Consider the following 72,089-nt stretch of genomic DNA (forward strand, 5'->3'; position numbering starts at 1 on the left):
ATATTTGTGCTTATAATAGCAGGGTGCTTTGAGGCAGTATTTAGTATGCTAGAAGAAATAGGAATAAAACTATAAAAGACATATAGATAAATCGTAACTAACATTTCAAAGTCCTTTGTTTAGATAATCTACACATGTAACTTCTCTAAACTGGAATGTTTTTAATTTCTTCAACATATTGACTATAAATGTTATGTGAGATTGATGACATTTTAGTCAATGGCCTACACTGGAGATAAAAAGCATGCTGATATGGCTTTCTGCTAGAGAAATTTTCATTTTCATCTCCCTGGTGTTATCAAAAACTTGACATGCTTTAAAAACTGTTAAAATTAACTGCAGTACTTCCTTTGTGTACAGACATCTTCATAATTTACAGTCTATCTGCCAAACTGAGAAAGTCATTTCATATCAGGTGTATCTTGTCTGAATGTTAAAAACAATCTCATCCAGCTTTATTAAATAAAACAAGTTTGTGCAAGACATTCAGTTAAAAAGAAGTAAAGAATGTGGAGTTTCAGGGTAATGATAATAATGCCAGCTATCTATATTTATTGACTGGATGAAAAATCACTATTCTATTTCAAAACTGCAGAGGAATGAATGTTCTTAAATCTCAGAGCTGTATTTTTTATGAGTACTGTATGCGGCCAACAGCAATACTGTTAGATATAATAGGAATGTTATGCTCAGTTTTTCTAAGAACTTAAACCAACAATATTAATGTGATAATGTTAATTACAGAGCTACTTTTCAGACTCCCATAATTATTCAGGATCAAGATTTAGTTACACCACAGTAAGTAATTTATTCTTCTGTCCTTTTTTAAAATAATTTTGAAAGGATCAGTATAATACAAAACGGCCTTCATAACTGTTGAGCAAGTATGTTGATCCAGGGTAAAAATCCTATTTTTAAGAATGAATTAGGGATTTAGGAGTAAGAAACCCGTTCACACTTAGTGAGATTTACCGAGGCTTATTAGTTCCGGTTCAACATTGCAGTGATATGACTATGCAACTTCTGCAGTAGATCTGGCTTGCATCCAGCCAGCTCAGAGCACAGCAAAAGCAGGAGTGTCTGCAGCAGTCCATGGCAATGCACCATTCAGCACTCAGTTTTCAAAGGTTGCGTTTAGGCCACCCATCACAGCATCAAGGGTGGATGCTGGCTCCTACCAAAGCATGCACGTTCAGAACAGACATTAGCAGTTTGCACCGCCCTATTAGCCAGCCTGTCAGGTCCTTTACACATTTTTTTGTCAGCCTTTTAGGGAAAATCACATGCAGCACAGTGTGTTCCTCTGTGTTTGGTAGCTGTAGAAACCAGGCTTATAGTTGGAATATTTAGCATGCAGCTCAATGAAGGTTAATGTTTTTTAGAATATCATGATTTTATTGTTAAAAAGAGCATATGTAAAACATGAAAATCACTAATACTTAAATATCTGTGCTTCCACTAAGATTTCCTCTTGGAAATACAGCCTGTGTCCTGGGCTTCCCTTCAGTGGACAGCTCTGACTGGAGAAAGATTACTTTCAGATGACCTCCAAGGAGTGACTCAGTCTGGTAGCATCCTTACCACTCCCATTTGCTCCCAGTGTGTCCCTGGACAGGAGGAAGCCTGAGTTGCTCACTGGTCTCTTACACAGAGATGCCTTAGCAACCATGATGGTAATGAGCTGAATGTGACCCTAAATTGTTTTTGAAATTTGGTTGTCTAAAGATGTAGACCAGTGTCTACAGGGATTTTCGAAAGTATGAAGACATGGTCAGATTGTTAATTCCATTTAGGTAATTTTGAAAATCATATATCGGGCTTTTCACTTAGCATTAAAATAAATTGATATAAAGGCTAAAAACTTGGGAAACAAAAGCAAACCCAGTGTGAAGGGTTTATCCAACTATGCCATAGTTCTAAGAAGAAATGGGAAACCATTGGCAAAGAAGAAATGTTTAGAGGCTTAATTTCATTGTAGCTTACCTGTATGAATCTTTTGCTCTGCATAAGCCAAATATATTTTTCTGTAATAAGGGGATGAAACCTGCTTTCCTGTTTCTCTTTGAAGGTATTGAAAACATACTATTTCAAAATGAAATGAATCAGTTGCAAAAAAAGAGGAAAACAATTGAATTTGCCACAACTGAGGACCTGGATTACTCTTTTAGAGAATTAACCAACTCCATATTTTGCTTCAGCTATGCTGAGAAGTCTCTCTTCTGCACCGTAAATCAATAGAAAAAATATTATTTTAACTGCACATGTAAAATATGAAATATTTGAGACCAGTTCCTGTTAAGCCCAAATGATAATAGAAAATTTCCTGAAATATTTAGGGCCTGATTTGTGCAGAAAGAACGTTAATTCATGGCCACAGAACAGATATTTGAAAGCTAGCTCATACTCGGGGAGTATGCAGAGAATTTTTTAAATAGTGAGGTGCACAACAAGAATGATTTTAATCACCAATATACCAATATATTGATGTGGTGATCTGGCATAAGCTGGCAGTGTTAGCGTTTAAGAGGAAGAAAGTGGCAAAACTGGTACTTGGAACCTAGAAGAAGGACTCTCACGGCTGGAGTCTTTACAACTGTGCTCTAATCCAATTAGCAGGGATGAAATAAGGAAGTGTCTAGTACCTACCATCAAAGGTGCAATTCCTTTCTCCACGTAAATGACAACTCAAGCCAAGGCTTTTGAATGTTGATGGAACATTGATTTAACTGATACAGTTCAAGGTAAGATGTAAAGACTAATCCAATTAGAGAGTAGATGAATGACTCATAAAGCGTCAGTCATCTGCAGTGTAGAGAAAAAATAAATTACGTTAAAATAGGACACTTAAATATGAGGCTGTACCACTGGCCTCACTAGGAGCTCTTTCCAGTACTAGCATTATTCATTCAGCATTTCTACAGATTATTGATAGCTATTTTAAGCATTAAAGTGAAAGAATGCATTAGGAGAGCTCATTCTGATAAGGAAAGGTGAGTCAAACTACGACCAGTGATCCAGACTAGCTTGTATCACTACTGTGCTAAATAACAAATTTTCAACTGAAACACTGGAACAGGCGACCCAAGATGTTTGAGGGTCAGTTTCTGAGGAGTAAAAAGCCCAAAATAACAAATCTAGCGACTAGAGAGGGCATCCATGGAGGAACCAGATTTTCCCACAGCAAATCTGGGATTCACAAAATTCCTCTTTTCTCAAGGGAACTCTGTTTCTGTGTTGCTTACAGTCATTGCCCAGCAATAAAACACAAATTTTTCCTAATTCAAGAAAAAGTAATGAAAGAGCAAACATATTTCATGGCATGGCCAGCAGAAACATATTATGAGGGTTCTGCAATATTTAAATTTTAATGCTGGTTCGTGTGATAGACCTGCAAACCTTTTGGGGTATTATAATTGTTCAACATGTTGTGGATCCTGTGCTAAATAATCTGGCCAAAGAAAGGAAGGAATTTCTAATAATATAGTATAAAAATATGTCAGAGAATTACACTTTTCAACCAAAAGGCCAGCAGACTGATAAAGTAGACTGAAAATAAAGTAATATGGAAGTTAAAGATGGCTTATCAGTATGTAGTTTCAAATAACACTTGTTAGAAAACAAATACACAACAACACTGCAGCCTAATGTTTTAGTAGAACATTATCATAGTCAATTGCTCATGGTCTAAAAAGCTATGACAGTTCAAAAAATGCTTGCACGTATTAAAACAATGACAACATTTCTCATTTCAAATGCACATTACTTTCACAAAGCACTAGAAAGTCATCATCCCTGCTGTGAGCATAGATTACAAAAAATAGAGGATGTGGATTGTTATGCCGCATTGATCACTTTTTTTTTTTGCATTTAATGCAATTTAAATGATTGCAGAGAATATTTGAAAAATTGGTGCTGCATCCTTGCTCAGAAGCCTTAATCAAAGGCTATGACTAGAGCAGTGAAATATATTCTAAAGGCTATCCAGTTATTGGCCTCAAGACTGTACCACTTTTTTCTATTATTATTGTAGGAGTCACTTTCAACTGGTAATTTTTAAGCATGGCTATAAAAATAATGAAATAAAAATACCGTTGCATAAATTTTTTTCTTTCTTTCCCCCAAAGAAATAAAACCCATATTTTACAATGTGAATCTATGAGTCCTGAAAATAAAATGTAATATACTCTTTGCTACAAACTATTTGGAATTTCAGGCCTGCCCTTCTTCATGTGAAATAATAGTAAGAAATGGCTACACTTTTTAATGGGCACAGGTAGTCAAAAGAAAAAAAGGCCTTTATAGTCAGACACCTTTCACTAACCAGAATACAGCCTCCTGGAGGGCACAAAAAGGCTGAAGAATTTCATTGGTTTTTGCTTTACAAAGCTTAAGCAGTCATGAAAGGAAAACCGAAATGATCAGAGAGGCTGTGAGAAAAGACAGCAAGGAAACCAACGCCTAGATTTGTATTTTATTATGTTTGCATGAAAAAGGAATGACATCTAGTGGCTGATTAAATTAGTTACTGCTCTGCAGTAGTATTGAGGGACGCTGTAAGAGAATCCATTTGATTGACGCTGTATGGAATTAAATGGAGTAGATCTGCTCCTTATAACATTTATCAGCGTGATTAATTTTGCTCCTATAAATGCAATTGCTGGTCAAGTCTCTTCTTTTGGCAAATTTAAGGGTGCATCTATAGAACTGGGTCTGTGGGCACCTAAAATTCAAAAGGGCTATATTCTCAAAAGAAAAGATTTAAACTGCATTAGCAAATATGACTGTAGGCAAAAACAAACATAAAGTATTTGTCTTTGAACATGCAAAACTACTAGCAGTCCAAGAAATTCCCTATCTGTAATTTTTACTTGCTTATATTGATTTTAGGTTGGCCTAGGCACTCTTTTTTTAAGGCAGAATAACTAGGAATGCTTTCTGGATTCATGTTATTTTTTCAAGAGAAGGTAATGCCTTCCCAACCCCATTGCACAAAACAGCTACTTTTATACTATCACTTGGTGGGGTTTTTTTTAAGAGGTACAATACCAAAAAAAAAAAAAAAAAAGCCAACACAATGAATATTAGCATCCAAAGATATTGGCCAGTCCTGAAAATTTAGATCAGAAATCAGGTTTGCTACAAACCTAACGTTCTGGGAGAGCACACTTTCTTTTAATGAAAGAGCATTTATGGTCCGTTCTGGAATATTCAGTGATTCACTGAGCAGGTCTTGTGTTATGACAATAAAAGCAGGTTACTGGGCCACTGTCATTTCAGGTAGGAAAAAGAAAAGCAAAGGAAGAGTTAGTGCTGTGTCAAGCCACAAGTAAACTTATCAGTTTTGATTCTGTTGATTTCTTCTTTGATTGTTTTCAGAAAGCTGGAGTATTAAGTAGAAATCACAGTATTCAGTTCATGCTGAATGAAACATGCTCTGAATAGAGATGAGAACCACTCAAACCTCATTTATTGCCAGAATTTGACTGGTGTTGCAGCTTTGATAAATTACAGCAATTTCCAAATGCATGATTGGGATTCAGGGAGACATGGCATGAGTTGTCAAGACTAATATACAGCTGAAGACTGCCATGAAAATGTAAATTCATAAATGCATTATTTTTAGTTCTTGAGTTGATTTCTATATAGAATATTGGCAGGTATATTTTACTTGTCATTTTAATCTCTACTTTTATAAATAAGAAATTTTATGAATGGTTCTTTCATATTTTGTAAAAAAAAAAACTAATCAAAAATTCTGTTTGCAGGGCATTTTAGCTAAACATTATTATTAAACTTTTACGTTGATGATGCCATTTCGTCTGTGAAAGATTCAACTTCATAAAATAGCTTGGATGAAAACTAACAACTGGCTCGTCAAAGACTGTTCTAATCCTAATTAACGGTCAGTCTGGTAGACTAGAACAATAAATTCTCTACCTCCCTCATACAAGTGCCCCACTCCATAAATAAGTCAGTTCCAAATTACTAGAATGGGCAAAGGGCCCACAGAAGCTCGGGAGTGGGGTGAGGTTGCAAAAGCTTGATAACTCACTTTAAACCTGCCTACTGGCTGCAAGTGAAAATGCCCATTTGTCCATATGGCTGCAATATGAATGCCTAAATGGGGAGATTTCCTCACACCGAGTGATCATGAATAATACTTTCATAGTAATATTCCTCCAGTAGAAGTCCTCCTTAACAAGCTTGTAACTATCATTTCTACGTGCCATTTCACAAATAATTGAAAAAATTTGCTTAAAAGTTAATCCACAGTCTTTTGTCAGATGTAAGAGTTCTTGATGTCACCCTTTGCATGAGGCAAAGCAGCTCTCTGTACAAGCAGTTATAACTTCGTCCCCACCCATTGCCGCAGCTGCTGCTACAGCTCTCACAGGTGGGGTCCTGAATGTCATTTTCTCTAAACAGAAGAACCAGAAAATGGAACTATATTCTTCAGCTCCTTGTACCCTAATACATTATTTTTGCTCTAAGCCTCTCTCCTGTCTAGCTTGATTAGCCCTTTCGCATCTTCGGTTCTCTACTTTTGTCTCCTCATCCTCTTCCTCCACCAAATGCTGATACAATTCTGGCCTTTTTGCTTGCCCTCCATTTCTCCTTTCATCATGTCAGCTTGAATCTAAAAATTGTTCTCAGACAGTACATCAGATTTTTAGGTGCTTCTGAAGTCACTTTGTTATACGAGATCTATTAACTTGGAACGCTGAGGGCATAGAACCTATTTAGGTAAGTCATTACCGGGCTCCCATGTATCCCATTATTGATCTGATGAGCTTCATATGGCAAAACAGCTTAATTTCTCTTCTGAAATGAGAAAAAGGAATACAGATTTTTGTAAGCTGAAGTCTTATATTAATAGAATAATATCTTCACAGTCTGAAATCAGAAACATACTATGTAAAGGTTTGATCCTCTCCAGTTGAATCTTCTCCAGAATTTAATGAGACAAGACTAGGTTTCAAATTTCAAATGATGTCTTCGTAACAGACACACAGATGAGAGAATTAATCAGCAATGTCCTTGATTTTTATTTTTCCTATCTCTTTTAATTTATTGCAGCAATTAACTATTTCACCCAAGCAGATGAATCCAAGTGAGATATTTTGCAGTAAACCTTTGGTTTCAGCTTACTACTGATAAAGCTTTCATTGCACAGCTGTGCTAGACCAACATTTAGTACACCAGCACAGATGTTTGATGCAAGTTAATCCTACATATGTTTTGTATTGAGAATTTCTTACAATAAAATTAAGCATTACACAAGCCACAGCAGAGATGTGTAAGCAGCTCACACCCCAACTCTGCAAAAGTAAATACCTCCACGTTTTTCCTCCAATTTCCAAACGCTAGAACTGCAACACTTACTTAATTTCAACCCGCTGACAGAAGGCAACTGACAGACAGACATGACAGAAATAAAAGTAATTATACAGTGAATAGTGTGGACTTCCAAATGCTGAAAAGAGTGCACTTCAAAGACAGCAGTCACTAACACAGGTTTTTTAACTAACTTCAAACAATTACTTCTGTTCCAAATAAGCAGGAAACTGCTAAACACATCTTTCCCTCCCCTCCATTTTTTTGCTGTCAGCTGGAGAACTAGACAACCCCTGGAACAAAACTCTTTTCTTATTATTCCCAGTTACGGTGCTAGCTGATGAGAAACAATCCATTTCCACTATTATATTTGTTCATATTCTACAGAGGCTGGCTTTCAAAGGTCTAGATGGATACATACCCTTTCACCCTAGAGATAAGACATGTTCTGGATGCAATTATTCTGAGTCTTAATGATATATATAAAGGAAGATGTAAGCATCCTATTTTTGCAGTAGTTGACATATTAAAAAGGCACAGATAAAATTATTTTCTGTAATGTTTCTGGGGTTACTACACTATTTCACACTCAGAATGAACCAAGCACAATAAGAAAGGACACAAGAATAGTTTTTGGCTGGAGATAACGTCACATGAGAACTCTCTTCAGAGGAACCAAGAAAGCAATGAGATCTACCGGATAGTGAAGTGAACTAGGCGCCAAAAGACCTGGCCTTTATTCTTGCCTGCTCCTCTTTATTCAGATACTTGACTTCAGCCAAGTTACATCTTGACCTTGTGTCCTGTTCCATCTGTCTTGGCAATCTGTTTTTCAGATTGTCTAGAGGGATGAGATTCTGGGATGCAAAAAAGAAAGAACTCCTTTGCCATACTTGCACCATAAGAGTGCTGTAACACTTAGATAAGGGAAATTTAGTCATACTTCTAGACTTCCCATTTCCCATCAGCTAGCTATAAGGCAACTCAATTCTCCATGTACTGGCTTCAGAGACAGGTCTTCATATAACTTTCTGTGTTAGGGAACCTATGCACCATAACTTCCATTCTGCACATCAACCAGGTGTCTCACCATTCAGTGTTGCAACACATAAACTGCAGGCTCCTTAAAGAGGTACTCAAAATCTCTCATTTAATTACATCCCAAGTAGCTAACTTTACCTTTGGTTCTTGCCTGCTGGTGACTAAGTCCTGCTCATGATCCTGGCACTGTATTGGTTCAACAAAAATTAAAAGTTTGTCCCATTTGCAAAGCTTAATTGACTTCTTGCATGAGGATTTTGGTATCAAGCCACTTATTGAGTCTGTCAAAAAATCTGTAAGCGAACAATCACAAATTATTCTACTGGCTGCTGTCATCTGTCCCCTTGCAGATTGCTACAAGCATATTCCAATATGTGGGCTTGTTCCACATTCTTCGGAAACCTATGGTAAAATCTCTGTCCTTCTCCTGAAAATGATGTATGGATATTCAGTTGGAGATCACTGTCTTAAAACACAGTAATCCAAAAATAACATAATGGCTCCATCTGAGCTTTATAGTTTATTAGCTACATGCATATTCTATGTAGAGACTTTTAAAAAACACATTATTTACCTAATAGACTATAATGACTCCTTCAGTGCCTTTATAGGAGAGTATATAATTTCTTCTTACTTCATGGATCATTGGCATGATAGATATATTCTCCTTTCATTCTCCTGCAGGCACATAACTTCCATTATCATTAATGAGACTTACAAACACATACTGAGAAGAGAATATATCCCTTATTGGTATTTGTTACCCAAAGCATCACATTTGAATTAACCTCTCTGCTACAAAGCAGCCAAGGACAGACACTAACAATCTGATTGTTCCATGATATTCACTATCCATTGTGTATTTAGTTTGTTATTTATTATCACCATCATACTTGAAAAAGTGAATAGTGAAAGAATCATTAGAGCACAGGGCAATTAATTTCTAATTCCATCTTTAGAACTAAATTGCTGTGTGACTTTCAGCAAGTTGGAACCTCTTTATTATTTATATAACAAGGATAACGTTACTTACCATATCTGCCTCAAAGGGGCCTTCTGATGCTTAATTAATACAAGTTTGGAAAACTCTATTAGATATTTAAACAGAAGGCAATATCTATGTGATAAAAGAGCTCCTGACTACTCCTCATAGGCATCTTCCTAATATAAATATAAAGAAAAGATGATTTAAAAAGTATTGTTGCCTATGTTAAAGCATTTAATAACAGAAACAGAAAGTGAGTTGTTAAAGAGGTTTGCTATTAATATAATAGAAACAAATGTAGGCTAGTGTGCAGTGCTTAACCTTTGACATAGAAGAGGTCAAATGCTTTCATTAATGAAGTAATAAAGCTTTCAGTGTATTAATTCAATAGATTCATATATGTAGGACAGGTAATAGACTTGTTTTTGCACGTCAAGTCTTTAAAACACATATCTGAAGCTTGACTTGGTTAACATAACAAAAAATTAAAAGTACTTGCAAAGTTAAATATTCATAAAGCTGCTGCTAATGTTAAAGTGATAAAAATGTGATATTAATAAATACAATTAGGTATCCTAAGTAGACTGCAGGACACATAGCTGCGAACATAGCTCACAAGCAAATAAACAAATTGGATGAATTAGGAAGGGATGTGGAAGTTTTGTCTTGGAGCTGTTTTCCCAAATCCACAGCTATTATTATTCATTTTGGTTCTACAAGACTAAAGAGTCTGTTAGCACCAGAAGGACCTGCTAGAGATGTTATTTTATTAGAATGATGACTTGATTTTATCAGTAAGTCATGTTAATCATATTTGTTATTTATTTCTGATGTGCAAGTTTACCTTCAAAAAGTGAAAGTGAGGTTAATTAGTTATGGAAATTTCATACTGATATTTTGTCAAATCTAGGGACAGTTACAGTCCTTCTCATTTAAAATGTGAATAAATCAGATAAATTCTCTCTTGCTGTTCCAAAGTAGAAACAATATCTTTTCAATTTTTTTCAGTAAGATATAACAGAAGGGAGCAGAACACTTTAAAAGTCAAAAATAATGTGTGATGCTCTTACCATTGTCCCATTTCTCTTTGCTCAGGTTTCTTGTGACATACATTAAGGCTGAAATACAGTGTCACACCTCACTGTTGTCTTATAAGCAGTACACTGCTTGAGTTGTACTAATAACACTGCAATAGTCAGTTTTTGCATTAAACAAATCATCTGGGTGTAGTGGGCTCTTGATTCACAACCATATATCAGGGATCTCCACAAGAAATCAAAAGTAAAAAAAGTTGAAAAAATAAAGCAAAAAAAATGTGGGTTTTTTTTTTTTTTTTTTGCTGATTATACTGGGAAAATGATGCAAAAATAGAGCTACTTACACCTTAAGAAAAATCAGTCCGGGTGGCTTCTTCTGACTCCTAAATAAGCATGGTCATCTTGGGAAGTCAGGGAATTAGAAGGCATGTAGGATGATATCACCTACTTGATCTCACATTGTCACACTAACTTGAGATTCACACATAACTTCTGAAATATGGTTCAAAATTTCCATGTGAATCCACAATGTGCAAACGTATTTGCAACCAACTTTTAAAATATGCAAATTCATTAAAGTGAATAGATTCACAAATAATAGCTGAGGCCCAAATGTATCACTAGTTTAATAACATATCTAAGTACTCCAGTGGTGCTGATTGACAAAGAATAACTGTAACTCAATGGGAAGAGGTGGCACTTTAACATTAATATAAGCTTTACAAGAAAAAGAGAAAGGAAGCTGGGCAAAACCAGATGAAACTAGTTTCAGAGAACCGGATATTGAAGAGTAAGAACATATTCTTTAGGAGAATTCTTCAAGGGAACTAGGCAAACCCTCACTAAAAATGCTCCAAAGTGTGGCTATAAACAAAGCATGAACATTATTGGATAGTATGAAAAATTAAGAAACAAGATACCGTCTCCTGAATGCTGAAATGTTATGCACGCAACAAGTAGTTTGAAGTTAGTTTAGGGGATAGGATAATGTGTTTAAGTGTGGCCAACTGCCCCCTGCCTCTCCTTCAAAGCAACTGGGTGAGAAAGTATGGCTAACGGCACTCCTCGTCTCTCCCCAAATGGCAGGTCTAGCTACCCTCAGGGACCAAAACCCTGTAAGAGGATCTTCGTTTTCTCTCCTCTTCTCCCTCCAGTTCGTGCACATATAGGGAATGTCCACAGTCTTACCTGCCGTGAAGAGGGGAAAACTGTGGTTTGTAAGCTCTAACATTTGTATGAGATTCAAGAAGTTAAAATGCCAGAGTTTCCCCATCAGGGAAACAGCACAGTCAGTTTCACGGCATCTAGTAAGACACCTATTAAAATTACGTTGGTCTAAAAGTAATATTGCTAGACATGTGTAAGATTCAAATGGATTGATATTTAATTGGATGGGACAGCCTGACGCCCATGCTATTTTCCTGAAAGCCTGAGAGAAAATATCATTACCACTACAGATCCATCTCCCAAGGAAGGAACATGACTAATATAAAACCTCTTTAGCTCACCACTGAAGTGCCAGTGACACAGAATAATCCAGGAACATTGTGTGTCTGTGACCAGGCTGAAAAGTCTGCTCATTTGCAATGAAATACTCATCAAATGATCATCCATTTTATACCCATATTCAGAATTAAAAAACAAAGTTGTTAATACTGTGGGAATGAGTAGAAACATAGATGGATTTCCATCTATGATTAATGGGAGCAGCTACGTTGCCTCACTTATTCCCTAAGCACGGCTACTCTACATAATGCCTAGTTTTTCATAACAGAACATTTGTTGCATTTATAATGTTAGCTTTCTATATGTATTTATCTAAATGGATTAAGTATCATTTATATTTTACTTTTGTACTTAGGCACACCAACAAGGTCATGTATTTTCACTTATATTTATCCAGGAGCTTTCAAGCAATTTTTTTTTTCCTTAATGATAAGCAAGATTAGTCTTAGACTGCTCTGACGTTTTATGTAGGCAGAAAATGGAACATCTTTATTGCCTCCTCAGGGATGTAGCCTTCTTCACTTGTGCTCATCTACCTCCCCTTAAATTTAATTTTGTAATTTCCTTGTGTCAACCTATATGAGAACAGGATAAATATATCTCTCGTATGTATAAACCTGTGTTCAAGGGTATTTAGTGGGCCACGAGTTTTAAGATCAGATATTCTGAAGGCTTCCTGCATTTAAGGCTATACAGCAGCAAATCCTTCAGGTCTAAACATATATGTTTTGTCATCCTCTTTTTGCCTGTGTTGGATTTCCCCTAGGACATACAAGATCAAATTGATACTGAAAAAAACAATTATATAAATACATACATTAAGGGCTAGTCTACAAAAAATTCCAGAAATGAAAGAGGAACTAGTGGTGTAAATCTCACTATAGTACTACTCACTATGTCTTTCTCCATAAGGAGCCAAAATGAAATCGATGAGATGCATCAAAGCACTAACATGGAAACCAGCAGAAATTGGCCATAGTTCCTCATAATTATTTTTTAATATTAATGATAGTAATAATAATAATTAGCTCTCATCCAGAATATTACATCCAATAATGCTAAGTATTAATGCATTAATTCTCACAACCCATCGCTGAAGCTGGTATCAGCATCCTCATTTTATAGAGGAGACAGGAATATGCTATTCCTCTCTGGAGTTACCTAAAAAGGGCATCTGAGTGTGAAAAGCTCTCTTGGGGATTCACTCCTATGCCACTGATTCTTCTACTGGAGTGAGGCCTGCATCTACAGAATTGCTTCTACCTTCAGCAAAATGGCAAGCCCTGTAGAGTTTTCCCTGACCGCCTTAGAATAGAAGTGAAGGTGGATTTTCTTTGTGAGGAACAACGTGCTTCCAAAAGGCTTTATCCTGCAGTGTGGGAGCTGTTGAGGCATTGATTAGGCAAAGAGAACAAAATAAGTACTTATCCCAAACTGTACAGGTTTCTTTTTTCTAACACATTTAGGAATCACTAAGGGAATGAAACCTTTTTTTCTTTTTATACTAGCAGTGCTACAGAAAAACTGAACACTAGTATATTTAATGTAGTTTCATCAAATTTACTTAAAAGGAATAGGTACTTTGTTATCTAAGAAGTAGAAATAAGGGGTAAAATCAGAATGCCCTCTTTTAAGGATCATTATCTAACTTACAATTGCATGACAGGAAGGATAACTCCATTACAGATAAAGCATAGCTTTATAAAATAAATCTATAACCTTTTTTTAGACCTGTATAATTTATAGACTCTTTTCTTCTTTCTGACAAGAAGCAGAAATTTCACAAGTGCAAAACTGTAGCAAGCTGGACATGATAGCTCTCTAAAATCAAACTTGTTTTCAGCTACTATCAAAAATCTAACTTTAATCTTATTTTTATTTCTAAAGAAGATAGAGTTTCTTGAACAAACTGTATTCTTCCAGGTAAATACTAGTGATATTTCCAAAAGTATTTCTATAATACAAAACCACAGGTCTCATAGTTATGTTTGAAAATCCATCCCTAGTCACTATAAATACCAACATAGACTTGAGGATCTATCCTGAGTGTACACATGAGTTCTGAAAATATTTCTAGTCTTGCACGTAACCTGAGAAGCATTTCTCAGGTATCTCAATCATCACAAATAACAAAACTTTTGAAGTCCTCGTGTGCAAAAATAAGTATATTCATACGGCTGCTGGCTCAACAGTGCATTACTATTCATGAAAACATTTATGATATGTTTAACTTTAGGATTGTACTTAAAGCCAGATTATGTCAGTGGCATTTTTCTGAAATTTAAGCATTTTTCCTTAGCAGTTTTCTGAACCGAAGTCAGAATCAGAGTTCCTGAAGGACTACCAATGACTGATTTTTTAAGTAAGTTTTCTATTGTTATTCTGCAAAAGCCACTTACAATCAGTTGTTCCCAGGAATGTAACTGCCAGTAAACTTACTTGAAGCGTTATTTAGAATGCACATAAAGAATTTCAAACACAATCTCTGTAAATCTGTGTTTTTAATACTAGAACTGCATTCATGAACAACAAAATAAAAATGATAGTCATGGACTGAACTGCAATAGTATGAATGCAATAGTATCAAGGAGCAGAGGAAAGCGCATTGTCATGGCTTGATGAGCCTACACAGCAGGTATTTTGAAGCACAATATGCTTCTCAGTTCTGCACCTGTGCAATGACAGGAACTCAAGCAGTTAAAGAGGCCAGTCATATTGGCATCAGAAGAGAACTTATAGACCAATCAAAGCAATTTTGCACAGTGTAAGTGCTAAGTCCTCTAAATTCAGACTATAGCTCCACTCTTGAAAACATCAACATGTAGATAAGCACTGGAAATTATGATATTTCTTAAGCTGTATGCCTTGGTACTACTGTTCCTGTAGAGCTTCTTGTTGTTGTTGTCATCGTCGTCATATATGCAAATTTAGACATAATAATTGGAAAAAATGTAGCAGTAGCAGCTGAACTACTAAAACTTAGCTCTGGTGGAGAATTTCCATCTAAATTACTCTTTAACTAAAAATACATTTTCCACCAAATTCAATTGTTCATTTTTGTTTCCTACCGCTGAATCCAATGCTAAGTGTGGAAAATAACTTGCTTTGCATCATTCTGCATTTAAATGTTGCAATTTGAGTTTCCCCTGCCTTAATCTGCTCTTTTCTTATCTGCTGTAGTACTTCAGCTGAAGAGCATTTTGGCTATTTCATCACTTCATTCTCCTTTAAAATTAAAGGTCTCCACCTAGATTTACATACCTCACAGGGTACTGCCATTTTCTTTAGCCTGCAGTGAGGTTCCCATGTGATTATCCATCCTTAGAGCCCAATTCATGAGGAGTAGGATCATGAGATATTCAAAGAAAAATTCCTGTGAGGCAAAGCTGCAGCAAAACATAAAGACACAGTTTGAGTCGAAGGAAAACAAGAAGCCAGAGAAAGTATTTTAATTTGGGAGTTGTGAAATGTTTCCATTCATTAATATATAGTGCAAAATGAAAAGAATTCTGAATTCAAAATGTTTCAGAATTGTCCAGTCTGTGAAAATTTTCAAAATTTATCTTTTTTTCCAGTTTAGAGAAGAGATAATTTTTGAAATATCAAATTGATCTGCAGGGTCACATTCCAATTTTTAACCATCACTCTTAAGAATCGAATAAATTCAAAATTTAGATTACTAAAAAAGTGCTCTTCAGATGTTGTAGTAAACAATTTTAAGGGGCAGTAAGTATAAGATTTGAGTGCTAAGGTCTAAATACCTCTTTTGAGTAAATAGAGAACCATGACTTTTGTCAGTGTTATCATTTCCCCATCAAATTAGTCACTATCCCAAAATGACCACATGAGAATATATTTAACCCAGGAGAAGTCCTTGATAGCTGTGAATAAAGAGATGTTTAGATAGCTGTGGTTTGAATATATTGTTCCAGAAATACTAGTTTGAAATAGTTTCTTAAAAAGTAAGTCTCATATTTTTTGGAAAGTTGAACTCAAGGTAGCACAGTGGCTACCACATGAGTTGTCTTAGAAATGTGTGTACTGGATAGGCACTCATGCCATCTTAAGTGAGCACCCAGACTTCTGTCCAAGCACACACTAGAGCTCCTCCAGAGGCTGGGTGGGCTGATGACCCTAGGCAACACCGGCTCTCCATCTTCCACTGTCCACACTGATCAGGAGAGTGAGATGTCAATATTCCACCACCGATTTAAATTAACCAGCATCAACCTGGTCAAAAAGGAAACATGGCTCTCTGTGAGCTGTATCTCACTGGAGTGGGTGGAGTATTTCTAGGAATGATCCCAGGGTAGAAAATTTTGCTAGTGCAGTATCTGCCAACTGGTAGAATTTAAATGATATTTTCATTTTAAATAAGTCAGTTAAGCTCCTTATTAGAATTTCAATGTGGTAGATTAGCATCAGTTTTAAGACTCTATCTAGAGAAATTAATACAGCTTTTAAATACTGTTACGTAGAAAATTTTTATATATTTGGAAAACTTCTGCCTACCTTCTCAGTTTTCCTGTCTTTTTTGCTAATATATCTTCAGTTAACCGAGGGATGCTTTTGCTGTTATTCTAACATCCCAACTCTCATGTACAGACTATCTGTAAGTACGAAATTGGTTTGTCAGGAAATTCAGGAAGTGAGAGGAAGGAGGCATTGTCAGGATACTTATTAATGATGTGTATTGAGAAGACCTTTTAGCCCACAGCTCAAGAATTTTTATAGGAGGTGACTCCTGGAGGAGAAGGAAAGGGAACTTAATACTACTTTTTGCGCTTGTGACACATTGTACTCAAAGGTGCAGATCTAATAGGAAACACTATCAAGTCAGATGATTGTTTCATAAATACTGACATCATCCTGGGGAAGATTATGGACAGCTATTCACACTTTCAAGTTCCCACATTCAGATGATGTGTTCTTTAAAGATGATATGCCAAATCCTCAGCAAATGTAAATTATCACATCTCTATTGATTTTAATGGCAATATATACTAGTTGAGCATGCCTTGTCTTGTCCTCAAACTCATGTTTTCTGTAATATAGAAACGCCTTGATACTTGCAACATTAAGTTTGATATAAAGTGTGGTAGATTACACAGGTATGACAACCGAGAACTGTTTTAGAGATAAAGAGCTGGAATCCTTTTAATAACTGTGGTGGTACTAGCAATGCATATTCTCACCTCAAGTCTGAATTTGAACTTTTGAATGATGTGCAAAGGCAGATATCCCATGAACTTCTTTAGAGACATTTCACCCTTTAAGTTTGAACACTACTGACTTCATTTGTGCAATGTCGGTACGTTCTCCAAGATACGTCTTTGAGCGTTATTGCTCAATGGCAATGATTATGAATACTCACATTTTCTCTGGATTAAAGAGAAATCTGCAACTGAAACATATAAAATAATAAAAATATTAAGTTTTACTACTCTGTAGAATCCCAGGGGATTTTAAAAAGTCAGATGGAGAAGCACAACTAGCTTAGGGCAATAACACTGTGCTTTTTATTACAGCATTAATGTCTCAATTGCAAGTTTTCACCTGACAAAAACATAGAAAGACAGACAAGATGTTAATTTCACTTATTCTTTAAATCCGGATGGGGATTTAGTTCATTCAATCTGGACAAAGGGAGCAACACCTTTCAAGGCTGGCCAGGAAAGTACGAGAGAAAAAAATGTTACTCGAACAACTACACAGACCCCCGGCAAACGAGTTAGGCAGTGTCCACACCTTGAGGTGAGGCAACCGGACCTTGTTCCTGCAGCTCAAACTCTTTCTTTCATTTTGATTATCAAAAGCAAGGGGAGAGCAGAGATTTTTCCATGGTAACTCTGCTTATGGGTCTATTTCACTTCATTTAAGGCCTGCACAAACCTCGGATGAGGTAATACCAAATGAAGCACATTCTTTGCATCTTACCCATCCTCCTACATATCCAAGACAACGTCAGGTAACCACTGAAGCATTCTGCAATCAGTCAATTCATCTATGACTTATACTATATACATATATAAGTAAAATACTACGATATGCAGTTGATGAATTATAGTTAAAGAAGACAACTGCTTAATATGAGAACTTCAATTAAAATAGTGTAATTAATAGTGTACTTTATTGCTTCTAGTTCTGAAAGATGTTTCGGAAATGAAGTTATTGCCTCTTCTACTTAATGTAACAATAATATATCCTGATTCAACAGAGCATTAAACATTCACTCTGCTATAAGGAATGGGCTACTTAGCTCCTGGTAATCCTGAATGATTCTCCTTCCCAGAAAGGGTTACTATTTTCCATTATTGCCTTCTTAAATGAAGTATATTCCATACAAGAGTGAATTTGAATGTTCCAGTGGGCTGGGAATGGGAATAAGCCCTCAGGTCAGTTTTAGGCAGATTTGATCTGAGAAAGAGATGATGTCCTAAAAAACGATTAAAAAAAAGGTTTTCCTCAGTCAGTTGTTAAAGTATTAGGGAAGGAGGTTTATAAGAGAGCCGTAGTTATTTATATCAGCAAGAAAGGAAGCCTGAGGCTAAACAACCAGTTTTCCTTAAATAAATTTTGCAATGGGTCTGAAATCAAAAAATGTTTGTCTGGACTGCCTTTATACAGCCAGACCCATTTATTCCTTTCTTCCCCTTCAGTTGCCCTGAGGTTTCCCCACAGTTTATTACCTTCTGTAGGTAAATGCCTATAATATCTCACTAGCTTTCCAGGTTCAATTATCTTCATTAACTGTCCCAGTTTTGTGAACACAGCAGAGGATACATGCAAGTTCAGATGGAATTCACCTCAATATACTCCACTTTGCTTACAATCAGCTTTCAGACTGAAATAAGCCTATTTTAAACCATTGTATTGTGGAAAATATGGTATATTAAAATTTAACCTTATTTAAACTAAAATAATGAGAAAATAATTTAAATAATCATTTAAAATAAGTTCTAAAAATTATATAGGTTCAATACTATATACAGATAAGGTCATCTGGACACAGCAAAAAAAAAAATTAATAGGTACATCACATAATGAAACAGAATGATGTATTTCCATATAATAAAGTACTTTCATCTCATTAATTGCAGTTAAATAAATTAATAAACCCTTAATTTGCTGTCATTAATAAAAAACACTAAATAATTTTTCTTAATCTGAAGGATGAGCAAAACTAAGAATCACAGGTATTAGAAAAGGTCAAAAAGCTATCTGAATCTGTACTGCTATTTTTTAGACCACTCTGAACATCGAGAATGTTCTTATGAACATAAAAAGGCAATTTTATAGTGATATTTCAGAAGAGCAAGCAGGACAGATCACAAGTTAACCCCACATTTTCCATTACGTGGCCAATCATGCATTTGGCAAAGGATGCAAGTAACAGTACATTCAGGGAAGAAAACATAATTAATGTCAATCTGTGTGGTTTTCTGGAAAATAGAGCTTCTCAGATAAACTTGTTTTTTTATAAAAAAATCTCAGAGTTGAGAGAAGAAAGTATCTGTACATCTGGAAGTTTCAGAAACTGCAAACATATGGAGGATTTCAAGATAAACTACTAGCTTTGCATGCAACTGACCATGATTCACATGCAACCCCCAGATTCATCTTTCTTCTTCTTAAAAAGACAGCCAAGATCTTTCCCAGATTCAATGTCAGCCTTCCCAGCCTCACCTTTTTCAGCTCCTTGGTTTCACCATCACTTGGGTTGCCGTGTGAGAAAAAGAAAGAAGGGACCTTGTCTGTGCTCCACCAGCCTGAGCCTTCCAAACGCTTCCAATGAGAGAGGAGTGAGGAAGTTTTGAGGGCTGTCTGTGGACATCAGAAGACTTGGCATCTTGGGATCTGCAAATCCTTTCAACTTATGGTCAGCTGAATTCTTTGTATTCTTTGCAGCTGGAAAGGGCCCTTCTAGATAATAAAAAGCCATTTCCAGCAAAGGATCTAGCAGAAAAAGCAGAGCAAAATGAGTTTTGGAAAGTACGAAAAAGTTTTGCCACACAAAAGGAGGGGCTCGGCACAGGCTTGCGTTCTCAAAAGACTGAGCGTGCTTGCAGGCATGAACTCACATGTGACACTCACTCCCGCCCTGATGGCTGAGATCTGCTCCCTGCAGTGATTGCCTTTAGCAGCATAGAAAAAGCCAAATAGCTCTCTGACAAGTGCTTTGCATGGCTTCTGGATGACAGCAAGGCATTGCAATCATGACGGTATGGTGCTTTGAACAAAGCCTTTTGTTTATCCAAGACCATTGCAAATGAGAAGAGCAAAGACAGCTGGTTAGTAAAGGTATTTGGCTTTTGCTAGAAATAAACTGAATGATAGCTACTCTCTTCTTAGCTGACTCACTGTCCTGTGCTACATAAATGAGTAACTTTGAGCCAGGCTTACGGGATCCTTCCAGGGAGAGGGTGGTAGAGCTGCTTGCATTATACCCTGAGGATAGGACAGGGACACTCCTAGCTCTGATCTAGCCATGCAGCCTTGAGTAAGTGCAATGAGCACCTTCTCTGGGCGGTCAGGTACCCCAAGCCTGGTTCGTGTGAGCTGTTCCATACAGGGTTAGCAGAGAGCACTGAAAGCCAAGCAGCCCATGTCCAGCCACTGGGCTCCTTGAGTAGGTACAGATCAGAGATGGCAGGCAAATTTAGGGGTATGGGGAGTGCTGGGAGGATCTGGTGAGGTGTCCTGAGTGCACCTGCAAGCTCTGCAACCTCTTCCCACTCTCACGCAGCCCCATGGTGCTCCCAGCCACCCCGGCTTGGCACTGCTGGGCTGGTGGGGGCTGTGAGGCTCTGCACAGCAGTGAGGGCACTGCCCTGCCCGCCTTGCTGCCATCAGCTCCTGTGCCGGCCCACCAAGCAGCCCTAACACCTGGTACTGGAGATGAGGGTTCCCAAAACACTGTAGGGTCCTCCACACTCCCCAGTGCTTGTTAGTACTCGGGGCATCCCCAGGGACAGCACCTGGTGGGACTGCGACCTCCCTGGTCCTGTTCCCAAAACATCAGATCATCATCTCTTTTTGTTAGAGAGAAATTCACTTTCAGTGAAAGGATTTTGCTTTTCCTCAGGGTTTCTGGTGGAATAGAGATAGCAATGAGAGCAACTAAACAGTTTGAAGTATTTTAAGGCATACAAACTCATTTCCATGTGTTACAAATCTAATACAACTATGCAAACTATACATCACAGAAGCTCCTCATGCTGTCAGTTTTCATTAGGGAAATTATAGTTATTGGCACCTGAGCAGATTAATAAGGACATTTTCTTTTTTCCTTCTAACTTTTATTCAGAAGAATAAAATGTCATATATTCTTCAAAATATTAATGCTTCATTAGATAATAGTCAAAATGAAGTTTATAAAGATTTTTCCTATTATCTTTTTAATTACATTCCTTACAACTGACTGCATATTTCTGCAGTTAAACTCAGTACTATACGTCACGAAAGAAAAAAGGTAAATTTTAATGAAAAATATATAAAGAAAAAAAACCTAAAACTATTAATATTTACCTCAATAAAATCCAATTATAAATGTTCTTGAAAACTGCTTTTCATAGCAAATTGCATTTTGGGTAGTAGCCTTTATTTTATTTTTCCAAGAAGTATCCAGAAAGACTGTTTCTATGATCTAAAGACCAGAAACTGATAGGGAAATCCATTGCACAAATACTAGTCAGAAGGGGTGAGGGCAGCTGGGTAGTTAAACTCTTTTCTTCAGGCAACTGAATACCAATAAAAACACATACATGAAACATATAGGCACTGTTCAAGACTTAAGTTATTATATTTTTAAGATGGAAAAAAAGCCAGCTCTGTTCATTAAAGGTAAGAGGGGCATCCACTCAAGATTAATATTTTCTGAAGGAAAATTCCTAAGTTGTATAATGCTATTGATTAAAATAGCCAAAGGCTGTCCCTAGAGTCTCAGCCTTACCGTACGTTGAACTTCTGCCACCTTATATGTTCTAGGTAGTTAACAAGTGTCCACTGTCTCTCTACACTAAAATGTCCTACATTTTGATATATCATCCTCTCTCAGTAAGAAGAATACTGTAGGTGTAAGGGAAAATAATTCTTTTCACACTTGAGCAATTCAGAGCCTAGCAGCTAAGAAAAAGAAATCTATCAGTACTTCACAGCAAAAACTCTCTTAATAGGCAAGGCTTGTAGGGAGAAGCTATCTTTTATTAGACTAACTAGTGGAGTTATTGGAGGAACAGAATATCAGTAAAAGATACTGCCTTTCATTTCAAACCTTGCAGGTGTTTATATCCTCAGGCAATTACAGCTACTGCAGCAGTACTCTTACTTGCTTAAGAAAAAGCGTTTAGTAGGTGTCTGTGGCTGAATGTTGAAGGCTCTGAAAGGACATTATCACACACAACAGTGCTCACTCCCAACTAGAGTATTTGGGTCCAGGGGCACAGCACAGTGTCCTATCTCTCTCTTCTGCCTCTTTAGACTAGCTTCGTAGCAGCAGAAATATATGCCGAGTTCTTGCTGGAGGGAGGTAGCATACAAAGAGTATATGTAAAAAAATATTTTTTAAGATATAATTGGGAGATTAATAATCCTTGTACTATATCTCCCTTCACTGCTCCAGCTGAACCAGTTCCCCATATGTTTAGTGAGGGGCTAGTACAAATTTCTCAATAAGATTTCAATTATTTCTCCTGTCCCAAAAGTTGATCTAACAGGGTGGTTAGCCTAGTTAACCGCACAGAAACAAATGTTGTGGGGAGTTTAGGGAGGAAATCCTTATTTCTAACAACAGTGGTAAATGAGGAGAGGGTTGCATCTTTTCATATTTATCTAGGAATCTCAAGACAGCCTCAATAAAGGAATTTCTCTTTAAGCATTTTGGCCTGAATTTATCTCTTATTCATAAGTCATTTGAGAAATTCATTTCCTCACAATATTTTTCCTCCCTTTTTAATCCACAGCTTTGAATAAGCTTTCACACTGTTTTATAACGTCCTTCACCCAAATTGCATGATAATATACCACTGTGTTGGGAGTTGCAATACCTCCTATCTTGGAAAGCCTATTTAATGCAGATATGCAAATCCTTGTACTCTGTTTTCAGAAGAGCATCGTGCTGAGTCTTTGTAGTGTTGCCTGTGATAAAAATGCATGTGAACAGAGAAATAGAAAATGAAATTTGGGGAGTGTACGTATTTTAATAGTAGCCATTCTACCCACTAAAAAGTCTCTGCACTGCCCTATTTTAAGATCTTTTGTTTTTTTCAGATTAGATGAACATATAATTTGCCTCAAAAATTCTCATGATCTTCTATGACATTCATATCTATTTCTTTATCATTTATTTCACTTTTAACTCACTTAAGTTAATAGCATGTTTTATAGTCCAACTGGCTTTTCACAGAAATTAGGATACCCAGCAACCGAGATCTAGCTATTTATTTCCCAGTATGGCGCAAAGTCCACATGTTTGGAATACTATTATTTTTAATAGGGAAAGTGTGCAAAACTCAGATCATCAGAGGGCTGCCACATGGTCTGTGCCTGCTCTCAGCTTTATTCCTTTCATTTGGAGGTCCTGGGGTGGCCAGAGATCCTTGGCTGCAGCAGGTGCCGCAGCGATGTGTGAACATCCCTGCTGGGTTCCCCTGGCTCAGCACCGGGTCCCCCTCAGGAACCGAGTGCAGCACAGGGAAGCGCCCTCCCAGCCCACCAAAGACCAAAGCGCCTTGAGAAGAATAGGAATGTGAATAGCTCAGCCTCCTCCAGGAGTTTCTGATCATCTGCCAATCATCATTCTGATTCAGGCAATAGCTACCTCAAAACCTAGTTAGACTTTAAGCGTCTTGAGAAGTGCCCGTGGTCTTAGAATCTTACTTTGTTGGACTAGAATAAATCTTGATTAATTTGAATATCCTTATCTAAGTAGACTCTCTAGTCTGCCAAGGCTTTGGCAAGGACCTTTGCATCAGTGTTTATCACTGAAATGCATCTCTATAGGGAGCAGTTTATTCAGTTGCTTTAGGTACCACAATTTTCTTTGCTTCATTCCAAGAAAAGGAAATATCTCCTTCTTGCATGATCTTATCGAATGTCTACTATTGAGTAGTAGAGAATGCTCTGTAAAACTGTCTGAAACTCTCATATTTCTTCCAAATTTCAAAATTGTCTTTTATCCTTTTTTATTCCCAGTTGGTGGACGTGCTAAAATATCTTTTTTTTCTTAAGCTTTTTAGCTAGAAGCATATCTGCTTTGGCACCCTTTTCACAGTACTTTGTTATATTCATCTTAGAGTTTATTCTGGTTTACTGACTTGCCATCCGGTTAATCTCAGCACTTTTACATTGTTCTATATGTTTTTCTGAATGTATCAATTTATGTTTGAATCCCAAGCCTAAAAAGATACTGTCAGATACTGTTCAACCATGGCTTTTAGGTTTTTTGGAGGGTAAGGGGGTTGTTCTGGTTTTTATAGCTGGGTAACTTTTTTAAAACAATACCCAGTATCACTCGCCTTCATTCTATTCAGCTTTTTAATCTTTCATATTTTCTTTAAAATGTTTTTGAAAATTCAAGCACTATTCTTTTATTCTTAAGGGATCACTGACCATCATTCTAGCTTATCTCCACAAGAATTGCATGCTTTGATTCCAAATGTTTAACACTAAATATGTTATCATATGTTCAGACCAGCTGACTACTCCTACAGACACTGATGTAACCTGATTTTCCAGAATATTGAAATTACAAGATAGAATACTGGAATAGGCCAAGATATATCAACACTTGAAGCTGAGTCTTGACACAGACTAGTAAATATAGTCCATGAATTTCAAATATCATTTTGATCTTCACCTCTGCTTCATCCAAGATACATTTCTTATCTCAAAATTTCTCAAGAATCCTGAAAAAAACTATAGAACAAGAAACAAAAGATAGGAAACATTGTAAATGTACAAGATTAAGGTTCAGATAGCAATTGCTATTAACTTTCACTACGAATGACTCTGAATTAGAATATCTCTTTACTTATCCATCTCTTAAAACAGAATAGATATGCATAACTAATAAAGGTGCTTTTTGACTGGCTTGTAGAACAATATGGTGCCTGACTGTCATGCTCAGCCATTTTTCATCACCATCCCACAAATAGGTTTTTTGTAACAGCACAGTGCAACTTTTATCTTTCTTTATTGCTTGTAGAAATCTTTCTTTTGGCAAGGACATTCAAACCTTTTAATGTTTATAGAATTTTTTTTTATTGGATCGCTCATTCCATTATAGTTTACAGCTTGTATCCTTTTATTATTCTTGGCTTGGGAATATAATTCCTAAAAACATATGTCTTGTCAATATTTTCATGAACTCTTAAGTATTTATCACCACTCATAATAGCAGGTACATTTATTAAAACTTTTCCTGACCTCTTTTTCAGACTATACCCCTGCTTCATTGATGTATATATAAATACATATATATAAAACTCATCTGATCTTCTTTATGCAGATTTAGCTCCATATCTTACCAATGTAACGTGGTACAGAACTAAGGTCTAGCAGTATCCAGAAGAGAGTGATTTTTTTAATAAAGAGCTTATTTTCTCAGGGAAATATGTTTCATCACATTCAGTCTCATATCTTTCTGTTTCAGAAATTTCTGAACACGTTTTAACTCTGCAAATGTACAAGGTGACCTCATGCATAGCTGAAAAACACAAATAATGCCACTTTGCTCTCTACTTAATGAATTTATCTTTTTACCTTTTGCATTACACTATTTTATTACCTAGTATTCTATGTAAAAATTAAAATTAAATCCTGGACAATGCTTCAATATGCCATAGAGCTTTTCTGGCTAAAATATGATTTTCCAAAGTCAAAACAAGTAATGATTTGGCACCATTATTTTTATCTACGTCTCTGTGTTTGGCCTCTGAACAGAGGAGCACTCTATTGTAAAGATTTTGGGTTTATCCGGTTTCTATAGTAAGTAAAATAATCTGGAACGTACAACTTTTTGTAAAAGAAAATTCCAATATTATAGCTAGGCTTCATTTCTCTTACAATTTAAAATTGCCATATGTTAGGGAGGTGAATGGACTATTTCAGATAACATCTGCTGATTTGTACACAGGATATTTTTATTACTGAGCTATAGTGGCATCCCCATCTTGTCCCTTCTAAGACACAACTCTTTTTTCTAGTCCCCAAGCCACACAAGTCAAAGGGTACTTTCACACTGCCTAACCTATCTTGATTTCAACACCTGATGCTCTCATGCAAACAAATATTTTTCATAGTCTGCTAAAAACATACTTGCAGTAGAAGTTAAAATAGAACTCACTCTGCCAATGCACTTAACACAGGTTCCAGCTGTTTCACTGTCATAGATGAACCTTAAGCATATGAAACTATGGCAAGTCCTTTATCTGCTGTAGAAGTAATCCTTCACTTGAAATATTGCAACAAGCTATAGTGGTGTCATAAGAAGTCAGAAAATTAAAAAGTTAGTTTGTTTGTTTGTTTCCGGTGGCGCTCTTGTTTACATTATTAATAGATTGCTCAAAGAAGATCCCCACCAGACATTGCTGTACATTGCAGACATTCTTTGCGCTACCCCATAGATTTTAGAACTGGCATATCCAGAACACAGAAACTGCTACTGATCTGTCTCTAACAGTGATTAAATTTGACAAAAGAATTTGTACAAAGTTGTACCCTCGGTTGTACTCATTTACCCCTATGAAAAGAAAATAAGTTAAGCAGAAAGTAGCAACAGCTTAAAGAATTTCCTCACTTTCAGGATCAGAAAACTACACGAATGTGATTTATTTTAGATTAAAAGTATGCTATTCCCTCTTGCTTTTTCCATGCTAAGTTTTTTCAGAAGCTTTTATGTATTACATGTATTCTGCCTACAGAAAATCTTGCCATCAACTCTATTCAAATTCCTGTAGAATTTAGTTTTAAAAATGATAACACTCTATATATTCCCTGTGAGTAACTGTATTAATGTTCTATTTCTGAAAATGGTACCAGTTTTCATTTCTGACATTTGTTAGAAAACGTGTGCTAGTTCTGTTCTGTCTGAGCCCTCAGTATCTTTCAAATTTCATTGTTTGAAGCAGCCTGCATTGATAAACACTGTTTTCCATAATCCTAAATTACCATTTAGTTAATCCTCTTTTGTGATTAGTAACTCATTCATGAATTCATCCTTATGTTTTAGTAAGTTTAAATTTCTTATTTATCAGTTCAGGAATTCTCTACACATAATTTTGCTGTCACTGATCACATAAGTTACATGATATTGGCACTGTACCCTGATGGAAATAAGGATTGAATAGCTGTAAACATAAGAATAATGAATAAGGAAAATATATAATTGATACAGATTTTCTTTCTAAACATGTAATGATTCCAGGATTCATAATCAACTCAGTTGAGATCAACAATATTTGTGATGGCCCTCAGAGTCACGGGAAATCAAATTTTGCAACCATATTCCTTTTTCCTGATAGAATATAAGAAAAAAGGATTTATTGCTTTTGTCAGCTTTCTCAAACTGTGCCCTTTTCAACAGAAAACATTTTATGTGTTGCTAGACCTTGTTCCTGAACAGGCCCTGCAGACATCACTCAGCCCACTAATAAGCCAAATGGTAGTCCACCCTTTCTGAATGTGCTGTGCAAAATAGGGAGCCTTCAAAGACCACAGATTTTACTGTGAGGCTGAACTATCCATTGGCATTTGTCTTTTAGAAAGCTAAGCAGTGTCAGAAGTAAGTATAACAAATTATACTGAGCTCTCTTCCTTCTTCCTTTCATGCTGCATTGTTCTAACTCATTTATTGTTTATCCCAGTAATTTTAGTTCTTTGATTAGAAAAGATAATTATCTTCTTCTGAAGATCAATATTAGCTCTCCTTTCTGATAATCTGAGGCCCTTTGATAGAACTGACCTGCTTCTAACTTTCATGTGCATTTAGAGTTTGGTGTGGGAAGCTATAACATTTGTTAATATCCTTGATGTGCAAGACCTTTCATCATGGCATTTATATAATGGCACCAAGATAGATCTCATTTAAATTTTAAATGCTGTCTCTGGTAATTACCTTTTTTGTTTTGCTTCTATTTTCCCATTTTGTTGGTTCAACTGTAGTGACTGGCATTAAGAGGAATATTTTGATCTATTAAAGTGCACAAGGTATACTACTTAGGACACCTAAAAGTAGTGTTAAATTTTACATGCTTAGGGTTTGGAGAATTTTGTTTTAGGTGGTAATTTCTATTCTTCCGCTAGAGAAGACTCAGATGTCTAGCAAACAGCTCCATTTTGCAGTCCTACTGTTCAGTCATCATTTTCTACCTTTGATCCAGCCATCATGAGAATGTATGTTTCCCTGCACTAATGCAAAGTAAGACTTGATGTCAGTTAAATAAATTCAGATTTTGTTATCGCCATACTGTCAAACTGGTGGATAGAAAGACATGGATCAATATTCGTCTTTACCAGTTAAACTCAGAAAAAATTAAGGTGCCTATAATTGTTTCTCACTATCAGCTCAGAGAGTATTTGGTTTTGATTGAAATATAGAGCATGAGAGAGGTTCATTAGCTAACAGCCTTAGTACAATCTGACTCCAAAATGTAGTTTGAACAGCATATTTGGCAGATTATTAAGAATGCATATTATCCTTTCAAAAATGCTGGCAGCCCCTAGAAATGTTTATCTTTGTTTGATATTTGAGAATCCTCTTCACGCTTTTATCTCCTGTAGGAAAGACATGTTCACCAGTGTTCTCAGGCAGATGGAATTCTGTACAACTGCACCGTACAAAACCATGCTATCAAGCAATTTTATTTTTGTGTGAAGAAATGCACATACCAGATTCTTCCAAGTTAGGTTAGTAGAATGATTAACTAGTAAAACTCAAATCACTTTAAGAATTCTGAGATAAATGCAGAAACTTGTCACTTGCCAGAGTCCTTATTAAAAATGATATTTAGTTTTAGAGCATATTCCTTTTAGACTTCTTTACTACTATCCTTTACTAAGGATGCCACTTACAACATTCACTGTTACAAGATATCTTTATAGCAAAAGTGGTCAGTTTAATATCAAAGTGGAAATGTTTCGCAAAGAATGCAGCAGCCAAAAATCAAGCAAACATAAGAAATTACAAATATGAAAATTAACAGTTCAGGGAAAATAGACTATATATCTTCACAATTCACATAATATTTGAGAGAAAAGAAATCGCACAGTACAATTCAAAGCAATCTTGAGCCTCAAGCCAAAAGTCTTCTGGCAAAACAATGACAAATATCTCTTCAAAATTCAGACTATAAATGTATGCCCTCCCATCTGTTCATTTCTGATCTTTCCTACGTATCTGCAGAGTACAGCCAGCCCCAGACCCTAAAGGCAGTCAGATCTTTACTGTGAACCAGAAACATCACTATTTCCTCATATATTTAGACTGGAGACTTCAGCTTTATCAGCCTAGATTTCTAGAGGATGAATTAGCCCACATCTTGAGCAGTTTCCCCTAATAAGCCATTAGGATGTCCCGGTCCATACGTCAAGACACAAACCTCAAAGGTCAACCGCAAAACTCATTCCAAAACTTTATTTGGAGATCCTTTTATTCTTCAGATTTATAAATATAACTTAGATAATCTATGACAACAGGACTATAATCAAGCAATTGCAAATAGACCATCACCCAGACCTTTTCCCTAACCACTCATGTCCATTGAGTTTCTGTCTCTTCCACCAGCTTTTCTTCTTGCTGATATTTCTTTTAACAATCCCTCTTGCTGTGGGACTTAGATACGTGGTCCTCATTGCCACAGAGGGTATTAAGATAATTTTGGCAGGTGTCATCTTCGCACTTATTTTCATAGACATCTGAAAGAAATAGTAACAACATAAAATTCTTCAATTTTTGTGGAAAAAAATCCATCTTTCAGAATAATTTTGGAGCTTTTTTTCTGACTAACTTTCAGATTTTAAGTTTGAAAGCAACATAAAATAGAGTTTAAAAATAGTCTTGCAATCTTAACAATGGAACGATGACAAGGACTTCATTAAAAAAACAGTGGTAAAATGTATGTCATTGTAGTTCAAAATTACTCAGTGTGATGCTCTCATTTTCTTCAGAAATAAAGAACACATCTGCTTTCACTTCTCATTTGAGAACACATTCCCCTCTACTGCATTTTATTAAATCTTGTCATTGTGTTGCTGAGCAGTGAGACTATGATGCAAAGATACCACACAAAACAGAGTTGTTGTTACTCTGCTGTGAAGCAGATGTCAGGTTCAGTTTGTCTCTTGACAAATTCTTTATTCTTCCCTCTTTTCAGAAAACTGAAGTACATACATTGCTGCAGTAAAATTCTGCTCATATAGAAATAAGGACGTTTAGTGATAACCTATTTTGTTTTTACAAAAGAAAACTAATGACTACCAAGGGAAAGAGGATGGAGTGAGTCTATTTTAATTGTGATGTGAGAAAAATGATGGAATGTTAGTTTTTATTAGAATTTAATACCATTTTCCAGTTTTTGATCTAACTGACACCAGTATTACTTCATTGACTCCAGCGTTTCTCTTTATTGACGAGCTGATTTAGCCCACCATATATATTCAGCTTGCTCTAACTATTTAAGCATGCTCTTGTCCAATAGTCATTGGGATCTAAACATGAGCTTAAACTGCTCTGCTAAATAGGGACATGCACATTTGTATGTTCTCTGGAATTGAAGCTTTATCCCGTTGGGAAAGAAAAAGAAAGAGAGAGGCAGAGACAGGAGGGAGAGATAGATCACAGTAAGGCTCATGAATAGTGACAGTAGTGTGAAAGAGAAATCCTAACATTTTCCTCAGAGTTCATTTCCAGTGGAAAAAAAAACCTGCACAATTTTTCAGAGTGTAACAATGAAAAGAAAAAAAAAAAATTCTCCTCTCTGTCACATAGTGTCACATCTGACTTTTCATGAGATATATTTTTTCTTATAGTTTCTTTCCATCCTGTGCATGTGCTAAGAAGCTACCCACAGTTTTCAGCCAGAGCTCTAGCAGTTGTCTCTCAGCAAGATACAACCATTGCACTTGAGGGAGTAGGTGGTTTCTCTTTCGCGGGGAGTTTCAGAATTCCAAAAAAAATGTTCTCCTTGGATGCTGACAAAGCCAAGACCTTTGGAAATAGACAGAAAAACAGCCTGCTTATCACAGAACAGCTGCAAGCCAGCCTATCACAAATGGAGGAAACCAACATCCAGGTCCCAGCTCTGCATAACCCAAACTGAGGATATGAACACTGATGATAGATGAATGGCTACTCTGCCTCTACCAGGCCTAATTAACATTAATAAAGAACAGACACTGACACAGAGATCAAGAGACTGGCTTGCTTGCCCACAGTCAGGTCTCTCACTCAGAATTCATGAATTCAAGAGATCAGTTTCGACCTAAGAAACAATAGACCTGAATTTGTCTTCTGTATCCTGGTTTTCTGTATCACACCCTAGTTAGTGGCCACTCTGGATATACCAGTTCTCTGTTTGACCAGAAATCCTGTTCACCCATTCCAAAATCTGCACAGGCTGACATGAAAACTTTCCACTTTGTACTTTTGTTGCCTGATTTTCACTTGAAAACTCCCACTTAGTAATGTCTACTGCATCAAGTAAACATACTGTTTGCCTGACGTGTCTCCTGTTTGAAAATTCAGGCGGTATATTACCTCATGATTTTTCACACTACAGTACACAGAGCTTCCATAAACATGGATATCACACAGGGTAAGCAGACCTGTCACTACTTTGTACAAACAGCTATGTAGATACATGGATCTTTCTTACACTCCATATTAATGTTAAAGTGTTTTTGACGGTGGCACTTTCTACAGAAACTCCTGATTTCTCGTCAGCCTTTTAGAAATCCCTTATCGGTTGATGTTCAAAGTTAGGCAAACTATTACTGCCAGAGTCTTGAATGTATCTAATTTCATTCTGCTTTGTCTTCCTTCCAAAAGGAAAGAAGATATTAATTAAGGACATTATTCTGAAGCACTAATGCCTGAATATGCCAATGAAAAATCATTTAAATGACTCAGCTTCTCAGAACAAATTTATTTCTTTTTAAACAAAGAAGCATCAGGCCTTCATGACTGCAGAAAAGCAAAAGGTTTAGAACAATCTGTTCAAATTTTGTGAGCTGCTTCCAAGCTTTGTTTACTGCCAGTTAATCTGTGGCTTTCCCAGTCTACTGAAAGCCACAGTAAGTCAAACTCTTCTGCTTTTTTTATCCTGATAAGTTCATAAATCACAGCTTTACTTATGGCTCTTGCCATAGTGGCAAACTAACTCACTATAGCACTAATTGAGTCTGACCTTCTGATGGAACACTCAAATTTTCAGGAAAAAAAAAAAAAAGGAACTTTTAGTGGTGGTGTCATTCCCATGTAAGTAGAAAATATGTCTAGAACAAACCATTAGACAAGCTTTGTAACAACTGCCTGCATGGTAGGGACATAAGGAAAACAGATTAGGTCCACAAAGCATATCTCTTGTAGCTGTCTGCAGAGTCTAAAGAGAATGGATTGTTTCATTTCCTGGATTCATGGATCCCTAATGAAGTATAACTGTATATCCATGATGGTTTCATGCTAATTGAAGAGGAAGCCAGCTTCTGAAAGGGATTTTTTACAATGAGTTGTTAGCATAAGTCTTTTTTCAAGGTAGTTATAGCTATTCTTCTCACCATCTTTTCTACTCTCAGTCTCATCTTTTCAGAGAATAATGAGAATTGAGAATTGAGAATCTACCCCTTAATATATTTTTATAACATAGAAATATTTAACTGTTAATATTTTCTTGCAAACAAGTCATGTTTTCATTTGTATTAAAATTTTTCTTTAGTTTTCCTACACTGGTATAAAGATAGTCTTGCATTTTCATGCTATAAATTTCTATCTCATATTTTCTATATCATCTCTCTTTTCTTTTTCATACTGAGTCCTAACAGAACACCTTAACGTTCATTTATTAGTTCTACTTCTGACTTCTTTTCTTCATTCCAGAATTATTAATTGCAGATTCAGAAAACAAAGCCAGGCCTTTTCTAACTACTTTTCTCTCATCTCCTCAAAACAAACTAATTATTCTGAGTTCAAAGCTACACCACAGAAACCTGGGGACTCAGAAGAAGGAGCTGCAAAGCAAAGGTGGTGTAAACTAAGTTGTTTTTTTATGATGGTGGTGGGTTAAGATCTCACACACTCACTCGCTTCACTTAATCTGGCTTAGACACTGAGCAGCATCTTGTTATACTGTGACAGCTTAATCCATTTTCATTGCATCATTGTAACCTCAGGCCCACTTTATACTTCTCAGGCAACATAAATTAGCCTGGATGTGTCTGTATATGAAATTCACAGCTATTTTGAACTCCCTTTACTTGGCCATAAAGTATAAGGAGACCCTAATATAACCAAAGCCTAGCCTGAGTATCTCTTCTAACTGCACCCCTTGTTTTTCTCTGTGGAGGAAGAGCTCCAACAGTATTTTGAACGAACCCAAATCCCTTCCTCGTTCTTGGCAGAAAGCCAGGCCAGCCACTGTCCTTCCTATCTGGCTTCCTTTTCCAAGCTGAACTGAACAGCCTCAGGGAGCCACATTCAGCAGCTTACAAAAAGGAGAACATTTAAAAATCTGAAGTGAAATGACTTATTATTTATCACAGAAAACCACAAATACATTTAGAAATACTCATTTTATTTAGTAATTGTTACCAGTTACTGTATGTAGCTAGTCACACGAGATAGATAGTATCATTCCTCTAGTTCTGAAAAACAGCTCCCTCCTCCCATCACAATAACTATTTTCTCATTTAGCACTTCCTAGGAGCTAGATAATCAGGAAGCTATTTTAGGATCACAGTAAATGTATAGCCCTACAACCCTAAGAAAAATGTTGCATATTCTTAGGTTCTAGTAGATGATATTTTTCATGACACATATTCCAAAATATGCACATCTATATCTCTTATATACCAACCTCCCATACATCATCCCAATACAGATTAAATGACCAGAAGAAAAAATATCCTTATGTCCCCGCACCGTGTCTTTGGATTTTTCCCTGGAGTGATTGCCTTTGAATACATAAAAGTTCTGAGCACAAAGCATCATCAGTCTGGCAAGTTCCATAAAAATGCATTTGCTTAAGAAACAGTCATACTCTTTTAAAATCTTTTTTCTTATCCAGCTATGCCAGATGACTGGTTATATTGAAATTGTTGTGTGTACATGAAAAAAAAAAAATTTACTCTTTTATAAATCTTTCTGTTATACCAACTTTTAAATTTATTCTTTTAAAAGAATGATATTTTAGTTGTATGGAAAAAAAGTGTACACGCTAGCCATTCTGTTCTTTACAATACCTATTTGAAAAGTATAGCTTGCCTAAGCCTCCCCAATTAACTCTCTCGCAAAGTTCAACTTCACTCCTTTTCAAACACTTCTGAGTTTTCCTTATTTTTGTAGAGAATTACAGAGGCGGCTCTGACTGAATTGAATTATGCTCCAAAAGCTTTTGAAGAGAAGTTCAGTCTCTGCAGGCACACAGAATTCTCTTCTGCAGGCTGAAAAAGCTGAAGGAAAGGTTTAATCAGGTTTGATCAAAGGATCTCTCTTCCAGTATCCAGATTTCCCTAAATACTGTAGAACTAGAATAACGAACATTAATACGGGCTGTACTGTATATACATCTAAATGGAAAATAATTCTAAGTTTTTTTATCTTGTCATAAAATGTGCATATAATCTATACTGTGAAATTTGCACATATAATTCAATGTCACTATACATCATAAGATCATTTAATGTTGCCATAAACCAGTACAATTTCAATAAAATGTCACATTTAGAATTTACAATTTAGAGATGGAAAATTAAAAATGATAAAAGCAGACATCATAGCCAACCCAGACACTAAAAATTAGCCTCGGTGTCGAAAAAAAAATAAACACTATAACTGTTTCCTTACGGAGGGTAATTTTTGCATTTCAGTTTATGTTGGTTAAGATCTTTCCAGCATCCCCAGAAATGCTGTTTTAATGAATCATCTCCTGATTCTACCATTAAGATACTTCCCCTGGAAGCACAGAACCCCACTGAAGTCAACAGGGCTCTTCCTGGGCGCTGCAGCTCAGCTCTGCGTTATCAGCCTGATGAGTTAGTACTTTGGCTGCTCAGTCATAGAAAGCAATTCCATTATCTGTGGGGAAAAGCTTCTCAGCAGTGTGGTGGTTGGAATTATTACTAATGAGTAGATTGATTAACAAGGTGTTTTATTTTTAAGGCTCCAGAAATGCCTGAAAAACATTTTACTGAATCTTTTCAATTACATTTTTAACAACACATTCATCAACATGATCAAAAACATTAACATCTTCAGGTTCAGGGTTTTTATGTTTAAACTGTTGAAATATTGCCAAGCAAAGCTTCCACTGTAATTCTTCTACTCTTCCCACAGAAAGATCACCGTAGCTAAGTCCAAGCTACACTCATCTCTCCTCAGTCCTGCAGTCCTATCAATTTTCCTCTATACCACTGCAACAGTTATTTACACTGGGATGGCCATTTTCAAAGAGCCCATGCATTTATGTGCTCAGATTCCCTTTCAGAGCAAGATCTCTCTGGCTGCTTATGTGAAATGCCTCCACTTTTAGTTATTCAATTTTAGACATGTATCAACCTGAGAAAAGCAGAGAATCAAAAGCTTTGTTTCGAGTCACTGTGGACTGTAAGTTTGCAACAAATTCCAAAAGTTAGATCCAACACATTTCAAGGTATGTCCCCAAACCTTAGCTACAAAAACTGGTATACATTCCACTAGCATGTTTTTGACACTGCTCTTAGTGACATGAAATATTCTCTGCCTGCCTTTTTCAAACCAATAGGAACATAAATCAAGCCTGACAAGAAACTTTGAAGTTAGACTATAGTATTAGTGTTACACGGGTCTTCATTTTATGCATAAAGTTGTCTGCTCTCATAGGAAGTTGTTTTGACGTTTAACACTCCCATCTGACATACCAAGAAACTTCAACTACACTTAATGATTCTAGAATATATCATATTTTTGTCAAGCCATAAAATGTGAATGTAGAGGACTGATTTACAATGTTGATCTCTTTATTTCAGCTGAAGCAACTGATTTCACAGTTTTTCAAGCTCTTTCTCACCTGACTAGATCTTAATCATTTAAGTAATATCATGAACGCCAACAACTTGCATGTGGTAGGGAAAAAAATTCCAACACTGTGGTGAGGTAGATCAGTAAAATTTGTGGGAGCAGTGCAGGGGTGTGGCTCAGATGGAGTTTGGGCTGATGATTTAGGTCTCAGCAAAGCACTGCTTAAATTTGCTCCTGGCAGTCACAGGGCACAAGAACAAGGGAAAAGAATAAATGCATCAGCAGCTGAAAGCTTATCTGCATTAGGGCTCCAGTAACACTGGTTTTCTGGATGGTTCATTGGAAGTCTGGGGCCTAAGTGAGTATGTTTTCCATGTGGCTCTTCATTGCATGTTGTTTGTTTGCTTAAGCAATATTTCATTTTTTTTACTTTTTTTTTTTTTTTTTAACATTCAGGATGCTTTGCAGGTGATATGGAATAACTTTATCTACTACTTTTTCATTTTTTACTTAAGGTACCTGAGGCTTTTAAAGTAGCCATGGGAGGGTTCTCCTATCTCTTCTTTTTCACAATGGAAAAACATTGATAATTTTAATGAAAATATTCCCTGAAGGAGAACAGTGTGACCTACCAAATATTCCATGATTCATACTAATTATTTCCTGCCAAAAACACTGTGCATACAGAGGTGCATATAAATCAAATATAATAAGTTTTCAAAAGAAGTTAGGCATCTAAATCCAGTGAAGTCAGGTGCTCGGTTCCCTTAAACCCTGGAAAACTCTACCCACAAGCCTAAATATTTTAATACAAGCACATTGACTTTCTATTAGGAAAATTAGATGATAAGTTGAATCCTCACTGATGGTAGCTAGTACTATCATTCTACTCTTTCTACAAATTATCAATTCTCATGCTTATTCTTTAAAAAAAATTAAAACTGAACATTCATAGATTTAATAAGACCTGTCATAATCACAGACAAAATCAGTGAAGCAGGGGAATCAGCTGTTTACAAATGCATTCAAAAGATCAGGAAATAAAGCTTTTTTTTTGATGAAACCAATCCCTGCATTTCATTTTTAACCAAAAAAAAAAAAAAATCAGTATGGCTGAGCTGTCAGGCTTTAATTGTTTCAAAAATCTAATGACAAAGGGAGAGAAGTGTCAGAAATTCACATGATTTATTATCTTCCTACACTTCAATTTCTAGCAAATGTACAATCCCAGAGGTATTCTCAGCCACTTCCTGACAGCCCCTTAGCAGTACACAATTTTCTTTTACACAAGGTGAAGGAAAATTTAATGTATAATATCAGAACTGATTAATGGAAGTCATGTCAGCTGTCAGTCCTCTGCAAACTAATTAGGCAAAGCACTCAGGAAATCTTGGTGCTGCATATTACGTTTACCAGAAACTTTAAGCCAGATCATAAGAATAATAGTAGATGATTTAAAAAAAAAATCCTTGGAAAATGCTCCTTTAATATTTAATATGTATTTATTTGGCCAACTGCTAGTTTTCTGTAAAGAAGCCAGACATTAGCCCTCCTAAAATACATTCTAATGATTTCTGCTTGAGTTTTTTAATTTGTGGCATAAATTGTACTTCAAGGCCTTTGTTTTTTTGTACAACGGACCACTAAAATATTGCTGAAATAATAAAGCCCAACACATTCTAGATAAAAACAATCTCCTCCGGAGTGCTAGAATTCATGTCAGCGTGGAACTGTTCTACCAGAATACTGAATACTGAATTACTGTCTGGAAAGAACCCTCACTAAAAGTATGTTTAAAATCATACTCCATAGCCATCCACGTGCTCTTGGCCTTGAACCAGGTTGGAGTTGTTATGTGACAGGCCGTAATATGCCAAGGGAAAACCTTGCAGCTGCTACATATAGGACAAGCCAGAACATCTTCTTGGTCTGGATAACCCAGGAATCGACAGAAATCTAGGTCTGGAGCTGCCTGCCTTCACCATTGCTTGTCCAGCAGCACAGAATATCCTCTATCATCAAAGCCTTAGGTCACAACCCAGGACCTTCACGAACAGTATTCTGTGAAAAAAGTTGTGAATCAGTCCAGCCCTTTCATCTCCTGGACAGACCAAGTTATCACACCAGTACCAAGTACTTTCATAGAGTAACATCTACTAACATAGGAGTAACATCTCCTCTAGTACAGAACAATATCACCTGTCATTATTTTCTGTACAGAAAGCATGTCCATGTAGGAACGTCAGAAGATAGAGCTCACTGCAGCCCCACAGCTGTGAGCAGAACTGACATGCTTACCACATCCATACTGCCTTGTTTTTGTATGCATATCCTGCATATAATCCTATGCGGGGCCCTTGCTGCACCACTGGAGACCAAAAGCCAAGCCCATTGTATCCAGGCCACCTATATGCTTTTTCATACCATGTTTCTCAGAGAAAAATGGTTGAAGCTCATGGGCATCTTGAGCTAGTGAGGCAGGCGGTCACAGGCCACTAGCCTCACCCTGAAAATGTTTATTTTCTGCTTGATAACTGCATTGCCTGGGGCTGGGTCAGCTCTAACTGCATTGCCTGGGGCTGGGTCAGCTCAGCCCTCAAATAGCTGAATCCATAGTTTCCTAATGTTGTTCACTCTTACGCAGAGCTATTCCCAGGATTTCTCATAGCAGCTTCATCAGCCCACTTCCAGTCCTCGTTCATCAGCCAGGTTGCAGAGGAGACGATGCTGCAAGCATGTGTGAAACCGCACGTGACCCTGCTATGCTTAGACAGCAAGGGACTCCTTTCCACAGAGAAGTTTAACTGCAAACACACTTTTAACCCTGTTTTTTGTATGGCATACCACGTCCCATTTCTGCTTAAGCATCCCTAGAACTGGTACCTTGTAGCACATATCTGAGGACCACAAAAGTTATAAACATAGAGAAAAGGATTTAACGAATGAGAGGAAGATTTTCTTGCAGCTGGTTTTGTCATGCCTTTCCAATGCCTCACAAGTTTGTGGCAACCAATATTTAATTCTAGCCAAAATATACTTAAAAAAAAACTGTTTAGCATAGTCACAAACATGTCAGCTTCAGATGATTAATCAAAACAGCAGAGTAGCTAATAGCTATATTCTTCCATCTGCTGATGGATTATTCTTCATTAATATTAGATATAAAAATGTCTTGGAGTTACAGGCAGGCCCTGCCCTCTCACCCCAGTTGTCATAGTTTGCCTGCACCACTTGACCCCTTTATAGCTCTCCTCAGCTGTCCTTTGGAACAAAAGTGACAGATAGAAACAGCACAACCACCAGGGGCTATGGCCTGTTCAGAGTCCTTTACTATTTTACAATTGATTGACATTAAGTTTCCTGGAGAAGAATCTGAGATTCATGCTCAGAGGAGAGTCCCACAAATCACATCTGCGAAAGTAACTTGGCACCCACAGAGAGGCCGTTTCTGACTGCAGGTATCCTGGTGAAGCTCCATCCTCCTACACCGTGAGGGCCAAACTTCAGCCTGCAGCTGTGAGCATGCAAAGACTCAGCACAACACCTTGCTTAAGCCTGAAGAAAGGTTCATATTCCCTTTGTATAAGGGAGGTTGCTGTCACCACAGCAGTTCTTCAGTCATGCCCATTGCTGGCCTAGGGTGCAGGACGATGGGCGTGTGACCACCATGTGCCTGAGCCTTGGCACCCCCAGGGCCTGGGAATGGCCACAACAGCAGGCTAAAATGGCAACAGCTTCTAAACTCTTCTAATTTCCAAGAGAAAAAACAATGTCCCACCCTAAATATTCTGTTAGACTTGCACTTGCGCATTCGGGCATGTTATATTCTTCATTCAGCACATCAGACGCTCTCAGGGTAATTATGTCAGTGAAGCTGCAAAACACGTCACACCAGGATGAATGCGCCCAGGCAATCCTTATTAGGTAGTTGCCAGTGGATGAACATTTCACACAGAATAGTAATTATATCTCTAATCCCCAGCCCGGTAGCTTACTCACAAAATACCTTCCAAAACTGAGCATGGGAGGTAAAATTCTTCACTCTACTGGAAACAAAAAACAAGGGCTCCGCAGAGCTATCAGTTATACAGCATATTATAAGATTCCTCCCCCATGCAAAGCAAGAGACTGTCTGTTAACTGTGTTCCTCCCTCTCCTTCAAAGATATAAATATCTTTCACCTTTCTTCCTCTACCCTTTCTTTCCAAGATGGTCTACCTGCTACCTACCTAAATAAACTCTAAACAAGTGTTCCCAAAACGTGTTTCATCTTCAATTCTTTGGCCTTTATTTGAGATCTGAAGTGTGCCCAAGTGTTCGTCTCATTTTTCCAGATGTTAAAAGAAATTAGCCTCTACCAGCAAACCTTATCTTGCCCAGAGTCCATCATCCATCCTATTAATAACGTTTTAGCTTCCCTTCAATTAAACGCAGGCATCTGTACAGACAGGAAAGCAACAGTAAAAGGCCCGATAGACTTCTGTCATTGTAAAGCCACTGCAATATCAAAATAGACTTCATAGACTGTTCCTTTGACAAAAGGGGAAGGAAGGGACATTTACAGTAACAAATATTTTCTGAAGTAATATAGGCATGAGCTCTGCAGGCAATGAATTCCTTAACTGGCTACAGCCTTGTAATTATTTTACCTTGATAGTATGCTGTTATCTTAAAGCAATCTATCAAAGAATTCACTACCAACTTTTTTCCTCTATTGCACTGGTGGAAAAATTTCCATCCTGACTATTTTAAAGGAAGATTGGCTTTTTGACTAAATATTTTTTTTCCAAAAACAAGGGGAGTGGAAAGCGGACTGCTTTCCTTGCAAAATGTCAGTTTCCACAAAAAAAAATCTTTGAAACTTTTCCAGCAAAAACTTTTCAAGCAAAAAGCAACAAATTCAGCTTGTGGAGAGGTCCCTCTTTTTTATAAACATTTGAAATTCCTTTGGGTAAAATACCCCAAGCAAATCTATTTTTGATTGCAGCCATTTTGTGAGCCTGTAGCACACTGTGAAGGAAGTGTAACAAGTTGTGTAATTTTAAGATATCTATGCAAGCCAGTGAAAGGGCATAAATACCTTTTACACAGTTGACCTGCAAAACACGAGTATGTTACAGAACTGCAGATGCATTTGGCAGCACAAATCTCCGTCAATATAAAAAGCTTGAGAGTGCCTAATGAGCTGTATGAGAACAAGACTTGAGGGGATATGTTAACTAACACAACATCAGCTATGACTCTGCGGCCGGGGTTGACAGAGACAAGCCTGTGGTTCACGACCAGCTGACTGCTACCCTGCTGGCTGCTGCAGCCGTGTCTTCACGGGGTTTTTGAACCAGGGGTCACCGTGTAAGGTAGTAATTAGAGAGAGCTGCAGCACTTTCACGGCTAACACACAGCACCCTTCTCTTTCCTTCCTATATATAGCGAAAGCGTCTGGCAGCCCCAGAGCCTGCTGGCCTGAATCTTTTGCCACTCTCGAGCTTAATAGGCACTTCATTCCACCCTTGACGGTAAGAGACCTCCAGCAGAGTTTTAATTTTATCATCTGCCTATTTGCCACTTAGGATGTTTAACCCTCCCGCATCTCCTAGTGCAGCTGCCTAAACCAGATCACAGCAATCACAGCACCAAGCAAAATGTTTATTTTCAGACAGGATTTGTAAAATACTTCTTTTTCTTTTTTTTTTCTTTTTTTCTCTGAAAAACAATGAAATTGCAGACCTTCAAAATTATGTAAAGGTACAGAACATAGGCGAAGAATGAATGCGGAATGAGGTCTGAAATACACTCAGCTACTTGAATTTTGCTAAGCATTGGCTCCAGCAAAACTGATGTTTTGGATAGAGCAGCCTACGAAGCAGGAAATGAAATGGAATTTCAATTAATTTTATTTCATCATCTGCAGCAGATGGTCATGTGTTTTGCTGCAGGGATTCATGCAGAGATGTTTAAAAGGCATGTACCTTTCAGCTCATCACAGAAGCCCACTCTTCACAATGGCAGCTAAAGGTGTTAACACATGCCTAAATAAAAAGATTAGAAAAGCCAAAGGAACAGAGTAACTAAATCATTCTCTCTTGATTAGTGAGACGTCACTACCAGCGCAGCAATTTACCTCAACTTATCTCAGTCTCATTTTAACTCCTTTTCTCTGGTGACCAGACAAGAGGGGTGTATTTCCTTCTGAAACTATTTGTTCACTTTAACGTGCAACTACAAAAATATCCATAAAGAAGAACAGAGACAAGATTCTTGCTCAGAGATCACCTAACAGAAGTTATAGTACTAAGCTATTAGTGGATTTCAGAGCAAAAGTTGATTCCAGAGATGACCCTATTCACTAGACACCAATACAACCACCAAAGCATAGTAGATCTAAAATACACAGCAGTATGATATCTAAAATTACAGGAAAAGCACATATAAATCTGTTCCAGGGTAAATAAACTTAGAGCATCTGTAAATTGCTTTTATATTCTCTGAAGGGGCATTTTAATATCTTAGATCGAGCTCTGAAACAAGCTAAATTATCTGACCTAAAGCAAACCAGAAATATCATCTTTTGTTTTCAGTTCCTTTCCTACTTTAAAACCGTTTACAGTAAACTCTTCCATCTGATCTGCCTCGAACAACTCAACACTGCTGGGAGTTCAGCATATTCGGGAAGAGCAGAGTGTCAGTCAAAATTGGCTACGCAGGCCTCAGAGGAGGGCTCTGACCACAAATAGTAATTACAAAGTTTTGCTAGCTGGTTATTTTTACCATTATTCGGTATGTTACAGAAGATCAGGTCAGAGAAGCTAGCTCGGGTCATTTAGTCTGTCCTCTGCACTTTACCGAGCTCTTCCCGACCTCATTCTCACCAGTGCCTTGTTACCCTGCATCAGTAGCAGCCCTGGCGGTGCGGCAGCCATCCCCGTTATCAGTTATAATTCTTCCTTAATGCACTGCTTTAACGGCAGGCTGCGCTGCAGCTGCAGGGAGAGGGACGCTCAGAGCCCTTACCATACCTATAACCCTGCGAGTCCCGTGCAGGGGCAGACTGCAGAAGAGCCAGTTCCCTGCCGCAGAGCTCTGTGGTTTGATCCCGTCACCCCCGGGAGGCGATGCCCCTTTCGCCATCTGCCTTCCGCCCAGGAGTTCAGTCTGCCGCTCACACTTACGCTCTTCCCTCCTGTTCTCACCAAGCTTCATGGTAGAAAAGATACAACAAACAGCACCGTGTATTTTTTGAAATAAACTGACATAAACCTACATTTCTGATTCAATAACTATGAAAAATATGAAAAATTCCTAACAATACGGAATAGTGCAAAAGTTTTATTGGCCCTCAGCTAGAACAAAATTATAGTTTGATGATAGCTAATGATTGTTCTCTAATGTAAAAGAGGTCTGGAAGGGTCCTCCAGCAGTTATCTAGTGCCTGTGCCTGCCAAGACAAGATTAGCAATGCCTAATGTTTCTACCTCATGTTTGCATGGGAAGGATGTGATGTTCAGTCCCTTCTTAATACTAACTAATTTGGATAGGCCCATTGCTGAACTAGGCTTCTTATTAGAAATTATTTCCTCATGTATAGACAGAACAATTTAATTTACAATTTAAAATTAAATTTACAATTTAAAATTACATTTACATTTCAGAACCACCACCTCTCTTCTTCATACTACATAAACACTACATACTCTTCTTCAGACATGTGCACAGTTCATTCCTTTTTTTTTTTTTGCAGCTTCCTTTGCATATCTGAAGAGTGTTACCATGCCCCCACCCCTTCTCAGCCTTCTCCAGCCTTCCCTCACAGGTCATGTTTTCTGTTCTTATTGCTCTTTCTTGGACTTAGCATTCGTTCACACCATGTCATACCTTTGGTTTTTTTCAGATCATTTATCCAATTTGCTAGTTATTCTGAATTCTAAATCCTGCCCACCAAAGTCCAACTCCTTCCAGTTTACCATCTGCACATGAAATAAATGTACTCTTCAATAGCATCATTAATGAAATCTATGACTGGCACCAGAAAAAACATTTAGAACATAATGTGAAGTTTTTCCCCATTTTGACCATGAATTTTTGGTATTCCTTTTGTGAGCACAGTTTGTCCACCTTTTTTTTTCACACCACAGTAACTTCCTGCAGACATGGTTTGTCTAAGCTTTTATAGAAGAAAACAGGCTATGACATAGAGCCAACCAGGTTACTGAAGTCAGTTTATTTTTTTCTCTATCTGAAAAGACTTATTTGGCTTCTTTGTTGAAAAAAAATCAGTTGGTGTGATGTGATTTTTTTCCCAAAAAATCTGTTCAGGCTGTTATTTGTCATTTAGTCATTTTCCAAGCTTTCTGATTATTTTGTCTGTAACCATTACAGGAATTAAAGTTAATCTGATTGGTCTGCAATTCCCTTTTTCTTTTTACCATGTTTAAAGATAGGCAATAGGTTTGCCCTTTCTGGAATACCATCCTTTCTGAGTAAATTTACAGAAAATTGTTAACAGCTCTGACACTGTTACACTTTTTTCCTGAAGTACTCTTGAAAAAGTTTCAAGTACAGTCATTGTGAAGACGCTAACCTATCTAAATATTCAGATTTATTCTTTCACCGGTCTGCTACTCTGGGCTCCTTGCCCCTGATCTAAATGATATTAACCATCCAATCAATGCACACTTGAAGTGAGGGCCCACACAAGCTGCGTATTAAACTCTTTCCACCTTCTTAACATGATCTGCTGTTAGCTTTTTTTTTCCTTTTTGAGTAATTTCTTTTCTTAGTTTTCCCCCCTACTACTAGTGTATTCATAAAATGTTTCCTTGTTACATTTTACCCCTCCTGCTAGCTGCATCACAGTTCCTGCCCTCCGAGGGCTGCAGATACAAGGTTTTCCCATCCTCAGTACCAGCCTGTCAGCTCAACATTTTTGTTCAGGTCCAGGAAGCACTCATGATTTAGTGAAGTCATTTTCTTATCCTTCCTTTGCACAGACATAGTACATACTTTTTCTTTCACAGAGTTTCCCGAAACTTTTTTCTTTGACCTTCTTCCTGTAGAATGGCTAAGACCTTCTTTTTTTTTAAATCTTTCCACTGCCTTTATTCCGCTGTTCTTCCTTCCCTTATAAAAAATCATGCCCTTCACTTTTACATTCCCTGTAATTCACAATTAAGAAAAACTAGTTTTTAATTGCTTTTTTTTTTAACTTCCTGTATCAAGGAATGGCCTCCTGTGCACTGCGAGAGTCTTCTTTTGTATGGTTTGGCTACATTCATGGCTCAGCAAATAGCTTCTGGTGTTTGTACAGCCTATGATGTCCTCACATATTTCCTTGGAGGCAGCCAAGAACAGCCTTCTAGCTAATGACTGGAGGTCCTCCTAGGTCCCCAGGAAAGCCTGTCTAATGGTATCCATCATGTGATGCTATTGCAAGAACTTGTGCAGTATAAGAAGTTACTGTGCTTGATAAGAAGGATCAAAGATATTCCAAGTTTTCACCAGGAGTATCTACTGTGCCATTTCAGAGCTGCCTGCTTCAAATAATTTATAGCAAAATTGGCCTCTCACCCCATCTGGAAGCCTCTCCTGTGTAGCAGTGTGGAAGCAACCTCCATTTCTCATGTTCTCCTTTACCAAGAGATGTACAACTCTTACTGTTGGATGAATGTTAGTGGTAGGGAAAAAAGCACCATCTGCTTTACCCATTTGAACTGGTCATCAGAGGTGACCCTTGTAAGGGCTGCCCTCACAAGTGAGGTCTTTCCTCCTCTCATGGCCAGCGGAGGTTTCCATGGGTGCGTGTTTACGTCTTCATCTCCTCTTCCTCTCTATATCCTCAGTGTTAGATCAATATATTTTCCTCTTTTTTTATCAGGCCAAACTTCCTTAACTGGCTGTATTTCTCCATATAAATATTGCAGACATGTGAGTCATTCCCTAGAGACTCTGTTGTGCCAATTAAGTAATAATTTTTATTATGTGCTGAGATTTCTATTCCTGCACCTCCTACAGATGCATATTAGGCACACGCACCAGTAAAGCTGCCTGTTAACTCTTAACAATAGTTTAGCTTCTTTATTATGTTATTATGTTTTCCCATTGGGCCTTGCCTGGACAGTGTACTTCTATACCCTGCACTCGCTGGTCTGTTCTGGCCCTCTAAATGTCGCTGAATAAGAAAACGACATTGTCAATTCATAAGCGTTATATTTTAAATTGAAGGTGGCAGTTGGCATACGTTTTAAAGATATGTCACAATAGTTTTTTTAATATTTGTTATAAATAGCAGTACTTTCTACTCATGTAGAAATATCAGAGAATTTTGCTTATGCAAAATTAATGGTTGCATGTCTACTTTAATACAGCAGCCACTCCAAATGTTAAATTCAGTTTCTTGAACAGGAAGAAAAAAATTCACCTTGTTAAGAGACGGAGCAGGAAGGGAAGATGATGCTCAGTTTGTTACATTTCTGGCAGACTTCCACAGTGCTAGAGAAATTTACACCAGTTCAGTTGCTCTTCCTGGATTGCTGCTGTCTTCTTTGTACCCAGTTTCCAGGTAGTCAGATATAAGTGATTTAGGCATAAGATATGCTTCAGGCAGCATTCCTTCTGGTCTCCACTAGTGTCTGAATAATGTTGCAGTATAGGACCCTCTTATAATTCCATTTTACTTCTTTTTATTTAATTTTTGCAAGAAAAGGCTCTCAATAAAGGCAGTTTCTCCACATGTTTTATGTTTAGATTTTAGCTGTGAGATTTTCATTTGAAATAAGCTCATATTTTATAAAGAAAAATCCTATATGTAGTGGCTACAAATGATACATGGCAAAGGATACTAAATGAACAGAATACCTAAGTTCAAATTCTGCCTTCAGTTCTTTCCACTTATGTTGGATCAGTACACTGAAAAAAGATTTACAACCTCAGGATAAGTATCAAAAAAGAATTACTAAAATGCCAAATTAAAAAAGCTAAACAAAAAGATGAAACAGGGTTTGATGTTTCTAAAATGGTATCTAAGGCATTATTGACGTCATTAAAGTCATTGGGGTTGTAAGGGTGCTGCTGAGAGAAGTGCAAGTTAATAGTAATGTGCTACATAGACTGCTCTGCCTATATTTATTACATGAAAATGTACATTCAAGTTACATTTACCTGTGTGTCTTCTACATTGATTCCTATTGAATCTTATGTCTTCCGCTTCAAACTAACAACCTCATCCTGCTCTTTTAACTCTTTGTCTTAATACATTGTGCAATTTACAATAACCCATATTTTCATACAAGCAGAAGAATAATCTTCTTAGTTGATTCTCCACAGGAATTATTTATTCAGCTTTCTTTTCCAGGTCTGGAAATAATATAGACAGTAAACTTCTTTCCACCTGCTTTTCACTGAAAAAAAAGTTAATTTTTATCAAGTGACACTGATCACAGAAAAATCCTTTTAAAGAATGCTTGTTATTTATTCAATTTTATGATTCAGCATACACATAAGGTATTAATTATGCTACTTAATATTTATGAGTTCTTTTTAGAAAGGTCTCTAATCTGCACAGTTATTAAGTATAATAGGATTTACCTCAACAAAATCTAATGCTAGGACGAAAAGTACATGTAGTAAATCCTATTATAGCTAGAAAGATGGGTTACCTTCCCCTCTTCATTGTTTTAATCCTCCTTTGGCAGGAACAACAAATTTGCAGGGTTTTTTTTTTTCTTGATTGAAAAGTATGAAGGGTGAATGTTAGGAATATCCTGATGTTCAGCAAGGGAAAATGCCAAGTCCTGCACCTGGGTCAGAACAAGCCTCAGTACAGGCTGAAGGCCGACCTGCTGGAGAGCAGATTTGTCCTGGTGGACAACAAGTTGACCGTGAGCCAGCAATGAGCCCTTAAGGTAAGGGTGGACAAAAGCCTCCCGGGCTGTATCCAGAGCAGCGTCACTGGCGGGCCAAGGAAACGGATCCTTCCCCTCTCCTCACCACCGAGGAGGCCACAGCTAGTGTGCTGGGCCCGGGGCTGGGCTCCGCAAGGCAGGAGAGACATGAGCATACTGGAGCCAGTTCAGCAAAAGGCCACAAAGGTGATGAAGGGACTGGAGCATCTCTCATACAAGGAGAGGCTGAAAGCTGGTGCTGTTCAGCCTGAGGAAAAGGCTCTGGGGGGGTCTTATCAATATGTATAAATATCTGATGGGGTAAAGAAGGTAGAGGCAGACTCTTCTCGGGGGTCCCAGAGAATGGACAAGAGGCAAACAGTCACAAATTGAAATACAGAGAATTCCATCTAAATATAAGAAAAAACTTTTTTACTGGGAGGGTGATCAAACACTGGAACAGGTTGCCCAGGGAAGTTGTGGAGGCTCCATCCTTGGAGATATTTAAAACCCAACTTGACACGGTCCTGCCCAACCTGCTCTAGTTGACATTACTTTGAGCAGATGGCTTGGACTAGACAATCCCTAGAGGAGTCTTCCAACCTTAGTTTCTCCACATTTCTGTAAAAGTCCTCATTTAGTTACCTACAAATCTCACATGAAAAAATATGACAGCATCTCATTCTGTATCACTAATTTCAAGAAAAATAAGGCAATCAGATTCTGTCTCTTTACTTAAAGAATATATTCAGCTGATTTTTCAACTATCTACCTTACTCAAAGTCACGCTTATTTTTATCAGAAGACAAAGTCTCCAATAATGATGCTTTCTGTTCCATTACTACTGCTGTAAAAATAAATAAATAAAAACAACAGAGCACTTGAAAAAGAATTATGAACTTGGGACATGAATCAAATACGGGTTATTACAATGTCAAATTGGAGCAACTTAACAGACAGGTGAAGTGGGTTTGATGTTTCCAAAGCACTATCTCAAGCGTTGATCACTGAAATGAAGAGCAATATGAAAAAAAAAACCACCTGGAGAGGCTTCAAAGTTCATGTCATGCTGATTAATGGCAATTTTACTCTTTTTTAATGCTAGGATATTGCATTAACCAGTAGAGAGCCAATGAACAAAAATACTGTCACCTGGAAGGGCAGGAAAATGAATTATTTGTGGTGTCATCCAAAAGTAAGATATTCCAAACCTGACTTACCCCAGAGAATAAAATGTAACATGAAATATAGAGCTGAAACTGAGTTAGGATGAAATTCACTTTGTTTACACATCATGAGTGGTTCAGGTTCTGCCTCACAAAAGAATTCCTAGTTTTAGACTTAGTTTAGGCATAAGTGGAAACACCACATACTCTAGATATGTAAACAGCAAATATTGTGTAATTTTCATTTCAGTATTTTTGTTCTCTCTTTGGCTCATGTAAAATTTAATCTTAGTGTTACCAAATGTTATCGTTCCTAACTGTTTTTAGCCAGTTTTCAAAAGTAGCCTTTATTCATCATGAACATACTATCACATATGATAGCTTGCCTGCAGCTTAACTCATCATACAGGTGAAGCTTTCATATGCAAATATATGATATTGAAACCTTCACAAAATTTGCCTATATAAATACTAAATTAGCTAAAACTTGGGTATAATAACCAATGACTTTAGGTTTTTAGAATGATTTTTGGAAAAGAAATTAATGGAACACAATGAATGTACTAATAGTGGATATAGATCGTTTTAGAAATAACTTGTTTGGCAGAAGAAACCACTGGGACTATTAAAGCAGAAATTAGTATTTATATGCAGTACCATAGAATCAGGAGGCAAAAAGCAGGCATTGGCTCCACACTCAATAAAATCAGACTAAATACCACTAGTCAGCCTATTCATACTATTTGCTTCCCAATAATGTGTCAGCTTCTCCTGAGTCCTTGAAGGCTGAGAGGCCAAAAAGTGGAACCAACAAAGCCCAATAGAGAAAAAGTCAGACAAACAAGTCTAACAAAGAGTCCAACAAGTTGGGCTCTCTCTTCTCCATTTGGCGAAGGCTATTGTTGAGTTCAGAGCTCAGGAAGTCCCTCCCCAGGAGGAGAGGGGCAGACAGGATTCTCCGTCTCACAGCACAGCTAATCCTAGCTCTCAGATCCCCATCTAGTCAACGTGCTCATGCCAAAAGAAGGAGTGGCCATGCGTAGACCTTAATCAGGCCATTTTGGCGTATCAAAATTTTCACATGGCCAGGACCATCCAGGTACTTATCATATACCCTGGAGAGTTGTGGGGAGGGAAACACCATGAGCTGCAAGCCGGTGGCGATGACAGCCACTCCCTGGAGGTCTCACATGCCTGTTTCAGGACAGGAATGGATGGGTATGCAGTAGGGTGGCCTCAACTACCCCTTGAGTTTGGTTTACTCTTGAGTCAACACTATCCTGGAACTGATCATGTTCCATTGCCCTATTATCAAATTGTTGAAAAGACACAATTTTACCTTAAAAAAAAAACCTCTAATGTCAGCTCCATGGTGGTAGGCACTCTATAGAGATTTTAAAAGGGACATCTTGCACTATTCTTAGCACGTAATAAGACACAGCAAATAAATAAAACAAAGAAAGTAAGACAAGGCAAAAATAAAATAGATGCAATTAGTATAACAAAAAGAAGGAAGCTGTGGCTTCCTCTCCTGATAGTTCTCCCACCCTACATTACTAGATCCTGCACAGGAGTAATAAAACTAAGTAATTCTGTCTGCATCTTCACATGGGAACCCTTCCTGGTATGTTTTAAGGTATCAGTTCAATAGCATAGACATTCTCCACTGAGGACTATAATATCCTGTTGCAAAGGGAATGAACTCTCCCTAATTGTTTTTTCCATGCCTAGTTATTACATTCTGTGTCTCCACGACCCATTAAAGTATGCTAGCCCTTGAGAGGAAAAGGCAGTGCACATATTTAGAGAAAATGCATATACATAAACACCCCTATATGTATATTCACATAGAGTCCATACACTCACATGTACATGCACATTTTATTTTTTACAGCATATATTATACAACGGGAGCTCACAGGAAGACTAGCTTTTTGCAATTAGATTTAAAACTATTTATTGTTTGCTTTTTAAATTGGAACCAGAGAGACTATGGGAATTTATGGGTACCGTTTATACTGCAAGCCTCAGCGGGGTACTTAGATTCTCCAAAATTAGCACTGACACCTGCAGACTGGATATTTAATCCCTACTCTGTAAAGAAAACTTACTGAATTAAAAGCTGGGTTACTGTTGTTATTTAGGAATCCATTTCACAAGATAATATATGGAAAATACAATGCTAAAGAAAGCAGGGTGAGGTGAAAAGAAGCAGCATTCCCTAAGGCACTATTCTGTTCTACTTCTGTTGTTGGTATGGTACATTAGGAAGTTTTTCCTGTAATTTTATTCTCTGTATGTAGCTCTCCTCTGATGAGCTATGCGGTTTTGGTTAATTGTAACGTTAGCAGAAGGGAATGCTTTACTTTGTGCATGGCATTTGATGATTACTTAAACATAGTTTTTAACTAGTGACTCATTTCTGAGTGGGCTTCAATATGAGTGGGCTCTGTCAGAGAAAGATACAGTGTCATCGTCTCTGAAAAGATCACCTCATCATCTTAGGACTCTGGCTGAATACAAGCCAACATGCCTGGGCAGGGGTAGAATGAATTGTGAGCCTGCTGGTTTAACTCCTCTTCCCGCATCAGAAACACAAGTTGCTGCTATGGCAGGAATTTCTACTCCTTTGCAGCGATACTTCCACAATTTTCAGTGACAAGTGGAAACAATAATACTGCTACAAATCTTTTGGGGTTATTTAACTGCACTAATCAGCAGATAGCATTTAACAGCTGTTGCATTCAGAAGATACTCTTCCCTTTGCAGACTGGGAGTAGCTGTCATCACCTCTCATTAGTGTTCGGCCTACGCAAAGAAATGGGTGTTTAAGATGGCCACCATCTCGCTCTTCTGGCGGCTCCAGAGCCGAGTACTGTGTGCTGGGCAAACCCCCTCCTCTCTCCTATTCCCCTAGTGCTGTTAACCACCTGGCCTCACCGAACAGAAATATTTGCAAATAAATGTGCTTGTGCAGCTGCCTTGCGGATGGAGCTGTCCCCAGGCATCGTACCCTTATGCACATCGCCCTTCTCTTCATTTGCCAAACCCCAGAAGGAGGCAACGACAAGTTACAGTTACCTCTCACCTATGCAGCCTCCAGTGGAGCAGAGAAAATAATAAGGAAATAAGCTGCACCCCACTGAGTAAAAAGCTGCGTGTCCAAGGAGCCAAGCAACATTCTGCCATTAATACTTGTGTAACTAGATTCAGGTCTTTGCTGTTTCTTTTTAATAGTTAACTAGAGACTCACTGGAGTTTATGGGTACTGATTCGTTCGCTTGCCTCAGCAGAGTGTTAACTTCCTTTCAAATTAAATTAAGTGTCCCAGAATAGAGTTCCAGAGCCTGCTCCAAAAAGCTTACTCCTACTCTGAGGATTTCCCTGCAGGGTATGACAACACAGCTCTGCCCATTAACGCCCTGGTGGTCTGCAGGGTCCTAGCTCAAAGCAGTCACAGACATTCAGACCAGGATCTTACCTTTGACCATGCCATGAACAGAACAACAGTGTTTCCATCCACCTTCTCTCCTCAGAAGCCAGGTTTCTGCATCTCACACGGCTGCATGTTCCACATAGATGCCACCTTTCACTTGAGGGGCACTGAGCTGCAGGTATACAGATTTAAAAAGCATGTGTCAGTATTGAAGGAGCGTAACCCAAAGAAGAAATGTGATTAGGTCTCACTCATTAAAAAAAAAAAAAAAAAAGAATATCAACCAGGAAAAGGGATATGAGAAAGGTAATTTTGTACAGTAATGAAATGTAAAAAAAGTAACGCAAGCAAATAAGGCATCAACAGAAATCGAATTTTGCACAAGGTAATGCATCAACATTAGTACTTTGCATAATTTTAGATATAACAGAAGAAATCCACTATGTGTGTTTTATATAAGAATAGAAGTACATATAACAAGTGAAAGTCATTTAATAGATTCATGAAATAGGATAGGAGTTTACTATGAACCAGACTGAAGCACTTTCGAATAAACTTTATCTTTATGTGTTTTTAATATATGCTGCTCTCCCAGTACAGTTCAAGTTTTATTTCTAAGTTAATTTTAAATCTTTTATTTTAAGGGAATCAAGTGTACTTTCAGTAACTGCCCTTGAAAAAAGATATCGCACCTGCTGCTTTGGGTTGTAGGCCTCCAACTTTGCCACCTGCCTCCTTACAAAATAATTTCTGAGTTTGACTATGTTTATAAATTGACACTCACCTTTTTTTAAGATGAAAGTTTTCATACAAATTTCCAGAAAGGCTTTAATGACATTTTCATGCAAAGCTTCCAAATCAGAGAAAAAGTGGCTATTGGAAGAATATTTTGGCAGTTTGAGAATCCACAACAGCTATGTCCAATTTAAGGGACAATGGGCTCAAACATCTTTTTGGAGGTTCATGACCAATCCAAAATTTCTTACTTAAGCCTTGGGATGATTGTAAAACCCAGACAGGAAAGAAAGTTCACAAGTGCTTCAAAACTACACTCCTGATCCAAATTAAAACAAAATCATATATTCACCCTTTGTGCAGTAAAACCAGATTCTCAGGGATAGTCAGAGAAAACTATCTTACTCTTTGGGCATCCAGATTCACTATTGGAGGTGGGTAGTCATGGACATTCTTAAGAATGCCACCCTGCTATCACCAAATCAGGTAGGCCACTAAGAAGAGCGAGGCTTATATTTTTATCACTCATCACGCAGAAAACTGTTGGAATGGAAAAAATGTGTAATAAATGACTTGAAGATCTTGTGCAAGCCAAAGCTGGAGGGCCTTTAAGTAAGGTAAAATCCCTGGATGTCATCTGTAGTAGCTGTCATGCTTCAAGTAGTAAACTACCAGATGTCATGGAGTCTCCCTCTCCCTTTTTACTGTTGATAGGAAAACTGGGCTTCAGAGACAAATTCCAACAGAAGATACATGTAGAATGGTGACTGTCAGTAGGTAACTAGCTTTGTACTGGTATGACTGCCCTGGTGGTTGTCCATATGCTCCAGGATTTAGTCTGCAAACTCATGATATCCTCACTACCCATACAGACAAATGCATCCCAGGCTCTAAGAAAACCTGTAGTTAGCTTTCTGTGTGAACTTTTATTTGTTGTTTTTTTTTTTTTTTAATATCACCAAAAGCAGAGGTTTTCTTGTTGGACGTAGCAAGACTCTTTATATGTCTGGTATGCTATCTGGTTGACACTGCTCTTGAGTTGATGGAATGGAACAACTATGAATCTTCTGACAGATCTCTTTATGGCTGTGGCCTAAGTCCTTAATCACGTGGAGTGGTCATTTAGTGAGATGGGAAGGCTTTTCACGATTGACAGAGCTGTGCCAGGCTGGAGGAGGCAGAAGCTGGTGAGGATCCAGACACAACTGATTTGAAAACACACACTACAGTTTAAGAAATTACGATGCTAGATAATTTTGTCTTTCTCCTCAAGCACTCACTAGTATTTCTGGATCAGGAGAAAAAGCAACGAATGGCAGGTTACCGCTGTTTCATAGACACAACCCCTGATCTTCCTTACAAGGAGAGAGAGTTTCTTAGGCCCATCGGTGGCACTGCTCAGAGCTCTGACCTTGCACAAGGCTATTACCTGTACCAATCCTGCACATAATTTTTCCAGTGTATCTACCTGATGCCTATGCTCATCAACACTATTAAGCACGTACTCCTGAAGTTCCTGGCCTGCCTCTCTTTCCATTTCTCATTTCTAAATCTAGGCTGCTAACTCCATCCAGTAAATCTTCCTGCTCCCATTTCAAGCACACAACAAGATTTTGGTATTCAACATATCTCCACAGAGGGCTTCTCCTCTGAAACAAAGTCCCCGATGGAAGTGACAGTGCTTCATAATTTCACGCTGACTAGCCATATAACAGCACATCCCTTTCCTGACCCACTCTAATGTCAGAGCTTCCCTCGAAAACAGTAACAAGGATGATGGGTAGAAGCACTGTCTGGTTCCCTGTAATCTAAGACAACTGCAAGTCAGACTGCTCCCGCAATATAATAAGGAAAAGTTTATTTTCTAGACTTCCTATACTCACCTCACTTTACCAACAGCATGCTAGGATGAGTAAGATGAGGTGGGTACATATCCCATGGCTGAGCAAAGGAATAAGTAAATAGAACAGCATGTGCTTGCAAACATCTAGCTGTCACCGCAAATATACCCTACCTGCAGAAGGTCAGCTCTTTCGCATGTTCAGCTCTTTCGCATGTTTAAATGCTGCGCCTTTCTCTGTAGTAGTTTAGGATTCTGCTCATATGACTGATCATTTTTCTTATGTCAACACTGGACTTGTCCCTTACATTCCCTAAGGGATGCTGGATGTTGAAATTAGGCAAAGAATTTAACAAAGGAGTAGAACACCTAAATGCCTTTAAGGATCGAGCCTTGAAGACCTATTTCAAACTCAACTACAGACAAAGGAATTACACTCAAAATCCTGAGAGAAACTGAAGAAATTGTCATGTAAATTCGTCTATAACTGATCCAACAGATATTGTATTTGGGGAACAAAAGTGACAGGTGTACATCAGCAGCTGTCACACACCCTTACTATCAAACTTCCCTCCTCATGCCCTTGCTCCAAAGAGCTTCACTCCGCTAACTACTATGCAATATCAGAGTTGTCAGAAAATTCATTTCCAAAACATAACAAGCAGATATATGATATAATAGCTTCAGTGAATGTTATTTCCCTTGATGCTTTTTTTATTTGTGAAAATTCTCAGTTTTGTGACCTGAGAACTTTTGTGACCTCAGGACTTGTGACCTGGAGACACAGGAGAGATGATAATGGAGTAGGTCAGCTTTTCTGTTTGTTGCTTTAAAAAAAGCAGCTTGTCTGTTCAGTTGCTTCACTGAACTAATGAAGCCCGGTTGCACATGTTTTTTTGTCTTGTGGTTGATTGCAAACTCTGATTAAAGCTTCTGTTAGGTCAGTGGCACTTACAAGAGCTCTCTTCCCAGTGGGGTCTCTAATATGTGAGCTCACACTTTAGCCTTTCCGTTACTCCGTGCATTTCAAGAGTCTTCAATCTATCTGGCTGCCTATTTCCGCAAAAATTATAAGAATGCCATTATCTTTGAATTCACTTAATCTGTATTTAATTCATCACCCAAATTTCAAAAGTTGTTGCTGGCAATAGAGAAGCACAATGTGATTGTATAAGAGGCTAGGCTAAAAATCACCACAGCCATCCCTCCTTTCCTCTCTCTCTCTTACGTGTGCATACTGCACACACACTCAGAGAAAATAAAATAAAATATAGGAAAACAGCAAAATATATGAAAATACCTTAACATGTGTGAGGCTAGAAATGACCCTCAATCAGGCAGGATCTCTCCTGCCTGTGCTCCCGCCTCCGGAGCTGCAGCCCTTCCCTCTGAAGACCTACCTACCTATGTACTTCAAGTCAATGCAGACCTTCCCCCATTGATGCCAGCCCCTCTCTGCACATCAGGTTGGGGAAGGAGGTGGGAAGAGGAGAGCGGTGGAACTGGGTGGCATCTTTGTCTGCTCCTGCGCAAATGCACACAGACAGGTCAATGGTAGTTGCTTCTGCTGCTGCCTCCCACCCAGTGACTTCCTCCTCGCTTTCCTCCAGCGAGGGAGGTGTCTCCATTGCAGACGAGATATGTCACAGCAACCATTACTGGAGTAACCTGAACTGCTACCAGCAGTATCAAGCCCTCAAGGCCAGGCCCACAAAACTGAAAGATCCTGCTGTCAATGAACCTGTCAGGAGGGTTTGACAGGCAGGTAAAAATATACTGTGACCTGGAGAAGGATAAGGATGATGCTAGAATTTTTCACTTTATTTTCCTTTGTTTCTTGCTGGTGTGTGTCATCACAGCTTTTTGTGTGTGTAGAGAGAAGTGGAATTATTTTTTTTTAACTAAATCTCTTCTTTCCTCAGTGTGAAAATAGGTCAAGCACAAATCTAAGGGATGTGCCTTAAATATATTTTCTGCCAGAAATCTAGCTAGTGTTCCCCTGTTTGTTGCTGCAGTGTGTACTAATCTATTCAATCTCTTTATCATAAGGGATTTCATTACAGTCCCATTAGTAATTGCTCACAAGGTTTAGAGTGCTGTCTCCATCCAGTGGTAAAACTTTGAAATTGCTGCTTTCCTGGAGTTTCAGTTTTTCAGACTACCTGTTAAGCATGAAATATAGTAAGTGCTGACCTTAAATTGCACAACTATTAATTGAATAACTACATTACAACATCATATATGAGACCTAAGCATGCATATGCCATCTGTAACAAAACATGGCATTTTTTTTATTATAATAATCTCAACAGGAGATGTTGTGTGTTTAAATTCTTATCCTCCTTCCATTTTCAACTTTCACTGTGAAAGCTGATATTCTTCTGCCAATATAGCCATGTCTGGCGATAAGGAAACAGGGACTCACCCACCTGCCTGTCCTGTTCCTCCTCCAGGTTAATGCAGCTCCATCAATAACCTCTTCTTTGCTAATGTAACACATGAGTGCTTCTGGCAGCTCACATTTTCTGGAGATGTGGCTGATCTATGCCAGCAAAAGAACTGCTACAGAGTGTGCTGTGCTAAATGAACTAATGCAGTTTCACCAGCAGACACTCTGTAATTAGTCAAGCTCTTGCTTCAGTGCCTTTCTTATGCTGTGTTGATTTTAGCTGCCACAGACAGGAAAGAGAAGAAGATGCAGACAGAGTCAGCTATGAGAACACAAAGGAATGCCAGGTTTTTTCCTCACTGTAGCAGCCTGTGCCTTAAGTCTTTCAGAGTCACGATGCCCCTGCTTGACCCTTTTTGGGATACTTTCTTGTTTTCCCTTCTCTTTGTTTTTGGCAGAGCCTCAGCAAACATTTCGTCCCAGATTGGCTCCACAGGAAAGAGAAAAAAAGCTGCTGTCTGAGTAGGTCAACAGCAACTTTATCAAAAAATGGTGTGAAAAGTTAATTCAGACGCTAAATGGTCCATGCCAGAGTCTCAGCAATGTTACACTGACCTGCTTTTGGTTTGGTTTTGTTTTCCCTAATTGCTCTCCAATATGCCAAGTTCTGGCTGATCTCCAGGAAGCAGGAGCAGAGAACGTGTAACCCCCTTTCTAATCCACCTCCTTGGAGTGCCCTCAAGGCAGCGCTGGCACGGTCCAGGCTGTGGGCCTTTATATTCTGGGGATAATGCTGGAGTCTGTAAAGATGCACCGTATGTTCTGTGTATGTAGAAAGCTGCAGTATGGGACTTGGGAAGAAATCAATTTTTTCAACGTTACCTTTCAGCATTTTAAATCCAGGTATGGTCCCTTGTCTTTTGATGGTATCATAGCTTTGAAGTTGATAAAAAGAGTTGGCAGCATATCTGTGCCTAAGACTTTCAAAGAAAGAGTTTGCTACTTACTACTCAGTTGCTATTCCCATCGGCTGCCAGGTCATACCCTTGATTCCAGAAAGTTTTGAAATTAGTCTTGCCAGAAAGTTCAGGAGAGCGTAGACCACTTCCTCGTTTTGGATTTGTTCGTAAGTTAGAGCCTTAGAAAACAACTTTATGCGCATTCAAATGGTCCTTCTAAACTGAACAGGATTGGCAAGGCGCTAGGAACACATGAAGTTATGTACGAAAATATGCTTAGAATCTAGTTTTAATCTCTCAGTAGGCCAAAATGCAAACTTGGAAGTAATGAGGGTATTTCTCCTTTTGTTGTTGAAGTGCTAAGGAAAACAATTAACTTATAAAGAAGGAACCCTACCTCCCTCAGAGAAAGTGCTAGCTTATAATAAAACTCAGAACTAAAAGATCTTCCTTTTTATTTCACGTAGATTTCTTTAAAATAAAGAATCCAGTTCTCTGAAAAGACATGACCTTATGCATAAATTTTCTCCAAACTCCTGAGATCTTCTCTCAGATGTCCCCCTGGCCAGCTGGCCATGCAACTCTCCATTATTTTTAGGTTTAAGTTTGCAGTTTTATTTTGAGGGAAGCGTCCTTTCAGCTTCATGGGATGAAACCTGTTAGTTTTTTGCTCAGCACTAGATCCTATAAGGCTATGCTTTCTGATGAGACGCTCTCAAAATGAACGACAGTTTGCAGCTTTCACCTTTCTCAATGACATTGCACCCGCTGCTGCAATCTCACTTTAGGAAATGAGACTTGCTCACAGACTACATTACAACACAAGATAGGAGGGTACAGCTACCCTTAGCGCAGTCACTTCCCTCCTTATCTCACTCTGAAGGACCCATAGACTGCACGTTAGCTCTGCTGTGCCCCTGCATTTTGCTGGAGAGAGAAAGGAGCCTTTCCAGACAGAAGAGCATACCCCGCACCCAACCCTTCTCAGAGTATGAGAGAAAAAAGGCTGTGCATATCACTGTGACTATCCACAAAGCAGCAGCTGATCCACAAAGCTGTGCAGACTGTGGATCATAAGTATTGCTTTGCTTAGACATTATTGGTACCTAATCATTTTGATACTATTTGGTTTCAGTAGAACTACAAATACCATTTTTTCAGTAATTGTCACAACCAAGACTATGAAAGTGATATACCGCCCAAATATGAATAATTCAAGGATATGAAATGTAATAAGACTTTAGAGGTTTCTCTTGATACTCATCCGACGGTTGGAACAAGTGGCTTTACGCCTTATCAACTAGATCTTCAGTACAGGATGCTGCTTTGCTCTAGGATCTAGATGTAATGGGCAGGAGCCAGGCACATCTAAACTGCTCGAGGAAGAAAAGACAAGATTCAATACTTCCAACAAAACAGTTTCTTTATGGCCTTGTTGACGAGGAAGGAGAATTTGGGAAGACAATGATCTTTATTTTTGGAGTTCAGCTCTAAATTTCTGCACACTTCTTGATAGGTACAAGACCTCTCAAGGTCAAAGACCTACATCTATGCTGTCAAGGCTGAAGGGGCCCTGAGCATTCAAAGTACTGCCTGCTGGTGACTAAGAAAACTAGCAAGGCAGACTCTGGAAAGGAAAGCATTCAGATTGGAATGGGCTGTTGTTGCTGGCTCTTAGTCTGACTAAGACAGTAGAGGTTGAAGGACATTCGCACACCTACAAACAGCCAGACGAGGCCAGCTGAGAGCAGTCACTTCTGCTCAGAAAAAGTTCTGGAAGTAAATAAGTCCGGTACTGAAGCAAACCTGCCCCTAGGCTTTACTATTATTTGAATAGGCCCCATATGAACTGTACTACCCCAAAAGTATGCTTCTTTTTCACTTAGAGATAATCAGAAGGGAGACAATTTTACTATCCTTATGATTAAGGGCAAAAAGTATGCTGCCAAGGAGGTGGTTCAATTATTTATTAATTTGGGAACTACAGAATGCAGAATCCTTCCTAAATAGTTTGTATCCAGTGGGGAGGTGACATCAGGCTCTAACCTCTCCTCATCACATTACTGCCCCCCTCTCTCCTCCACTTGTCGTCTTCTTTTACGGATGCATTCTCCTAAACCCTTGAGATAGGATAAGATCCCAGTAATCACCTACCTACATTTCCAGACAATTACAGTGCTTACAAATGTATATACTCCTGCAGATGAGACAGGCTGACTATGATATTTAGCTGATTTATCAATTCCCAGCCTTGCTGCCTGTGATTCACAAATCTCCTGGACCTCTCAGCCTGCAATGACCTGAGAGTTCCCATCACACTTTCCACAGAAGTAATTCTGGACAATTTATAATGGCCTTGAGAAAAGGCCCTGAACTGCCCAAACTTTCTATTAAATCATTCACTGTATTTAAATCCTTTGTACATGGAATTATGCCTTCACATCTAGAAGGGGAAGGCCTATAGCATGTACCCTTTGTCCAAGGAAAGGAAACTTCACATCATAGAAGTCCTTTCATGGAAAACTTTCCTTTTCTATTAAAACAAGTCAAGACAGACATCATTAGCCTCTTCACTGAACAGTGTGCATAGCTTTTACTGAAGAGTTTCCAAGCTTCCACTCCTACTTACAGGGCTATGACCAACTCTGTAGGGCTTTTCAACCAAACCAAGAATCAGCATCAGATTTCTCCCTCATACTGTACATCCCTAATGTCACAGTCCCACTGAAATCCTTCCTCTCCGAGCTGCTGTTAGGTCTAATCAACCCACTTCACCTAGCCAAGTTCTGAGATGACTACACTCATGTGGAGTTAATGAATCCCTTTTTACAGAATCACAGAATCACAGAATGGTTGAGGTTGGAAGGGACCTCTGGAGATCATCTAGTCCAACCTCCCTGCTCAATCAGGGTCCTCTAGAGCATATTGCCCAGGATCACATCCAGACGCGTTTTGAATATCTCCAGGGAAGGAGACTCCACCACCTCTCTGGGCAACCTGTTCCAATGCTCTGTCACCCTCACAGTGAAGAAGTTTTTTCTCAGGTTCAGATGGAACTTCCTGTGGTTCAGTTTCTGCCCATTGCCTCTTGTCCTGTTGCTGGGCACCACGGAGAAGAGACTGGCCTCATCCTCTTGACACTCCCCCTTCAGATACTTGTACACATTGATGAGATCACCTCTCAATCTTCTCTTCTCCAGGCTGAACAGGCCCAGCTCTTGCAGTCTTTCTTCATAGGAGAGGTGCTCCAGCCCTCTAATCATCTTGGTAGCCCTCCGCTGGACTCCCTCCAGGAGTGCCATGTCTCTCTTGCACTGGGGAGCCCAGAACTGGACACAGGACTCCAGGTGAGGCCTCACCAGGGCTGAGGAGAGGGGCAGGATCACCTCCCTCCACCTGCCGGCAACACTCTGCCTAATGCACCCCAGGAGACCACTGGTCTTCTTGTCCACAAGGGCACACTGCTGGCTCATGCTTAACTTGTTGTCCACCAGCACTCCCAGGTCCTTCTCGGCAGAGCTGCTTTCCAGCAGGTCAGCCCCCAGCCTGTACTGCTGCATGGGATTATTTCTCCCTAGGTGCAGGACCCTGCACTTGCCTTTGTTGAACTTCAGGAGGTTCCTCTCTGCCCAGCTCTCCAGCCTGTCCAGGTCCCTCTGAATGGCAGCACAGGCTTCTGGTGTGTTAGCCTCTCCCCCCAGTTTAGTATCATCAGCAAACTTGCTGAGGGTGCACTCTGTCCCTTCTTCCAGGTCACTGATGAATATATTGAACAAGACTGGGCCCAGGACTGACCCCTGGGGGACACCACTAGCCACAGGCCTCCAACTTGACTCTGCGCCATTCACCACAACCCTCTGAGCTCGGCCATCCAGCCAGTTCTCAAGCCACCTCACCGTCCACTCATCTAGCCCACACTTCCTGAGCTTACCTAGGAGGATGTGATGGGAGACAGTGTTACACTCCTGAATGTGCAAAGTGCTGGTGATTTTATTCTTAAGTGTAATTGGTCGGAAAGATTTCAGAGGAATAGCTACACCCTAACTGGTTTGTAGCACCAGCTCTCAAATCATACCAGTCTTGTTCTGAGTAACCAGAAGAACTGCCAGTCACCGTGAATCACGAGATCCTCCACTAGTTCTGTTTCTGAATTATCTCTCTTCCTCATTCTGTAAATAGCTCCGAGTTCAAGGATAAGCAGAGTTGAAGAGTTTATTTACACACCCCAGCATTCAGAGATGGGGTGACTTCATCCTTCTTTCCAGCCAACCTCCTAATCCCTGCTAGGAAGTCCCTTAAAAGTCACTGCCTTTTTTCCCAGTCCAGACAATGACTGAGAGTAATAGCCTCTTAAACAGGCAGTAGAGGGTAGAGAATAGTAACCCTGAGTGACCTTCCAAAGAACCCCTCTCCTGGAGCTGGTCACAATATAAAAGCTAAGTTTGCTGTCTGTCTTCCAGGTCTGCACTGCTGTCACTGAGCTGTTGTCTGCCAAGGAAAAATACTTTGAGCCTTCCTGGTATATCATTACCTGCAAGAGTTGGCAAACATTGACTTACTTCCTATGCCTAGGGGATTAAAATCTTACATTTACAGTTCATGATAAATAAATGGAACTTGGGGGGAAAAAAAAAATCAGTTATCATTAACCTTATTGCACTAAGAGCTGGGATTTCTCCACCTCTATTCCAGCATTTCCCAGTTAGGACACGCTTGTTTCTCTCCCTCCCTGTTCAATGGCAGCTCTCAATTCATCATTACTCTGCTGCTATCAGAAAAGAAAACTTAATTCTGGACATACGTAGATTTATTTGGTTCAGAAGAGAGGGAAAAATGAGGAAAAGGACAGGGGCATACCTCAATCTGACTGGCACCCCCCATATCTCACAGCTATATACAGATACATTTGTACTTACAGGTTCAGCATCACACAGGTATAGAGCCGGAGTGCACAGTTTTGCACAGTAACTAGAAGGCCTGACAGCCACATGGCCCAGGGTACTGTGTGTGTATATTCATGTATGTATACGAAGAAGTAAAGAAGGGAGGACAATCTCAGATGTTCCTGAACGATGCCTAGGCTTTATAAGACTAATCAACTAGAATGGATTTACAAAAGGGGATCTTAAACCTGGACATCTTTCCTGAGAAGCTTTTTTATCTATGCATTTGGCTTTTCAGGGAGAGTGCAATATGCATATAATTCTAAGAAATAGATAATAAAAACTCTGAAAATATCTTACTAATGCATTAACTGTGGAGGCTGATGTTCATCTGACCACTGACCTCAGCAAATTAACTGCAGTCATTTTAGATAAGTAATAAGTCCATTGACTGTTACCTAAACCTTCTTAACAACAGAGTAATTTCACAAGCCAGGATTGGGTGTCAAATCACATGTGATATATAACAAATCACTGCTCCCAGTTTTCTGACTTCCTGCATTTATATTTTCATAGGAAACTGTAAAAATATGAGGAATGGAAACAGGATTCAAATTTTTGTATTATTCGTTTATATATGTCTGTCTTTAAATCTATCATTCAGATTGTATTACTTCCAGTTAGACACAATTATTGTAATTGTGCTCTCAAAAGATTAGGCCTAATAATCAGATCGTAATAGATTATCAATATAGGTGAAAAATAAGAATTACTAAAGTTATTTCTTCTAATGAAAAATAACACCAAGTGTGCAGAGTCAGGATTTAGGCTGGAAAGTAACAGTACTGAAAGATAACTAGCAGCAATAGTAGATAGAAGCAAAATCTACATTTATGTCATGAAGCTGTAAGAAATGACTCAGAATTGTGTCTGCATAGAGACCATCACATCTAGTTGAGTTACAAACACATCTACAAGAGTATATTTATTAGAAGAACCATACTAATAAGCTGGAAGGTGATCACAAAAAGCAAGTCAGATAATAAGATTAACAAACTTAAATATAATATGTGATTTTAAGAGTTTTAGAGCATATGAATTGTTACACTAGTTCAGCCAAGGGCCTTTCAAGTATAGTATTCTGTCTCCAACTCTTCCTATAAGTGAGCACCTACAAAAGAGTTAGCATAGGGTAAGCACATATTGTATTTTTTCCTTCTCCTCTTTCAGCTCCAAAGATTTTCTGTTCAGGGAATTCCCCCCACAGAAATCTCTTCCAAGACTTGCGCAGTCTCCCTTTGAATCTATCTCATATTCTTGCCTCCACCCTATTCTTTAAGAAGTTCTACAAGACTACCAACCTGTGCCAGAAGAACTGCTTATTTTCTTTATTCTTCTGGAACTGATCTATCCTTGTGCTGCAAAAGACATCCATCCTCTCATTACCACTTACGGTTTTGTAGGCCTCTATTATATCCCCACCTTGGTCTTCTCTTTTCAGGGCTGAAGAACGCTGGTCTACTCAATCATTCCTCCTATGATTCCATTTGATTGTTTCATGTGATTATCCTCACCATCATTTTCTGAATCTTTTCCCCAGTCTAATACAGCATCTTGAAAGTAAGAGGGACCAGAACTGACCATAGCATTCAAGGAGCAGGTGAACAACGGATTTATATGGTGGCATTCCTACTCCTTCCTAATACTTGCTTTGCTTTTCTGATTGCTCCTGAGCACAGAGATGATGTTTTCCTGCACCCATCTCCTATAACTCCCAGATCTTGTTCTTGAGTGTTAATGGCCAACTCTAGGCCCATCATTTTATGCATTTTTACCCTATAAGCATCACTTTATATTGATTTTCCATCTGCTGAATTCCATCTGCTGTTTTACAGCCTGTTATTCAGACTTCTCAGTCAGAATTACTTGTCACGTAATAAATACAAGTTAAAGCCGACATAGCATCACTGATGCTATTGGTTTCAACGCATACTATAAAAGATACATTTCAGAATCCTGTATACTTAATTCATATGAATTTTCCGCAGTTGTATGTGCCTCAGATTTTGTTCTTTCCTCTTACAAGATTTTAATATCATGTGTGCTTTTGCTTCCTAGACCTTTACAGATCAGCTGAATAAATACCATAGGTTTGCTCCCTGGGACACTGCTATATTCACAGGAAATTAATCTTTTCCAGAGTTACAATATTCACTGGAAGGTTTGCTAATTTACTTGTGTAAGAAATAACAGTGAAGTGATCACTGCCAACGAAGGCACTATTCCTTCATGTTTTCAATCTAAGCAAAATTTGAGACTTTTTAAAATATATTAATTGTTCATGAAAATGGTTTCAGCAAGAGGAAACGTAGTCTCAATATAAAGAATAGCATCTCAATGGATTTCGGAAGAAAAGCGCTTTCCCAGAGCAGAATAACCTCCTAGTCAATGCTTGCTGTTTTTTGAAACGTGAAATGAAATAAAACCTTCAGAAATGTTCTGCAGGAAACAAAGTCTGTATTTCTAGAATGTGTTAGGTGAGTATTATCTTCTCAGTGCCTAATTTGTGTATTTATTTGTCTTGAGGAGACAACTCTATAGATTTAAAAAAGGCACCAAAGAATGGCTTGTTGTTTATTTCACAGGGAAGTACTGCTGCGCGATGTAGCATTCTGTGGTCCTTAGGCTTCATGGACCGCAAATCAGATTTATAGCATTGTTAGAATAGACTGTTGTTCTCATGAGGTGTGACAGCTGTTATTTAATAGCACTTAAGTTAGTGCGAAGCGACAGTCAGCCACCTACTGAAAATAATACCTGCAGGATAAATAATGTTTATTCACACAATCCCTGCAGCATGTAAGCATAATAATGAAATCTTGCTCCCCCTTTCAAATTCACTCGCCTTTGCATATCAAGACTGCTTACTGGGTAGCTGTGATGTTCCAGGATAAATTGCCTATTTTTCACACTCTTCCGTTCTTTACTGTGGGACCCATCCTTTTTCAAACGTACACTCTTTTTGCACTGGCCGCATTCCACCTGAATACTTTTTAATACATAGAGTGGACTGAATCACTGGTAAATCCACATATGTGAGAGTAACCACCTATTTCTTCTCTGAAAAAATGTGCATATGGAAAAGGAAAAACTTACGTTACTATGAACATAAAACTGGCATAGTTCCTGATCCACCTTCACCACCAGACAAGAAAGGTATTTTAGGAGACAACAGAAGCACTGTATACAATAAGCATGTTTTTAACAAAGCCAAAAGTCATCATCTGATGCAGCATGCTAATTTGACTGTCATTCAGGCAGCACCTGATTGTAGCAAACATACTGAGTAAAGCAAGAATAACGCCATGATAAGGGCAAAATGCCTGGAACCAAGAAACCATGCCTCTCCTCCTGGCTTTATCTCAGATTATTTGTATAACCATGGGTTCAGGGCTCAGATACACGACTGAATTACGAGCATCTAACAATTTATTGTGCATCTAAGCAGTGATAACTCATGATAACTATTTGCATTCTTGTAGCCAGTGCAGGACATTTAAGTTAATCCAAATACCTTTGAACTGAGGCGACATAGGAGGAGACATGGCACTTCATGAAGTTAGGTATTCACAAATTGAATTGTTTTTAAGCAAGCAACAAACTGTGGAGGTTTAACTGTTTTAGCCACTTAATTCCAGAGTCTGTTACAGAACCCCGTTTATTTATCACGCGTTAAGGAAAAAAAAAAGTTTCCCTGCAAATAGAAGGAATTACATAAGAAAAAAGTTGCCTTGCTCGAGTTAGCCTACACATTAAGTTTGTTTTCCTCAAGGTTGTCATGTAGAGGGCTGATCTGACAAACTCATTCTGCCAGGTCAAATCTTTTTCCAAAAATGTTGATAGCTTAAACATGTACCAGCAGATCTAATGGAAGATATCTTCTCTCAGCACCTGTATAGCTTCATACAAGATTAGGTGTCATTTTTCTTGCCCCAGATAGAACAAAAGCAGAAAAGCTATAACACGCAAAGCTCTGTACTTGGCTAACTCAACAGGATATGGGGAAAGATAGAGAGGAGGAAATTAGGTTGCACTAAAATGGTGTGTACCATTTCAAAAAGTGCCATTGGGTTGCAAGATACTTCTCATATGCACAAAGGAAAATGAATTGATGCAGACTTGCACAGCAAATAGAAACATGGTAAGTAAGACCATTACCAAATAGGGAAAACAGAAAGATTGGAGGAAGTGTGGAGCCCAATGCCTTCAAAGAAAAAAAGGGGTGAGCAGGGAGAGGAAGAGAGAATGTCTGTTTCTTGATTTTAATAACATTTAACCACAAGCTCTGCATTCAGTTCCTAGCAGAAACAATTCAGCAACACTTCCCCCCAGAAGCAGTGAACCAGGGCACAAGTTATATATAAGCTCCATCTGAATAGCTATTTATTTACACCTGCATGCTGAACTGACTTCAGCAACACATGCTACACCCCCCCCTCGCTGCCTCCCTACTTGTCTCCAAGTTTGAGCTACCAACAGGTAGCAGAACGGACAACCCGTATGTGGGTTTGACAGACCAAAGACACACGTCAACTTAGATCAACTCCTATGTCACCAATTTATATATTAAAGCAGAATGACTGAATCAAAATCATTGTTTAGAGTCATTAGGTAATTTGGGCCGAGGAAAGACTATCTTCCTTCTCAGTTGGAACTCTGCATATTTAGCACTATCATGGTGGCATTAGAACAGGTTCCTGTGGCTTCAGCCAGGTGGAGTCTGGAGAAAACTGCCCCAAGACAGGCATTTCAGCTCCACTTTGTAATTTAATAGTTCTGTCATGCAACAATAAGCACTTTACAGAAAAGAGAAACATGTGTTACTCCGGCCCCATAGGCATAAAATACAACTTTTCATTAGATTCACCTAAAATTCCATACATCAAAAGCTAAAAATCTTGCAAGTGCCAGGTGTTAAAGTTAAATAGATTAAAATCAGTGGGACTCCTCAGACAAGGCTCACTTCATCTTTCTTCTTTCCTGTTTACCGTACTCACCTCTGAGCCAGTGGGAGATGAAGAACAGATGATGGCAGGATCATCAGCAAGTAACCACCTAAAACGTGTTTTCTTTCCTTCTCATCTCTAGAAGAAATTCTGCTAACAAGAGCGGTGCCTGCAGAAAGAGTTTCATGCAAAACTGAAGACTATAGATTCAGACGACAGCAACACACAGTCAGAGTCCCTGGGTCAGTTCATGCTGACTGACTCACAGCCATACTATTCAATATTCTGCCCCTCTAGAACAGACTGATCTCATCCAGCCTGAACAGCAGATGTTCTGGACTCTGCTACAATACCCATTCCTCCATCCCCCAAATTAGGGCTGAGGACACCATCCTGCAAGTGCATCTATATCCTGCAGGACATCAGTAACATCAGTCACACCAACCTTCAGCTGGCAGGACTCGCAACTCCCTGTACTGCCCCCCAAACGCAGTTCTCATTACTAAAACAATTCTCTATTTTGCATTGCAGGACATTCACATGTAGGAAGACAAGTTACAACAGCAGCTTGTGTCAGCTGGGTCTTCCACAATTCCCAGTCTTTCTCTGGAACCAGGCCAACATTCCCCCTCCCTATGGGGCACCAGTTTACATGAAATCAGACTGACAGCGTGCATATCAGGCGAAGCTGCACAATTCTTAGTCAGGCAGCCATGCCTGGAGAAACGAAAGTTTCGTGAATGCTCCGGTTGGGTCCTGGCAATTGATGCAAAACACGTATGCAACAGGCCCATGAGATGAGCTGTTGACAGAGGTCTTCTCTACACATAACTCATCAAGCACTCATTTTCTCATCCCCTTCTTGCCATTTTGGCTTCCTAGTCAAAGTCCTCCATGCATTAAAATAAATAAATAAAAATAAGATCCATTTTCCCCAAGTTAGTCCCCAACTTGCATCTGCAAGTCAAAAGGGGCAGAAGTAGCATTCACAAAGCCCAGACAGACCTATGCAATGGAAAGCCCCATCTAAGTTAGCAGATGGAACTGTTTCTGTGGCTGCTCATGCACACTTCTCTGTCCCCTAGATCTGAGTCCTAAAGGCAACTTGTACTTCTTTACTGTATATAATATAGAGCTCTGTCCAGTTCCCCACCTCCACCACCAAAAACCCCAAACAAACAAAAAACACACATGCAGACACACACATTACAGAAGCCGCTAGTACAGTTCTATGAATCGGTGCTTGCGGGCAGACCAGTCAGGTTTAATCCATGTCAGTGACCAGAGCCAAATGATCCACTGCACAGGGCTCTGTTCTGAAGCGAGCCCCTTACATTAAACAGTCAAGATACTCTGAAGTTTTTTTATTGCACAGGAAAACTCTTTAATAGATATTTCTGACACAGATCTGCCACTAGCTCTATCACATTTAGTATCCAAAATTTGTTTTTGCGTTGTTAAGATGGGAGATTTGCTTAGGTTCGAGGAAAGCAAGTTCCAATGACAGATGGCCTGATGCAGAGACATACCAAGTCCTAACACTTTCAAGTTCTCCTCCTTCTCAGGATTAGGTCCAGAAAACAAGAAGTTACAAGCAGTCACAAGGTGAACTCTCAAATCAGCATGACGACATCCTCATCTCCGCTTCAGAATCTGTACTTTCCAGCGGGAATCCACCACTGCTACACCCCTCAGAAGGGTAGACAGAGTTTAGGCAGCAAGGAGAGATGCAGCAGTCCTCAAGGCAAAGAGGCTTTCAGCTGTTATACCTACTGCCTCTAAGGAAAAGGCCTTTTGCATAGGCTTTTTTTTTTGCCTGCTTAGTATACTTGCATAATCCCTAAACTCCAGCCGATTCCCCATGTCTGTCTCTCTGTAAGAAAGAGAGCAGGGAAATTCCGTGCCCCTGCCCCCACTTCAATGAGCTCTACTTTTACCTTCCCACTTTTCATAATCCCATAGATTTTTTCCAGGGAAAATGTGGTGGTCTATAAAATGTAAGTGCTTGAGACTACCTTAAAAATCATAATAAAATAATGACACATGAACATTTCCACAGATTTAATGCAATGGCACCCTAATTAAGTTTACAGTAGTTTCATTTCTACTAGATACCAACTGTGTTTCAAAAGTAAAAATGGAAACAAAACAACATGTAAGTAAAGCACTCGTCTTTCATGAAGTTTTAGGAACTTAAGCATTTGAGTTATGTATGTGTAAATATCTTTCAAGAAATCCAGAAGAATTGTATTTTTCCACCCTCCAATAACAAAAATAGCTTCTGCTGGGTCTTTTATAAGATATGGAAACCAAAGGCGGCAAGATACAACCCAAGAACTTGAGAAACTTCTGAAGTCAGGGGTGTCATACGGTTGCATCAGGACTTCCACTCAAGAGCCTGCCATGAAGCAAACGCTATAAATAGGAAAAGAATGTGCAAGAGCTCTGAATACGTGAGAAGCACATGTTTTGCAAGCTTGTGTTCTGATGGAACTAAAGAATGCTGACAGTGAATAGCCGGCCTGCACTCCTTCAGCTAAAAGTCAATTAGCTAGAAAACAAACAATCCTCATTTCATTAATATCTTCATACTTAAACTTTAAAAAGGAGAACAAGCATACTTTGCATTAATGAAGTTTTGGGCATCCTTAGAGAGATGCTAACCTTGAAGCAGCCAAGGACCCCTGGTCTTCACCTAAAATTATCCCCGAAAGACAACGCACTCGCTCACTAAAAATGTACCTCAATTTTTGGGATTGTTGTGTTTCGAGCGGTTTTAAGAGCTCATTTTATCTTCTCTCCTCTAATTCAGGATTACACAAATAGACTCCTCTTGTAGAACAGATCCAAGTTCACAAGAGAAAACTACCCTTAGGAGAGATCAGTAGCTTGGTTATAAGTAGGGACTTCAAATCTTCCTTCACTCATGCTTAAAAAAAACACCTCCAGTTCTGTTATTTCTGAAGGATTTTTTTTTTTTAAACGGTTAAAATATTCCCCAGACTAAGATATTAATATTTTACCTTTCCATCCTGTTTGTAGGGTTGCCTCACACTAAGTTCCAGTAGTCAGCGTCTCTAGAGATGACTCACTGATACTCTTACATTTAATATTAAAGGCTGCATCCTTCCACAGCAAGTCTTTACTCATCCGTGTGAACAATTTTTCTCAAATGGATACTGAAACCTCCTCTCTCTTAAAATAACAAGAACAAAAAACTTCATATTTGTGAGATAAAGTAATTCAGAACTTGAAGATAATAATTTGTTCACTTGGATGCCCAGGTTGGTATGAACCAGACAGATTATTTGATTCATGCCTGGGACTGACGGAGCACATTAAAGAAAAAAAAATGCAGAAATCTACATGATTTACACACTTAAGTTGAGTCATACATTAATTTTACGGAAGAAACTAAAATCTCTACTAGCAATGAAAAAGGAGGAAATAAACATACACACACCCCAGCATTTTTCCTACTACGAGAATATTGCACATTCCGATAATGTTGCACAAATTACTGGCTTTTTATAAAGACCATATATGAGGTATTAGTCTATTAATAAATAAAGAACATGGAAAGGAAAAGCACTTAGTATAATGCAACAATCCATTCTAAGTATTTAGTGAATGAAAACTGAACAAGCAATAATACATACCCTTGTGGGGAAGGTTAAAGTTACTTAG

The 72,089-nt window shown here is 38.4% G+C and overlaps 1 protein-coding gene and 1 long non-coding RNA gene across 4 annotated transcripts in view; both read right to left on the reverse strand.

Moving 5' to 3' along the window:
- Positions 1 to 5,771: 5,771 nt before the first annotated feature.
- LOC138065761 (uncharacterized) lies at positions 5,772 to 57,710 on the reverse strand. Its single transcript, XR_011138833.1, has 5 exons — positions 57,595 to 57,710; positions 52,636 to 52,762; positions 19,591 to 19,860; positions 15,166 to 15,290; positions 5,772 to 6,822 (listed from the first exon to the last, which is right to left on the reverse strand). It is a non-coding gene; the product is annotated as an uncharacterized lncRNA (long non-coding RNA).
- Positions 57,711 to 70,448: 12,738 nt separating this feature from the next.
- DNAJB9 (DnaJ heat shock protein family (Hsp40) member B9) overlaps positions 70,449 to 72,089 on the reverse strand; it is an 8,695-nt gene continuing 7,054 nt past the window's right edge. For all 3 annotated transcript variants that reach the window (XM_068933194.1, XM_068933204.1, XM_068933187.1), the window contains exon 3: positions 70,449 to 72,089. This exon is cut by the window's right edge and continues 1,985 nt beyond it. The gene's annotated coding sequence lies outside the window, so the exon portion shown is untranslated.

Source organism: Struthio camelus, chromosome 1, assembly GCF_040807025.1.
Source record: "Struthio camelus isolate bStrCam1 chromosome 1, bStrCam1.hap1, whole genome shotgun sequence".
Classification (NCBI taxonomy): Eukaryota; Metazoa; Chordata; class Aves; order Struthioniformes; family Struthionidae; genus Struthio; species Struthio camelus.